Raw genomic sequence first — 72089 nt, 5'->3', positions numbered from 1 at the left:
ACTTACAAATGTGGAGTTCGTGGGATTTTTACATGCATGTGTTGAGCCGCAAGATACACTAATATTACATGTAGATTTCTCTACTGTGCCGCTTATTATCACAAAACGGACTTACACAGGCTCCAGGAGTTCCGTTTTGGAAATAACGCGTGCTGGTGCAAACCATAGCGCGAAAGGATGTACGAGGCGGCGGTACCAGCTTTAGCGATTTCAACACTTTGTGCGCTGTTTGTTAACTGCCGATACCACCAGTGCTGTGTGTGTGGGGTTGGGACTCTGATCAGCCAATAAAAACGAACTCCCTTTCACACTTTCGTGTCCTTTCAAGATTTGTTCTTTACCGGGATGTGTAAACACTTGAAGGCTTTGTAGCCTACTCGCTCTGCTATTAAGGCATGTGATCGCCTGACTCTGCTGTGGCACCAAAAGCCAATTTCTTTTTCCCTTTAGAGCACAAAGTCTTTCTTGTTCTGACTGCAGAATAAACAACTCTCATACAGATTAGGCCATGGTTAGAATGAATGGCCAAATACGCTATGTTTTACGTTGATACAGCATATTTTTGACACCGTTGAAGTAGAATGTCATATTTTGGCATAAACGACGTGAACAATACCTTCCATGTTCTAAATTGTAGAGTTGTTAGTTTTCAACAGAAGTGCGCATTCAGTATGATAGCAATTGAGAAAGTTGAAAGCTACTTCGCAATTACCTATGAGCCCTTGTAGAAGTTAATGTAACTGATGTTCCGTTTTTTCTTGTCTCTTTAACCTTAGATAGAATCGGTCGCAAAAAGTGTCACAAAATACCCAAAGCTCTGTTATCCAGTAAACAGAAACTACTCATACACACTCGTTATCGTTGTCACTTTGTAGCTTCGTTGTCCGGTAGAAGGGCCTATAGCAACAATGAATGCCAAGCACCGGCGTTTTGTTGAGTGCTTGCGGTAGAACATGGTCGTTAATGTATATCCGGTCGCCCTGAAAGAATGCAAAACAGCATCACGCGATGTGGTGATTTAATGTGGTTGCGCAGTATAAATGATTTTGGCACGCGATCTCTCACTAACTGCCACGCAGGATTCACGCATGGCGAATGAACCGTTCCGCATTTGGAAAGGCATGGCGGCCATATTACTCGAAGATCAGCACCCACCTTTATGCAAAGGGATGCTCGAGACTTGCAAATGGCAAAAACACAGCGAACACGAAATATTCGATTTCCTGATTCGGCGTTTCTCCGTCGTAAACATAACATCAAGACACGGATCCTCACTGATTTCACTGCTACTTTTACGTCACCAAATTCATTTTTTAGTTTTAGACTAGTATTTCGCCTCGTTATTGGACATTCTGTCCAGTTCATGCAACTGTCTCCATCGTCATGTGCAGATGTGTTGGGTTTTGCTGTCGCGGTGGTGGAAGTATGACTCTTCCCCCTCTTGGAATGCTATCTCCTGAACCCGTTCTCCTAATTCGAAATAAGAAGTCCACAAACAATCCATTCCCACATACCTGGATTTTCCAGTTGCGACAGAAGGCTTTCAAACCACTACCTACAGTGCTCTGTTTTCTCTGAATTAATAACAAGAGTGAATACATTGTTTTACGAGAACCTTAAGCAATCGCATTAGGAACCGCTCACTTAAGGAAGGGTATACTTGAAGACCCTTAAAATAAAACAGATTAAAACGGTGCCCATGCACGTTTTCGCAAAGTTTGGTAGAGTGAACTGCTCAGCGTTAGAAACATCGTTAGGCGACAAGGTGTTATTTTTAAGCCGTAATTTTGTAGTTTCGGTTGGAAAAAGATATCATCAATATAGCTGATCTGCACATCAGCTGGATTTGAAGCCCCAACGTGCTGCTCGAGACGGGATTATTACGGTAACAATGAGGTGCCACGTACCGGGAAGAAGCAAAACCGAAAACACGTATCATTGCCCTTGAAACGAGTGTTTACGTATAATTTGACTGGAAACGTTTTTTTTTGTTATTGCTTTGCTTATTTTCGGTTGCCAGCGCCACTTACCTCTACGCCCGGCTATGCTCCGTCTCACAGCGGGGAACCCCATTTTTGATGGAATCGTCAAGCCCCAACCGTACATCTTCCTTGAGAACAAAGCATTCCTTAAGACTGGCTAACTGAACATTAAGACATTTCACGTTCATTGACAACACTGTTGATACTACCGTAGCTGCCGTAGTACATTGCTGGCCCCGGCTGTTTGGTAATGTCGTCTGTGTTTTATTACAATTTCAAAAAAATCGGACATTGATTTCCCGGTTGTTGTCTGTACTGTTTTGTCTTGATAGTACTTTTTAGTCTGTTTCTGTATTTGCGTGCGTAATTGCAGTCCTAATGGAGGTATTTAATAAATAAATAAATAAATAAATAAATAAATAAATAAATAAATAAATAAATAAATAAATAAATAAATAAATAAATAAATAAATAAATAAATAAAATAAAAAATAAATAAATAAACAAATAAATAAATAAATCCTAGGTACGGACATTATTTCCAAATAGCCGGTGATAGAACGCCACGATATTAGATTCGTTGACTTCCCACAACCCATCTGTTCGTTAGGTCATTCGTTGTCGCCTCCATTTGGCCTGTTTATTTCGGAGAAGTTTTTAAGACAGAACATATTACTTAAACAAAGAAAAAGCTCCGTAGCACAAAACAATTAGGATTTACCCATAACACGTCGGCAAGAAAGAAAATTGATCAAGCAAGGTTAGATAAAGCGGTATGTGTTGTCATTTCTTTAGACATAAAGAACGAATTTGCACTGTATCAAATCATCCATCACTGTAAACTTTTAAGTGCAATGCACTTCTTAAGCGACCCTGAATCAGCGTCCACCGGCGATGTCCGCGCACGTGGAGATGGGCGCGCGCAGCCTGGCCGCTGACATGGCACATACCCACGTGGGGGATTGGTCAGGAATCTTCTCGTCTACCTTGGCAACGGGGGGAGATGGGCGCACGCTGCCTGGCCGCTGACATGACACATACCCACGTGGGGGATTGGCCAAGAATCGGGCGTGAGAAGGGCTAATGCACCTGCTTAAAGGAGTACTGACACGAAATTTCAAAGCTGAGATCCGCTCTAGCAATCAAGTACAACGACAACACAAATAGGTGTCTGTGAATAAATGCATCTTGCTTTCTTTGTAGTTGTGTGTGTGTGTGTGATCTCTCTTTCGCGAACATTACCGAACCGCGCAAATTCAACTCGTGCATTCGCACTTTCACATTCTTCCCCTCGGGGAAATGCGGGGAATTTTCTAAAAAAGTCAGGCTGTCTGAGAAATCTGATCATTTCGACTCATAATTTTTTTAAAAATAGAAAAATTATCCATAACATGGAGAAATCAACAATTCAAATTTGTCTTAAGTCAGGCTCTCAGCAGGGATCACCTTTAAGTCCATTACTCTGGAACATAACAATTTTAGATCTCCTAAACAGCAAATTTCTTAGCGATGTATATATTCAGGCTTTTGCCGACGATATAACCTTAGTAATAAGAGGCAATTCAAAAAATAATACCGAACAAAATGCAACCGAAGCGCTCAAAATAATAGAAAACTGGGCGATAGACAAAGAACTTACATTTGTAATAGGTTCCATGTACATTAAAAGACCTCCCATTATCAAACTAGGAAACAAAAATCTTAAATTCTTTAAAGAAATTAAAATATTAGGCGTCTATATAGACAACAAGCTCAGTTCTATTCCTCATATTAGCTATGTAAAGGAAAAAGTAAACCAAATAATAAACAGATTTGGAAAATTTACAGAATACAACTGTGGGATTACCAGCAAACACCTACAACAAATTTATATCAGAGCTATAGAAAGAATCATAGTTGATGCCGCTCCAATTTGGTATAAGAAACAGGTACTAATGAGAAAAAAGCTAAGAAGTATTCGAAGAACAAGCCTCATTAAAGTTACCAAAGCATTTAAAACAGTATCCAATCCGGCCTCAAACATCATAGCTAATGTCCCACCAATTCATCTGACGGTCGAAAAATAAATCGAAACATTTAACGTATTTTTCGCCGGAAAATTGTTCACCTGGAAAACCCGCGCTTTTACGAGAGAAAAAATTAGTAACGAAGTAAATATATGGCAGCTGTGTACAGGAGATAAGATATCTTTTACCTATCTTACTCAAACAATTTCGCAGACAGATTTTGTAGTATTTACAGATGGCTCGCAAGATAAAACCGACATAGGAGCAGCTTTTATAACTCTAGATAAATCCGGCAAAATAGCAGCAACCAAACAATACAAACTGCCGGAGTACAGCAATAACTTTGAGGCAAAAGAAATTGCGATTTTAAAAGCAATTGAATACCTCCAAACTAGTTTCAAAGAAGGTAACGTACAGTTGTACACTGATAGCCTATCAACCGTAAAAGCAATTAGCAATCCAAATAATCAGAACCCGAATATATTTAAAAATAAAGAAATGCTAAACAAAATAGCAAAACAGGTTAAACTAACGTTAACTTGCAACAAAGTTCACAGTGGCAATGCCGGTAACGAAATAGCGGACGAAATCGCTAAAAAAGCATCAAAATATGGCGAGAAAATTGACTGCCCTATTTCATTACAATTTATCTAAAAACAGCTCAATATGAACCTAAGAAAACATTGGAATGTTGATTGACAACAAGAAGGAAATGAAAGCTACACATTTCAATAGATGAAGAATATCCACAAAATTCCGGACCACTTTCCCACCAACTATTACACTTCGAAGTTTATCACTGGACACGGTAGATTTCCGTTTTTTTTCATAGGTTCGCCATTACAAATAATAACATATATAAATGTAACCTACCAGCAGACAATTTCGACCACTATTGACAGGACTGCCCAATAAGAAACAAACACAGAGAACAACTTCTTAATACCCACAGAAATTATCTCGTAAGAAGGAAAGCAGAGCTAATAAAACATACAAAACCATTAAAAATTTTAGAAGAAATGACTGTACTAATTAACGCTAATATTCAACAATACTACCACCTCAAATATTTTGTCACAATTTCACACACACGCGGAAACAAAGTCAGCAGATAATAAATCGATAATAACTTTTAGATCTTTTGTATTTATCTGTGCTCTTTAGTGAGTCTTTTCTGCGTAATTACCTTGTTTAATTACCTTTTTCATTTTTATTTTAAATACAAGCATCCATTTTCGATATATTTAATTTACCCGTTATACCTCTGTGGGACGGGAAGGGTTTCAGTTCATGAGGCCGTTTAATAAAGTGTTAACTGTGAGCAATAAAAGATTGTTCGAAGAAACGAACCGCTGCAAACCTCAACAGCCGGCAAAAAATGCAAAAGTTTTTGAAATATCACGTACTCCACCAGCGGTCAGGCTGTGAGCCAAATCGCCGTGGAAGGCTACGAATCAAATAAAAACCACTTGGTATCGCTAACACCCGCTGAAATGTCGACACACAGACGTTATAGTCATTCCTCGCCCCAGAAAAATGGCTGCTGAATTCAGTAAAGGAGCCTCGACAGCGTAAAGGAGCCTCGCCAGCAAACACTGGGTGGATGAAGCACAAAAAACACCGTGCGCATCCTTCAAAGCCGTTGAGCCGTTTCAAGCCCATATTATACCCTGATGCCCTTATTATATCCTTATAGCCTTACCAGGCCAATGCTACTTTTTCTAGTTTCGGTTCTATTATTGCGCGCCTAGAGGGAGTGGCACTGGGTAAACACTCTTCCGCTCATTTTTTTTTCTTTCCGCTTCTCTCCGGCACGACTGGGGGCGCGCATGCGCGATAACGGTCACCGCAGTTGCTGCTTCAGCACGGCGAGCAGCCAGGCCGACGCGCGTCTCATGTAGTGGGCGATTTCTCGTATATGCTCGATGTGCTCCCTCGGACATAACGGTGCTGCGAAAGAGACGCCAAGAACACCAGTATGAATCTTAACGCGAAGACTCGTTGAGTGCTGTTAGCAAAAGGTGAGAACGTCGTTCGTATGCCGTACGTGAAGCTGAGCTGAAGGATAGGACTTGTGTCGTGCGTGTGCTGCGCTTGAAGACACACAACCTTGTCTGTGTTATATTGGTCATCGGTGTTTCTCGCTGCACGTCGCGTTCGCGCACGTAACGCGAATAAAGTGTTCAAGTGATATTCGAGCTGGCGTCGTTACTGCTCAAGCGGCGTGCCTTCGTGCCGTCGGAGCGAGGCTTGCCCGTTGGAGGCAGCGGGGTGGCGGCGGCGGTTGCCGGGTGGGAATGGGGGGGACACGTTAAGGGGGGAAGGAATCCAACCGGCATGAGGGGAGAGCATTACCTCTCCCCCACGCAAGCTGCGCGCCCTCGCATTGTTGCCATGGCAATTATAACGCCTTCAAGGCCAACATGGCGGTGAGGTTGCTAGGGCAACAACAACGCAGTAATGTTTCCCCAGGCTCACCAGGGGAGAATATGCCGCATGAGTCACAATTAACCCGGACGCTGGGTTGAAGGCTAAGAGTCCGCCTCCTGGCCTTACGCCCTTATATCCTTAATATACCCTTTAGCACATACAAGAAGTGGTGTATTGGCAACCATTTTATTTAGCGAATAATCAATAGAGTTTGCCTCAGTCAAAGAGTTGAAACAATAAAAAAATTATAGTGCAATTAATTGGAGGTCTACCACACGAAATCTGCACGCGTACTCTGAAGCCGGTGTGCGTACCTTGATATGAGCACCGCGTTACAGAACGCCTAAGAAGCAAGAATACATGCTGAGTCACATGCACGCACGTTACAAAGAACAAGTAAGGTACCTTTGGTCACGTTTATAGAATCTACTGAACCAAATGGGGATTGAATGCCCCTCCGGAAATCTGCATCAGGTCGTCGTACAGTTCTTTGCTAAAGATTTCAGGATTCTTTAACTTCTAAAGCATTTGGACCGAAAATATAATGTCAATTACGTCATTTGAGGGAGAATAAAAGAAACGGCAGTTTTATATTTTGGGCTGTCATACAAATATTGCATTTTAATGTAACGTGGAAACAGGTTTTGTTTACCTTGGTGAATGTGAGATTTGGAAAATCCGTCGAGCAGTCAATTCTTTCCGTCTTACTAACATGATGGGCGATGCTGGGATCGAAAAGGTCTATTTTTGGTATCTTGCATGACGGCGTGTCGATAATGAACCGCTTGTACGTGAGTTCCACTTGAGACGAAGTGGGCTCATCGACTGACATTGAAGGTTGCTTTGTCAGTGAGCGCGAGAGAACTGCTTCGTACGTAGCCTTGTTGACATCACCTCGGCCGGCACGTCTCAAAAGTGGAATTGTATCCATCTGCATCCCGTTCTCCCAGTCTTGCACCGCTGGTCTAAGCCGACCATGACGTCCAGACAGCAGGAGCAAGCAGAGAGCAGAAACAGCTGCGAGTATACCAGCGGCCTTAACTGAAATTATAGAAAGAATGAAAAAAATAATCAGCAAGCCATCATTTCGAGAGTATGGGCGTTTTGTTACGCACAAGCAGCAAGAACAACAACCAAAAAGGCTCAATTATTATGGCAACTCAAATCGGCCAAGAAAACCAAAAGCGCAATGATACCAGGGACCATATAAGCTGAAGACCAACAACGCCTATTCTCTGTTCCGCTTGGCGTATTTTTCTGGGTTGTGGCTTCAGAAGTGAGTACTGCTTTTGTGTCCCGCTCCGTCCCTCCCTTCCTCCCCTCCTCCCTCCCTCTCTCCCTCCCTCCCTCCCTCACTCACTCACTCACTCACTCACTCACTCACTCACTCACTCACTCACTCACTCACTCACTCACTCACTCACTCACTCACTCACTCACTCACTCACTCACTCACTCACTCACTCACTCACTCACTATCTCGATCAATCAATCAATCATTGACTCACTAATTGAATTTGCTAAACATTTGACCTGAGCAATTGGATTTTGTTTTCGAACTCCTTTCTGATCGTTCTTTGTCAACACTTCGCTTAGCGTAAGCCTGCTTTATTGTGGTTGAGGAAATTAAATTGACACTGTAAGATTTCACTCTGCCTACGCGTGGTCAGTCTTAAAAGAGTCCTGAGGCCCAAAGAGATTCAAAACGATCGCACAATGGTGCACATACCTTTGGACGACAAAGCGCGCGGACAGGCCGAGCGTGTGGAAAAGCGGTGTTGAGTCAGTGGCGGCATCACGCGTCTCACCAGTGAGTGCAACATAGAGGGGCGACGTGTTTCTATCGTGTTGCAGGGGCAGCAGAACTGTCTTGACGACCACGGCAGAGGCAACGTGGGCTGACGTTTTCCAAGTCGCGTCGTTGCCGAAGTTGCACGGATCAGCAGCGGGTGGCGGCCGCAGCGAGGGGGCGAGGAACCCGAGCCGGCGAGCGCTCTCGGCGAAGGAGATAGTGACACTCCTTTCGGCCCTTCACTCAGTAGTGCGGGGAGCCGTGGCGGCCTGGTATCTGGACACGGAGGAAATGCTAGGCGGAGGCAAGAATCGATTAGCGGATGTTGGTACGTGCGGCCACTCTGTCAGGCTAATAGGAAAGAGGAAAGCACTAGAAGAGACTGTCTGTGAAGTTTTCAAACCTTGAGCGCGCAGTAACAAAACCTCCACAGTGACGGGCCAGTAAAGATGCCATGCGGAGCCGGCGTACACAATTGCTGTATAGAGGCTTCCTAATCATTTCTAACTTTCCCGAAAGCGTGGAAAATCACGTGGTGCGCCACGGTAAAACTATTTCGGAATGGCGCTTGCTTGCAGCACTCGCGTGTTTGTGGCGAATAAATAAAAATGACACAAAAATTCAAAACAGTGATAGAAGCATTCAGGCTATGGCATACCGCTTGACAGTCACAGTGGTTTGATCGGCATGAAGGCCTGCAATAAAATTATACTCCGCGCAGGAAAAGACGAAACCGCGGTTTTTAAATTAAAATAACACTTTTTTGTTGTTGGAGGAAGTTTGTTATTGCACGCTACTAAAGGCACTATATGTAGCCGGTGTAATCACTTCCTGTATAGAGTCTTCTTTAACATTTAAACTTTTCCGAACGCGTCGAAAGTCATGCAGTACGCCATGGTAAAAGAAGCTGTCTACTTCGAAATGATGCTTTCTGCTATCATTCGCGTTAATGTCGCGAGTAAAAGAAAAAAAAAATAGATAGTAAATTCGAGATGGCTGATTGAAACCTTCAGGCTATTGCGTACCGGTCGATAGTGACAGTTGTTTGATAGGCACGAAGATCTACAATAAAATGCTACACCTGCAAGGCAAAAGCGGTTTTCTGAATGATTTATAAGCCTTTTTGTTGCTGTAAGGAGTTTGCCAGGCTTAGCACGCTGGAAAAGGCACCCGACCCCTGGCTCATACTTGACATGCTATGTAGGTTATTGGGAGTTTTTATACAAACCCAGCATTTTGCGTCGTTTTGGCGACTACAGGAAGGAACCCTGAGCACCGTTCTGTTGCCGATGCCTCACGGAACATTGCAAAACATGTCACGCTTGTTGTTACGACCCCACGGCACCTCGGGCTTCTCACTGATCATTTTTGCCCTGGCGGCACGAATTTCCCTCATAACGCTCCTGAGAGTGAAGGTTTTATGTTTACCACCCTAGTTTTACGACAATTTTTTTTATGCGACGATGACACCAGTAACAGTCACCACCAGCACCATCATCCACATTGTCATCCTTATGGTATGGAACCCCCTGATTTAACCAACATCTTTCCGATATCAGCCTACTGGCTGGCTGGGCAAATTACTGTAAGCTTGGACTTCGTTACGAGTTTCACAGTCAAACCCATTTTGAACAGGTCACTTTGAACCAAAAAATGCCATTTCGCGACCAATTTCGGAGTTTTTAGGCGCACCATGGGAGTATAATCGAGAAGTACTGGTAGTAGCTGACGCTTAAAATATTTCTAGTTGAATTGCATGCCTCCACAGAAATTCTTGTTATCAAAATATATGGAGCCGCATTAAGTTCATTTTGTCCTATATCCTTCATGCAAACGCACAGCTGGTATATATAGTTAACGTCGCCTCCTAGTGTACGCCATGGATAACACCATGAAATACATAAATAAATTGCACAGCTCACTAGAATAAAACCACCTACATTACATTGTCGGGATCCGCGATGTCGCAGCGCAGCGCCACTGAAAGAGTACCAGCGTGGCAGGCTTTCGGAATCGAACTGCCCGTGCCGTGCTGGCGCACCCAGCACGCGCCGCTCGCTTCTTTATTCTCGTCTTTGATAACCAGCGCCAAGGCGCCGGCTAAGAGCGCCAACCAGAGGGCGCTACAACATCCTTGTGTTTACCCCCGCCATACAGATGCAAGCATCCTTCACCCTAAATTTTACGTTTCTTCTAAATGTTTGTTCTCTCTCTCCCTCTTTCTTCCTCTCTCGTCATTACGCGCTCAGAAGCGAACATCTCGGTGGGGTGTCACCCGGTCACTTGCGAGTTCGTGGTTTCCTAACATCCCCCTTTGCAGTTGGATCTGCGGCCCAATATTTTTTCTGGTCTCAAGGGGAGGCCTGAATCGCCAACGATAGGACACATAACAACGAATTGAAGAGGTAGATTAGGAAAGAATATCGTGTAAATCGCATACCCGAATTGCCCATCGTGTAAATCGTATACCCAGTGTAAATTGCTATACCCAGAGCAATTTAGCAGGAAACTTCCTTTTCCTGACGCCTTACACTTGCAACTTCTTTCGTGACAGCTCACAAATGAAGAAATATACATATGCTTTCAGACACACATAACATTTTCTGCAAGAAGCTTACTTTTCTCTCATTGTTGCTTAGTTTTGTGACAATGCAAGGAAACAGTAGCATTTGAAAGTAAACTTGAAATTGGCAAGCCTTTTTACGCAGTGAACCCTCATTCGACGTCAACCAACGTGTTGTAATTACTGGTATGATTTCATAATCTAATTCTTTTGTTATGTTTTGTGAACATCTGCAACATAATGTCTTATTCTGGGCCAAATGCGAGACATACAATTGCGTGCATTGTTAAATAAATATTTTATTTCACATCTCAGTCACCAGGTGTCGCTAGTGTTGTATTGGCGGGAACGTTCGGGCCGGCTTGCCGTTAGCGGTGGCTTCAGGATCGCTTCACTACGTTGTTCATGATAGCGTTTTTGTGGCATATTGGTGCCTCTAGCTCAACGTTAGCAGCAAGATCATAAGTGGGACTCATTTAGTCCTTGTCATTTGCCTTCTTTGAAGACGATGGTGCAGACTTGCCTATAGCCGTTTGACGAAGAATCCTGCGACAGGGAGGATGTGGGGGGGGGGGGGGGTGCTGGTGAGTGTAAACGCTGTTCTATGAGAAAACGCTTCATCTAACATTTATATTTATCAAAATGGGCGACGGCTGACCAACTTTCCAGTAATACATGCGGCAATCCTAGTTCTAGCTGTAGCACGTGCTTACTGTTCTGCGGAAGGTGTTCGGAACTTAGAAGGCGCTGGGAGTAACAAACGTTGCTCAAAGATGCTTCAACATTATCTGATCTCAGTAGCCGAGGCTCTTAAATTTATGTTTTACACTAATGTATTCTGCCTCTTTCAAATCGTAATAGCTCGAAAATAATATATCAAATGCTAACTGCGTTGCGATACACGTTACCACCCACGTTATAGTTCCCTGCTTTCAACCTTGTCCTAACTTCAGGCCCTAGACGCCATAATAGGAACTGTTCAGTTCGCGTGTGTATGTCTGTTCAATGGATTTTTCTTGGGATGGCCGCCCGGTTACTTAATTAGGGACGAATAATTTTTGTGCACTGTCTTAATCCAGCTGAGATACCAGACCCGGCGAAGGTTATGCCCAACACGTGTAGCAGTAGGATTGTATTCAGAGGTAACTTCTCATTCATTGCAAACACCCCCAGACTCGTAGAGAAAGAGTCCCCGGATGCGTCGGTGTACGTACGTAAATGAACCAAGTGTGTGTCACTTCATTCCTTCGTCATGCCAGTTCTGTTACTTCCTCCTTCGTCCTGGCTGTCACTTCCTGCTTGTTCTTTGTCTTCCGGCACATAATGATCGCTTTGGTACTCGGCGATAACCTAAATGTGTCAGTAAAACTATTAAAAAAATACAAGGGAAGGGTGGCGCTCATGCGATCCATCGTAATGCAGTTTTTCCTCGGCTGCATATATTGTGCTGCTCCAGTGTCCACTTTGAGGGGACATGGAAAAGAGCTTTGTACTATTCTGTACATGTTGTGGTAATCCGGCAATAGTGGCGGTGGACAATCCCACGCGATGGACATGTGCCGGCTGAGGATGAAGATGTGGCGCGAGATCAGCTAGGATAGAACATGGCGGACTCGGCTGGGTTAGGTGTGCGCAGCCGGATCGGCTGAGGAGCGGACCTTGGCGGAACAGGACTCCCAGTAAAGGTGTGATTGAGGGGGCTCAGTGTCTTTTTGGGGAACCGCGGCCGGGTGCAAGAACCCCGGTACCACATTTGGCGCCCTGAACGTGGGGCCGGCCGTGGTTCCTGGGAAGGGCATTGTGGTCTTCTTCCTTGTTTTGGTGTTCCGCGGTGGGCATTTTTCGGGGAGAATTACGTTGGCGTTTTTGAGTGGCTCTCGGGATTTTTCGGTAGCCCTCCTCGTGATTTGAGGCGCCTTTGTAGTGGCTTCTGTTGTTTGTTACCATTTTTTCTTCCCGTGTTCGCTTCGCGGTGCGCGAGAGCATTTCTTCCCAGGGACATGCCTGGCCGTGGAGCTTCTACCCGTCGGCGCCCCTTGGTTGCTCCGCGTGAGCCCGCAAGGGATGCGGACGCCACTGGGCTCGTCGGCGTGCTCCGCCCCATCATGGACCGCTGCGAGAACCTCACGAACCGGCTGGCGGGTCTCGGGCTAGAAGGCGGTGGGTCCGAGCATGGGCCATCGTTCCAGCCGAGCATTGCGGTGCCACGGTTCACGGGCTACGATGACCGCAAGACTGTGGCGGACTTTCTGAGCGATCTCAATGCTTACAAGACGGCGTCGGGTGCTTCGGACGAGTTCGTGTTGACCCGTGTCCTGCCAGTTGCCCTGGAGGCATCGCCTGGTCGTTGGTGGCGCCTCCAGACCCCGTTCGCGTCCTGGGCTGACTTCGAGGCACGCTTCCGCGAGGAGTTCCTGCCTCCCGACTACGACTACGGCATCCGCCGTGAGCTGGAGGCACGTACGCAGCACCCGCGCGAAGGCTTGCTCGAATAGATTCGAGCTATCCAGGAGCTCTTCAAGCGAGCTATCCCGGGTGCGTCTGACGCGGAAATGGTAAAGCACGTCTTGCGGCGTTGCCATCCGCGCTTCCGACCTTTCCTGCATGGTCGTGATTACTCCAGTTTGGAGGAGATGGCGCGATCAGCTCGAGCAATAGAAGACGCTCTGATATCAGAGCTGAGTTATGTACCCCTCTGCCAGTAGGGGAGGCACTTGAGCCAGCTTGCGCATGGAGAGACACCTATGAGACTTCGCCACAGCGAAGTCCACAGCCGCGCACGGCAGCGGCGGGCTTGAATTCCCCCCGCGCACGAGGTCCTTCTGCCCTTGGCGACAGGCAGTTGGAGCGCGGAAGACCACTAGATGGTGCAGCCCACGGCGGGAACTCCCCGCAGCGGTTAGAGCCAGGGTTCCTGCGTTGGGAAAACAGGCCCTCTTTACTGGCAGGCTCACCTCTCCCCGACCGCGGGACCGCCCTCTGACCGCGGGACGGACTTCACGTCGCCAAATTGAACGACGCACATATCAGAGATGGTGTTTTCTCTGCCGCAGCAATAAAGACGGAAGAAGCCGAGGACAATTGACTTCGGACACGTCCCAAGCAAAATATCATAGTCGTGCGTACCCCAAAGATGGCCCACGCCGAAATGTACAACGGAATCCGAGAGCTTTGTTTCGGCGAGCTCAGTTACGAGATCACCGCACACGCCGCTCCCCTGGAGGACACTACCAAGGGAGTGATCCATAATATTCCTGGCTATGACAGCACTGACGCCATCATACTCAGCCTCGTTTACAAGAAGAACTCAACGGTGTTACAGTCCCGACGCATGAGGAAAACGAACCCAGTCATTTTTTTCTTCGAGGACCGCCGTGTCCCATACTACGTCTACTACAGAGGAGCAGAGTATCGCTCCTTCCTCCATAAGAAGAAGTACGAATTCTGCACGGGCTGTGGTCGACTCGGACACAGCGCAGGTGTTTGCCTCCAACCGGACAAGCCCTTCTGCAAGAGCTGCTATCTTGCAGAGCCCACCAGACAATCATGTTTGTGATCTTTAGTGTGCAATCTGTGGGAAAGGCCACACGACTGGTGACAAGAAGTGCCGTAAAAGGTTTACGACTTCTTTCCTCCTCAAACAACGTCAGTGGTAGAAACAGCATCGTGATTCCACGTCCAAGGACAGCTCCACGGGCACCCGCAACACCGACAACAGTGCCGGCCGGGAAGGCCACCACTGAGAAGCGAGAATCCCGGAGAAGAGGAGCCGCTCTGGTTCGTTTCTTTGACTCCTTCCCCAGCCGTGGAGAAGGAGAGCACAGGAGGCCAGCGCAGATCCCTTTCCAAGTCTCGTATCCGGGAAGCAAAGCACTGAGAGTCGTGCTCTGCCTCACACTCCAGACTCAACGAGAAGTCTATGGTGGATCAAAGCAAGGTGAACTGGGCCAGCACTGTCTCCCGAACTGCTCCAAACAGCACACAACATAAGGCACGGCTCCCTCCTGCACTTGAAGCAGGGCTAACGCAGATAAAGCACATGCTTGGGTTAGTTATCAGAAAAAATGAATAGCTTAAGGCAGAGAATGCCCAACGCAAGGCCCAAAATCTCCCACCACTGAAAGCGCAACCTAAGGGCCCCAATGCTGAGCCCGTAATGCACATCCCACTTTTCGTTACACCAGCAGCCGTAGAACTAATGTGCGAGTTCGAGGCGGATGCACCGCCCCTGCACGGATGCACGGTATCCCACCACGCAAAAGTTTATCGAGTGTTTAGAAACAAAAATAGATGCCCGTCTCGCGAAACTAGAAGACATGTTCACCAAACTTGCGGAGTCGGTAAACAAGTTCAAAAGCGTCGCGAATTGGACCAGTTTCACAACTATGAATCAGTAAACAAGCAACTAGCAAACATGAACACTAGGGTACTCGCTATTGAGAACGCCCAAACAACAGCACAACCGGCGCCAGGCGTAGGCACAAATAAATCCAAGCCCTATTCGAGGCCCAACATTGCGGAAGGTGCCAGAATATTAGCGGACACAATGGCCCGGCGTAACCATGCAAATATCTACTTCATTTGGCAAAGGATCTGCAGTGGGTTCAAGCGAAAACGGGAAATGTATGGCAGTTCATAAGTAACCAGCACCAAGCGGAGACGCCAGACTTAATCACTCTGTAGAAAACGGGAAGCGAGGCTAAATTATCAGGCTATAAATCGTACTACGACTTGAACTCAGGTGAATCCAAAAAAACCGTTACTACCCTCGTGAAACGTAATATCCCCGGCCATTCAACACGATACTGGCATCACAACAGTGGGCCACGTCCTCATCGAAATTTTATCGGGTAGAAAACGCGGGAGGGCAGCCGTTTGTGCTTAACTTGTGCAGTAGCCCCCGCCAAAAGCGCCGATTTGCAAACCTTTTTCCCGAAACAGTATACACAGAACGAAAACAGCTGACCTTATTGCACCTCATTATTTTAGGGGTGTAGGAAGGACCTCGAAAAAGTCCGGCAGCTTTGGGCAAAATTCCCTACAGATGGGCCTCACCCTGGTCACCGATCCCACTTACCCAACAAGGGAAGGCAACAGTATTAGCGTGGACACCACCCCAGATCTTACGTTCATGAGTAACACACGGGACGCCCATGGCTGAACACTCAAGTAAACCTAGGGAAAATCACAGACTGGGACACTTTCCGGCAGATTAGGACTGCTAAAAAAACTCAACTGGTACAGTGATAGAGGACATCCCAGCATGGACATCCGATATTCATGCACATGTCCAGGCAGCAACCAAAACTATACCCGATGAAGCAAACGTGCAACAAAGAGACTATAGTCTACTACACATGTGGAAAGCAAAGGCGGCCTTGAAAAACGCCTCACTAAGAAGAATCTCAAGGGCAGCCTTCGCAGGCGGCTCGCCATATTGAGGTTTACCCCAACCAACTTACGCGTCGAAACTGGGACTCTACTTGCGGTGGGATGGAGCTCCACATGGGGCTCGCGAAAACGTGGGACATCCTGGGATGCCTTCGAGACCCAGAAAATAGCAAACGTATTCAGAATCACAATCTCAGTAGAATACTCCGTGAATACAGTGGCACAGACGACGAAGATTTTCAAGAAATCTGAAACCGTTAACTTGGTACTAACCCTACAGAGACTCTCCCGCCCTACAAAGGACCACCAAATCCAGGACTAGAGCGTCCCACCACTGCAGCAGGAGTACGATATGCCATACATTGTCTACGTAGCAATTCTGCCACGGGTCCTTATAAAATAAGAAAATGCTTATAAATCTGGATGAAAATTCAATGAACCCACTCTCCAAGTACATGAACCACTGCTTGGAAAGCTGAAAGTTACCACTCAAATGGAAATCAGCGAGGATTGTTTTTATTCCTAAACCAGGCAAGAAACTCCAGCTCAAAATCTTGAGACCTATATCCCTTACCTCATGTGTAGGCAAACTATTGGGGTATGCTCAATATATTTGTGGAGGAGATTCATCTCTACCCCCCACCATGACAGAGGTCAGACAAAAACTCTCACCTCAGGACAACATTTTGCGCCGAATTAAGCACCAAATCTTTGATGGAGACGGGTGCTCACAACCAGGTACCAGAAGAGTACTAGGCGTAGCCCTAACAAAAGCCTTCTACAATGTGCGACATGATGCAGTGCTTTTCAACCTCACGCAGCTTGAGGTAGGACTAAAGGTATGTCAAATATTTTCTTTTGGGGTGCACTGCACAACTACTTATTTGAAGATTAGAGTCTGGCGAGATCAAAATTGGTAGCAGAGTGACGCCGCAAAGGAGGGTCTGTTCTTTCTCCTTTTCTCTTAGTGTCAGCATGATTATTGTGCCACAGCAGCTAAACAACATAGAGGGACTGCAGCACAGCATATATGCTGACGACGTCACACTGTGGCTTGCTAGTGGCAGTGACGGAGGAATTCAAGAACAGCTACAACAGGCGATAGATGTGTTGGGGCATGTGTGACCCCCCCCGGGCCTTAGCTGCTCGCCGCAAAAATCCGAATTGCTTGTTTACAGACCAACCAGGACAGGTTGCAAACGAGATGTTCCTAATATACAGCTCTATGCAGAGCATCAGAGGACTTCGTACAGAGCACCAGAGTCCATGGTCTTCGCATACAAGCCAAAGCTTACTACGCAGAGACCATAAAAGCGCTCGAAACCAGGGTACACCAAGCATTCCGCCTCATCTCCAGAGTCTCCAAACGGCATCACGGTATGAAAGAAGATAAACTCTTCAGATTAGTGCACACGTTTGTTCTTAGCCGCACAGTGTACGCGACGCCCTACTTGGCACTAAAAGCCGATGAAAGAAAAAAAAAATTCAATAACATCATTAAGCCAGCATACAAGCAATCTCTGGCATACCCATTTCGGCACAAAATGAACGCTTTGGAGCGACGGGGCTGCACAACATCATGGACAAGCTTGTAGAAGCCCAAAAAATAGCACAGCTACAAAGACTCTTTAAAAGCACAACAGGCAGACACATCCTCTAAGAGCTTCAAATCACCTGTGAGACTCAATGAGAAAAAAAGGTGGATATCCTAACCGAGCAGATGGCACGTACATACACAACTCCTCTGCCCAGAAATACGAATCCCGTGCATAACCTACAGCGCAGGAATGGAAGAGCCAAAGCCCTCCAAAGGTCATTCGATCTCTCTGATGACATGGTCTACGTGGACGCGGTAGAGTACCGCGCACACAACGCCATGGCCGTTGCAGTAGTCAATCGGCAGGACCATTGCATCGCCCCAGCAACGATCGGGGCGGACACTCCGGAGGTAGGAGAAGAAGCAGCCCCTGCACTGGCACTTGCTTCTAGAAAAGCGAAATAAATAATAAGCGATTCCACATCTGCGATCATAAGCTTCGAAAAGGGAAGGATCTCACCTGAGACCCAAGGAATCCTTAGTAGATTCAAAGAATTAGGACGCCGAGGGGTCCGAATTATATGGGCACCGGCGTACTCTGCACTTTCGGGGAACGAAAACGCTCACGAGGCAGCTCGAGGTCTGACCTTCCTAGACTGCCCAGAAACACCTCAGCCATCGTTCTGCACGGGGGGTAGAGATCGCAAGTTGACCTATAGGGTGATAATCGATTATTACAGATTAGGGAGGGCAAGATAACCCCAGCTCATCGTAGCTTTGGAAACTGGCAGTCAGTAGCATGGAGTCTACTTCAGCCCTACGCTTTTCCGAACCCGCTCAAGTACAGTCGTTATTACCCCGGTGTAACGCGTCACCTAGGTAGAAGAATACAGTCCAGACACAAAGGGATCAAGTTGAGACAATACTTTAAGGTTGGTAAAGGTATTGGGAAGTTAAGAGAAATAGACAATAAAAGTGTTTGAAATACATTACACACAAAACATACCCCAAATGGTTTTCAGTCCTTCAACTACAATAGTGTCCTCACGCTCTAGCTATTGGTACCTATAGGTTCTTCAAGGACATTTTCCTACCGCACTTTTGTTGTTGCGTTGCATCCGGTCGTTGCGGCAGTCGTATGTCACTTGTCGCTGAGGTGGCTCCCTGAGCGCAGCCCCGTGAAGATGGTGACGGGGAAAGTTGGGCGAAGCCGCTGGTGCTTGTGTGCCCGTGGAATCCGGTGCTGAGACCAGTGGTGCGGAGCCGCTGTTGCCCAGGAGCACCCACGTCGACTGCTTGAGGAGGCCAACGGGGCAGTGCCGCTGGTGCCTTGCGGGTTCCCAGACCTTGGGTCCCGCCTCCTGCGGTCGCCTCGAACCACGATCTCTCCGTCCACCCGCTCTTCGTCTTTCGTCTCCTTCTTCCGCTTCTTTTCTCCACCAGCTTCCAGAAAGTTCCCGCTTCTTAGTCTCCGCCGTCTTCGTACCTTGACTCCTGACATTGGCCCCCGTCTTCAGGAGTTTTTCATGAAAAACTGCTTCCACGTTTGTGGTCGATGACACGCACTCACATGACGAATCACAGTCAGTCACATTCTTACAGCACAGTTCAGTTCAGTCCTAAGCACAACATGTATCACACTAAAGGATAGCCACTGAAAATTTCGCCAAAGTTTCACTTTCCGTCCACGTCAGTGTAAGTTACCAAGAACATTCTTTCTCTAATGTATTCGCCCAGCAATTACTAACACATAGACTACTGATTGGTTAATCATGGCACTGACTCATAAAATTTGCTGTAGCATTATATTGCCGTTTATCTAGTGCACTGCTCACCTGCTAATTTAACACATCTTTCTCATTTTGAACATTCAGCAAAATACACTACTACTTCACTAATCTACCAATTCACAGTTTTCTGCTCAGCTAGCGATTCCTTCTATTCTGACATCCTTGGCAAACTCCATCTCTACGATCTAGACCACCTTGTTTCGGATTGCCATCGACTTTGTGTACATGAGCTGGCCTATTAGCGGGTCTGACATAATGTCTTTCGCCAATGTACTGTTTTGGGTTGTACCACTTTGTTCCTCGAACCTCCTTCTGTCCACGCAGTTGTTTAATACGTTGACATGCGTCTCCGCTTCCCCACCAAGCTTGGTAACCCCCTTGAGTTACGCCACGAGCTTTAAGCGAACTGTTTTCTTAGCGCTGTTTGAACATTCGTCGCCATTCTCTTCGTTGTTCTGCTTGGCTATATGATTTTCTTGGCTCAGTGTAGGTTTCCTCCGCGCTCCGGTAACGGTGACCTTCTGGTACGACTTCATCTTGACAAAATTTTCCGACTCGGTGAAAGGGGCTGTCGTATGTACTGCTTCTAATGTTGTCCGCGCTCCACCCTTTTCCTCTGGTAGTTTGGAAATGTCTCCGGGGATTGTTCGAATAAGCTTGTCGACACCAATTGCTCGAAGATGGATCCTTTTTTTGTTGTCGCGTGATTCTCTCGGGTGACCTGTCCAACGCTGGTGCACTTGAATCAGCGAGTTTATGTAGCGATTCTTTTTTCTCAACTGCGGCCATTGTGCACGCTCTCATAGACTTTATCGGTGTTGAAATGATTGCATTTGTTGTTTCTTTATCCTTTTTCCGTTCTTCATCTGGGCGTCTTCTTTCTCCATTCATATCCGCTAACTTGCTTGTCCATTTCACGTCAGGGTCATTCACTTACCTAATGCTGGTCACATTACCCAGAATCAAGTCATACGGTGGTTCATGTACACATTTCGCTATTGACTCTCTCGTGTAGTAAGGGGCCGCAACTTGAATGATAGCTTCCGGCCAGCACCTTACCGTTCCATCTACAAGAACCACTTGTGCCTTCTTCCCAGTAAACTCGTTTTCCGTGAAAAGGCTCCTCATCACCAATATCGTGTTCGTTCCGGTGTCCCGGAGAACTGAGATTCGCTCTCCTCGCAGCTCGCCATCTACAACAGGCATTTCGCATTCTTGTGTCGCCCGATCTCCTTCTCTCAGTGTTGTCTGTGTTTCTTTGGGGCTTGCGATTGGCTTTGGTGGGGCCGGGTCGAACTTGTTTGCGTTAATCGCACAAGCTCACTTATCGTGGTTTTGAAAACGCCATTCTTCTGTTGTATGTCCTCTTCCCTTACACACCTGGCAAGTCGAAAGTGCTTGCCTCGAGTTAGCTACAGTTCGGCAATCCACAGCCCGATGCCCTACGCGGTTGCAAAGAAAACAACGCGATGGAGCCCTCGAAGCGAACCTTTGTGGCATACTTTCCTGTGATTCTATACTCGTCGCCATGCCCTGTTCCTTCACTTTGCCCAAGTTGTTAAGCCTCTGAGCTTCGCAGTACTGATCTGCTGCAGAAGTCATCTCTTCAATCGTCTATGCTGCGCTCTTTCAGAAATACTGCAAACCGGAAATTGCAACACGAGAAAAGCTGTTCCGTCACCATTCGCTCACGAAGTTTCTCAAGCGTCTTTTCTGTGTTGGACATCTCCAACCACCGGTCAGAGTAACTCATGAGACGTGAAGCAAACTGTTTCCCTGTTTCCGCATCCTCTGGCTTTGCTTTGCGAAATTTCTCGCGGAAACCGTCGGCTGTAAGTCTAAAACTTTGCAGCAATGCTGTCTTTACCATGTCGTAGTCCATAGATTCTGATGCCGCCGTTCTTCCGAAAACACTAGAGCTTCGCCTACCAGATATAGACTCAGTGCGGTAGCCCACTGACTCTTCTCTCAGCCTTGCCCAAGTGCTACTCGTTCGAAGCGATGGAGATAAGCGCCAAGGTCATCTCTGTCATCAAAGGGAGTCATGAGCTTTCTTGGGTAAATTTCCTGACTCTTCGACGTCTGTGGTACCGGAGATACTGGCAATTGTTCACAACTTCGGTTTGATGCGCTGGCATTTGCTAAACATGGCTTTAACTCGACCAACTTTTTCTCTTGGGCTAGCTTTTCTTTTTCTACTTCCGCCATGCGCTTCGCTCTTTCTTCTTCTTCTCGCCGTCTCTGATTTTCCCTCTCATACAGGTTCAACATCTATTCCTTAGTCAAACCCAAGCTACTCGCTAATATCATTACCTTTTCAAGATCTATTTCTTCTACCGCACTAAACAGGTGACAATGGAAAAAGGGATCGTGGCAGGCTCGCCAATGTTTTTGTCACGCGTCACCTCGGTTGAAAAATGGAGTCCGGACACAAAGGGATCAAGTTGAGACAATACTTTAACGTTGGTAAAGGTATTGGGAAGTTAAGAGAAATAGACAATAAAAGTGTTTGAAATACATTACACACAAAACATACCGCAAATGGTTTTCAGTCCCTAAACTATAATAGTGTCCTCACGCTCTAGCTATTGGTAACTATAGGTTCTTCAAGGACATTTTCTTACCGTACTTTTGTTGTTGCGTTGCATCCGATCGTTGCGGCAGTCTTATGTCACTTGTCGCTGAGGTGGCTCCCTAAACGCAGCCCCGTGAAGATGGTGACGGTGACAGTTGGGCGAAGCCGCTGGTGCATGTGTGCCCATGGAATCCGGTGCTGAGACCAGCGGTGCGGAGCCGCGGTTGCCAAGGAGCACCCACGTCGACAGCCTGAGGAGGCCAACGGGGCAGTGCCGCTGTTACCTTGCGGGTTCCCAGACCTCGGGTCCTGCCTCCTGCGGTCGCCTCGAGCCACGATCTCTCCGTCCACCCGCTCTTCGTCTTCCTTCTCCTTCTTCTTCTTCTTTTCTCCACCAGCTTCCAGAAATTTCTCGCTTCTTATTCTCCTCTTCTTCGTCGTCTCCACCGTCTTCGCACCTTGCCTCCTGACACCCGGACTATATAAAAATAAATGTAAATTATGTTCAGCAAGGGCCGACCTTGAAAACATTTTATGGGCCTGCCCCCTTACAGTCAAAACCACACCTCAAGAACCACCGTACCCCAAGGCGCCGAGGCTACACGGGCGATGAGGCGCACCATGGTGAAGGGCTCGGGATTCCCTTTGTCCACCTGCGGATCTTTAGTGTTCACCGAAATCTCAAACTCACGAGCGTTTTTGCTATTCGCCTCAATCAGAAAAGCTGTCTCCGCGGCCAGGAATCAAACTTGCGAATCTTTTTTCCGAGTAAACAATTTTGAAGGTGGCTGACCCTGTTCTTGAGGCCATGTCTAGGGCAAAGACCGAAATTTAGGGTTGAATAAACAAGATAACCAACGATTGCGAAGGTCGACATCGAATGGAGGACATCGTAGGTGAAATTCAGTAAAGGAAGTAGGCTTGAGCCAGGTATACAATGCGGTGAATTGACAACATGTTGACTATGAGGGTAAACGAATGTTCTTTCGAGAGACGATACAAGATGTAGGGCAAGAGACAATAGCAGAGAATGGACCCCGTTATCGCCGCGGTTGGAAGTGTATGGACGAGGCGGTCGTCCTGAAGTGAACATAAATAGGCCGATGATGATGAAAACATATTGTTGATATTGCACACCACGCTAATAATCACGCAAAGGGCTAATTGGCTAGTATACAGGCCTAATAAATCTAGGTGGCCCTCGAGCAGAAAATGCACAAAACAGCTTCCGTATATCGCTCGATTGAACCGTTGATTTCTTGCAAAGGTAAGCGAAGAAAACTTTTTCACACGCGAATGCAGCAACCCTAATTGTATGTAAAACTAAATATGAGTGATAGCACACTGTTCTCTGCGCTGTGTGGAACAGCCTCGTTTGGGTGGCAGCATGAGCGATGAGCTGTCGCGGAATTCCCCCTCCCTGACAGCGGCGACATTAGCGGCGGCTTTTGTCCCAGCATGAAACTGCAGCCTCTCATGACCATAAAAGCATTGAGGGACTCGGGTAGCAGTGAAACACGTTAAAACTGTAGCCGCGCCGTAAATAATGTTCCCGTGACTTCTCCCGCTGGTTAAGAAGTGCAGCCGTTTGGATGAAGATAAGACGGCCTTGCAAGACGACATTCGACATCATCAAGCAACACACGCGCATTCATCCGCCTTATTTGCTTATTACGGAAGAAATGACCACTAAAAGGAACGTTCAGTGCAATACCTTCTTCGTGAGTGCAAATAAGGGGCCTACAGCTTCAACTTGTAAGAAGATTGCAAGCTATTCAGAATTTGACGCCATGTTCAGTAGAAGCGACTTTTTTTATGAATGCTGTGCAGGTGTTGTCAATAAATGTTTTATAGATTCCGGAGTAGTCAGTCACATCCATCCGAAGAAACATATATTTGTAGACAAGGATATGGCCACCTTTTTTTAATTTTCAGTACTGCTGAGGTTGAAATCTTGCACTAGTGAATGGTTTGTCTTAAGAAGCTACTTGCTGTACCTTGCTGGATCGACGTGCTTTTTCCTGAGTGTCAGCGCACTAACCTTTTGTTTACTCCACCTTGTCTTCTACCCGTGTTTTACATATTTTATGAATCGTGGGCTTCCTTCTCCAGTAGAAAACAAATTGCGTCACTTATTGCACTGTACTAACACCAAATACGCTCGGTTTCAATAAAAAAACTCATGCCCTCTACAACTTCACTTTGCTTTATAATAACTCTTACGTTATGCATGCTAAGGACAATCTCTACTTTATTTGGCGTATATGCACACGACATTGTGCATCACGAAATATAGAGGGGTGGTCCAATTACTTCACTTAGTTCGTGTTGGAGGAGCTAACAGTGCTTAGCCAAGCGTTAACTACACGGCCTACGGGTTCGATAAATTATGCAGATTATATTACCATTATATAGTGTGTTTCTGGTTTAGAGACATATAGCTTGTGACCTCGTGAGTATTAAATCTGCGTTGACAGGGAACAGCAGGATATGTATATGGCATGCCGGAACTGATTCCAAACCCGAACCGTTATTTTTTCAGCACGCTGACCCCAAACCGGAACTGAACCGGAAAAAGAAATAATGGTTACCAGTTCATGCCGAAACGGTTCAATCCTCCGTTGTTGATATTGCACAGTCAATGCAATTCAGGGCTTTTTTTCTTTCACGTACCCTCAACTTCGTTCCCGCTCACGCACTTTCCCTTCCAGACAATTGAACACTATTACGTTCTATGCAACAATAGGGGAAATGAATGAGCACCAATGCAGAAATGGCCTGTTGCTGCTGGAAGCGCGAGCGTAGTGCAAGATGACCAAATGAAATGTCATTCTCGGCAGCTTGCCAGGGATATAAAACGACTTTACCCTTCTCTAGCTGCGAATTTATTCGAGCAATCAGGCTGCAGGAATGCTCCACAGCGCCACAGCGAAAGCTCACACCTGATGTGTGTAAACTTTTTGCATATAATAATTTGTTTAAAAGGTCTCGAAGAGCAGCACCGGAGCGAAAGCTGCGGGGCGACGCCCTCCCTTATGGGGCAGCGGCGTCCAACCCCGTAGGGAGTAGCCAAGGGGTGGTCCGAGTAGGGGTGACGTCGGGATCGACGAGTGGCTACGTTCGGGCGCAGTGTACACACTGTGTCTGTTGCAGGCATTCAAAAAAGTCTTTCTTCCTTCCTTCCTTCCGACACCCGCAAATTGTTAATACTCGGCAAGTTTGACCGCAAGAGCTGCTGAGTGGCTAAGCCGTTTGCTGCTGACCACAAGTCGCCTCGATCTCCATTCTCCACGACCGTTTTTCTGAAGTAGATGGAAATCGAGAGCGTCTATGTATCGAGATTTTGAAACACGTTCAATATCACCAGCCGGCTAAAATAAATCTGCCGGCCTGCAACATAAGCTGCGCCACGGAGCAGAGATATAGCACGGTGCATCAAAGGCGCCAGTTTGTTTTTAAATGTGTTTACACGGAAAACAACAAAAAAGAAAAGGCGTATCACGTTGTTTTAAAATATTACGCAAAAAGTAAGAAACCGAATAAGTAAAAAAAAAATTCCCCCGCATTTCCCCGAAGGGGAGTATGAGGAAGTGCGAAGCACGGGGTGATGCTATGAGGGGGAGTTTGTTGAAGTTTGGTGGCATTTTGCCCGTTAGTTACATTAACACCCCCTTGTGATCACGTTCGGCTTAACACGCCTCGTTTGTCCCTCTCCGGAAATCTTGGTGAATTAACGTGTATGTTCGAGAGGAGGAGCGCACCGCACCGCAGCGCACCGCAGCTGCGAAGCGCCGACCGGAGTGAAGGGAGAGGAGGCGCAGTCACGTGAGAGAATGCAGAACTAGCGGGTTTGTAGTATCACGTGTACACCACGCAGTTATCAAGCCGCTATAACGCCGCTGAGTCGCCAACGCACGCCGCTGACGACGTAGTTTAAATGCGTTAAAGATATAAGGCGCGTTACTAACACTGATATCAACGTCTGGATCGGACAATGGGGAACAAAACCATCTACATTCGCTGGTATTATTTGGAATAGCGCCCCACTTCAGTACCTCGGCGTGCCGTTACATCAAATACGGAACACAGGGCCTCATTGGTCATCAGCGCTCACGCAAGTTAAGCGCGCATCGCAGGCATGGAATGGGCGAGACCTCTCTGTGTTTGCACGTGCAAGAGTGTGTAACGTCGTCCTTGCCACAAAGCTCCTTTATGTGCTTCAAGTGCTTCACTGTGCGCGAGCAAAAGTTCAGGCCCTACATAGAGTTTTTGCAACATTTGTGTGGGGCTCTCAATGGGAACCTATGCGCAGGGACAACTTGTTTCTTCCTTTAAAGGCAGGGGGTGTTGGGCTCATGCATTTGTTTGTGCACCAACTTGTGTCTCGTTTTTTCTTCTACAAATTGGTTGATCACCCACTTTTACTGACTGTACTTCAGCAGCGCATAAGTTTCCATTTGCCTTTTTTGCTTGTATGTACGGGTGAGGTCAATACGAAGCCTCCATGGGGATTTCTCAAAGAGGTCGTGGAGCCATTTAACTTTCTTACCGCGCGGTTTTCCTTGGAATATCTGTTCAGCATGTCAAGGAAAACTATGACGAACACTCTTATTGAAAGTTTATTCCCGGTGGCTGTTTATCGCCAGCCTTACTTAGGCCACCAGAAAAGCAATGTTTTAAAACGCGTAATGAGCATGTGTATCCCGCCAAATGCAAAAACATTTTTCTTCAAGCTTCATTCTTCCACACTCCCAGTTAAGACATGGCTGCGCGAAAAAGGAATGTCTATTCCTTGGTCGGACAATTGTCGCCTGTGTAATCAACCAGAGACAATTGATCATTGTTTTGTGTTGTGCCGGGACGCTGTGTTCTTCTGGGACGTTTTGCAGCGGACACTAAAAAAGGACATCGACATCACCCCGTACACCATTCGCTTCCTGCCATTTGAAGAAGTTAATCGGGTGCCATATGACGTTTTCGTTCTCCTAGGATTGTTTAGCTTGTGGAAGTGCCGTATGACTGATCCGCATGCGGAACCCCCTAGGCCGACCAAGTGCATTTTTCGGGAACAGGTGGCGTTGGTGCGGAGCGTTTATGCTGCGCAGAGTGATCCACCAGAGTGGCTGCCTCTTTTGGATGCGTGCGTTTGCTTGCCTGAGTTTTGATCTTTGTTCGACTGTCTGTTAGTGCTTAAATTGTGTGTTAAGTGTCTCGTCTTTTAAAGTTTTCTAACATTTCCATGCATTAAAAAAAAAAAAAAAGTCGCGTCCGTGGCTTAGTCGGTAGAGCGTCGCGCTGCAGCCGCAAAGTCCGCAGATCGAAACCTGGCGCCGGAGGCTGTTTTTTTTTATATAGTGTAGTGACCTGGCTGGCGCGCCGAGAGAGGGTGTTGCGAGCTGGAGAGTAGTAAAGGGGCTTTAGGAGAGTAGGCGAGGGGGGAGAGGAGGCGCTATGCGAGCGCGACAATTCAGGCTCGCTTAAGAAGTGCATTCGCACTTATTCCTGGCCAATCTCCCACGTGGGTATGTGCCATGTCAGCGGCCAGGCAGCGCGCGCCCATCTCCCCCCGTTGCTAAGGAAGACGAAAAGCGCGCGCACCCGCAGCTGTTGCTATGCGGACGGCGGAAGGTTCGGGGTCGCTTATAAAGTGCATTCGCACTTAAAAGCACCAAAACGTGGATATTGCTCTATACTTTTATTTACTCTGCCTTTCACAACCAAACGTGTCATCAATGCGAAGGAAGTGAGTTCCGTGGTCAGTTTTTGAGAATACTACACTGGACATGTTCCGTTTTTTACAGATACAAATAACAACATATTTCTCAGGGAAAACTGTTGAGGTGAGCACTTAATCCCTTGGCAAGAAACTGCAGCCCTCAACCTTGTCTTGGAAGCAGAAACAGTAATAAAGCAGATGACACGTTCAGAAAGGCAGGCCGGTGCCTCACACTGTCCCATTCGCCCAGCGATCATCTTTTCTGCTTGTGCTGTAGTGTGGTTTTTTTGAGATATGCTTTTTTTCGAAGGTGCACTTGTACTGACTGCCCAACTCGCTACATTACTTCGACTGCTACTCGTTCCGGAGGGGAGTACTGCTGCGGATGAATTAAAGAGCGTCTACCCAAAAAAGTCCCATCTCATGCTCCGTGCGTCAAATTTCACCTTCATTTTGTAACAGCATAATCTGTTATAAGATTCCGCAATGTTAGCACACGGAACGATAGCCGGTGGTTAGGCTGCACATGACATACTGATTGTAATGCACACATCCGGTATAGCTATCGCAAAAGGAATTGCAGTGGTCAGAGAAATATTGCAGTGACTGAGCGTTACCCTAAAGATTACTTTTAACAAAAGTGTGGCTAACACATTCGATAAACTGACAGCTAAAACATTATTTAACGTGGCCAAATAGTCTAATTCATTGGCAGTATTTGTGTGCCTGGTGTACGATTTTTCTGTTTTGTTGCAGATATATAAAAAAAGTGCGCCATTGGTATTAAGCGTTGGTGTTTGAACGCGCCAGTACGCAGGCCTATATTTAAGGCTTCAAGGTTATCATGGTGGGCGATTCAATAGCGACGATTGCGATTACAACAAAATTGGAAAGGGCAGAAAATATATCCCACCATCATATCTCTTGGCGGTGGCTTTATGAATAGTCGCTAGCACAACATAAAGTCTGGGGGAGAAAGTAGGTGGTAAATCGTCACCACTTCGTCTGTTTTTCTAATATCTCGTGATTGTTTAAAGCTTGCTTTGGAACTGCGCCATGGCCCTTGGGGGGACAGCAGCATTTTGATTTTTTTTAGTACTTCGTTTTGACTGTCATTTTAAACACTTCAATGGTTTTTTTTCTAATTTCAGCGATAATTCAACTGATCGAACCGGTTCGCAAACCGGTTCAAGCTCCCAAACGGGTTCGCGAACCAGTTCGGTACGTGATTTTGTCGAACCGGAACTGAACCGGAACGAAATGATTTCACCTGAACCAGAAGCGTAACCGAACCCGTATTTTTTTCGGTTCGGCCCACTGATATATATATATATATATATATATATATATATTTATATATATATATATATATATATATATATATATATATATATATATATATATATATATATATATATATATATATATATATATATATATATATATATATATATATATATATATATATATCAGTCCGAGTGGCGCTCGCTACCGCCCCCAAGTGCTAGAAACAAAAAATACCTTAACATAAACACCTGAGAAAGTGATGGGGAAACAGCCCCGCCGGTAGCGTAATGGTCATCCCACCAGACTGGAATTCTGGAGGTCGTGGGTTCGGATCCTACCCGGCGGGCATTTTTTCACCACTTTCTTTCTGACTCAAAAAATTCTTCATCTGTTTCTATGACCTACCACATCCCATCTTTGCATTCCGAGATTTTCTTGACTGCCAACCCCTATTCTGTCTTAATTCACCGAACCCCTCATTCCTATTTTCTGATTCGCTACATGCATAGCGAGGGCCTCTGTTTTGGCAGTCTTGGTGCCCAAGGTAGCTTAAGAGGGTTCAACGCTGGTCGACCACTCCGACATGTCGTAGACACTCAAGTCACGGCAAGGGGGTTAAAAAAAATTCCCCCGCATTCCCCCGAAGGGGAGTATGAGGAAGTGCGAAGCACGGGGTGATGCTATGAGGGGGAGTTTGCTGAAGTTTGGTGGCATTTTGCCCGTTAGTTACATTAACACCCCCTTGTGATCACGTTCGGCTTAACACGCCTCGTTTGTCCCTCTGCGGAAATCTTGGTGAATTAACGTGTATGTTCGAGAGGAGGAGCGCACCGCAGCTGCGAAGCGCCGACCGGAGTGAAGGGAGAGGAGGCGCAGTCACGTGAGAGAATGCAGAACTAGCGGGTTTGTAGTATCACGTGTATACCACGCAGTTATCAAGCCGCTATAACGCCGCTGAGTCGCCAACGCACGCCGCTGACGACGTAGTTTAAATGCGTTAAAGATATAAGGCGCGTTACTAACACTGATATCAACGTCGCGTCCGTGGCTTAGTCGGTAGAACGTCACGCTGCGGCCGCAAAGTCCGCAGATCGAAACCTGGCGCCGGATGCTGTTTTCTTTTTTATATAGTGTAGTGGCCTGGCTGGCGCGCCGAGAGAGGGTGTTGCGAGCTGGAGAGTAGTAAAGGGGCTTTAGGAGAGTAGACGAGGGGGGAGAGGAGGCGCTATGCGAGCGCGACGATTCAGGCTCGCTTAAGAAGTGCATTCGCACTTATTCCTGGCCAATCTCCCACGTGGGTATGTGCCATGTCAGCGGCCAGGCAGCGCGCGCCCATCTCCCCCCGTTGCTAAGGAAGACGAAAAGCGCGCTCCCGCGGCTGTTGCTATGGGGACGGCGGAAGGTTCGGGGTCGCTTATAAAGTGCATTCGCACTAAAAAAAGCTACCCTTAACCCCGAGTAGTCGTAGTTGCGCTGGCTACCACTCCCAAGTGCAGGAAACAAAAAAATACCTTAACATAAATACCCGAGAAAGTGGTGAGGAAACAGCCCCGCCGGAAGCGTAGTGGTCATCGCACCAGACCGGTATCCTGGTGGTCGTGGGTTCGGATCCCACCCGGCGGGCATTTTTTCACCACAAATTCGTCATCTGTTTCTATGACCCCAAGCATTGCCCCCTTTCCTTTCCGAGGTTTTTTTTGACTGCCAACCCATATCCTATATATATATATATATATATATATATATATATATATATATATATATATATATATATATATATATATATATATATATATATATATATATATTTATATATATATTTATATATATATGTCGAGATTTAGATGCACGTTAACGATCTCCAGGTGGTCAAAATTAATCCGGAGCGCTCCACTATGGCACACCTCAAAAGCCCGGGTGTAGACTTTGGCGCGTCAAACCCCATGACCTGGATCTGATTTTGATTTCGAGTGAATGCATCGTTGGCCTCATTTTGATTACTGACTGAATTATATATGTTCATGACCTGTGTATGCAGTCACGCAAATAATGCATGTGCAAGTCACGACGATCCCTCCCTAAGAAATGTAAATTAGGTCAGCTTCATTTTCCATGAGTCGTTAGGATTGCTTATACTGGAAAGAGTAGCAATACTGAACCACAGTACACGCACGTGCATCTTACAAGCCGCGGATAAAAAACGCCCCTGAAGGGGTGATTGAAGACTTCAGCCTTTTTCAGGCTCAAAATGGCATGCAAAGCAATTAAACGCGTGGTGAACATACAGCAACATTTGCCTTCTCTGAGCATACGCTATGCCTTACATGGAGAACGATGCTTAGTAGGCGTAGGCTGTGTCCTCCTCTTTAAATAAAGTATAGTTATTGCTGTGGGTATATTTAAATTTATTTTGTGTTTACATGGTGTTCACAGTCAGAATTAAAAGAAACAAGAAATAAAAAAAATTGGTTACCATTCCGCCCTGAGAAAGTGGATGTCCAGCAAAACTGTTGTAAACCACTACAAATGGTGATGGAGATGTGTTCGAAATATTTCTCGTCGTCTCGGCGGGCTTTTTGTTTGCGCTCGGCTAGTGTCACTCAATGAGAGTGCAGTGTACCGGCGCTGTTTTCTCCTATTGTTCCGAGCCGCCACCATGATTATTGGTAAGTTCACATTACGTGATATTTGTTCACACTTCGACGGCTCATGGACGCCGCCATTTTGTTGTTTATGCTTTTTAGTCGGTAAACTACGGTAGCTTTAGCTTGTCCTCCCTGCTCTATGGCTCCACGCGACTGATGTCGTTCCGAATGCGAATCAGAGATAACGCGCGTAAAAGCATTTCATAAGCAGACGTGCGTCCAAAGATGGCGCAAATTCTAGGTCTTGCATCGCCTGACGCATGAGCTCGGGTCTTGGGCAAAAAAATTCCCCGCATTTCCCCGAGGGGAAGAATGTGAAAGTGCGAATGCACGAGTTGAATTTGCGCGGTTCGGTAATGTTCGCGAAAGAGAGATCACACACACACACACAACTACAAAGAAAGAAAGATGCATTTATTCACAGACACCTATTTGTGCTGTCGTTGTACTTGATTGCTAGAGCGGATCTCAGCTTTGAAATTTCGTGTCAGTACTCCTTTAAGCGGGTGCATTAGCCCTTCTCACGCCAGATTCCTGACCAATCCGCCACGTGGGTGTGTGCCATGTCAGTAGGAACAACAACAAGAATGAGTCATGGGGACGCGGCCAGGCAGCGCGCGCCCATCTCCCCCCGTTGCTAGGGAAGACGAGGAGTGCGCGCACCCGCAGCTATTGCTATGCGGACTACGGCGGCGGACGATTCAGGCTCGCTTAACAAGTGCATTCGCAATTAAAACTGGTCTATTTAGTCACACTAGTCCTTCCTAGCCTTGAAAGATAATGTCGAAACATAATCTTTACCAGGAACACATGGTGGTTGGGTCTCAGTGTTCACAGGCGCCTTATCATCCATAACGCGGTTTCGATGCTTGTTTTGCGGTTTCCTTAAACAAACTCTGAGCTCTATGCTGCATGCCTGATTAACCTGACACATGCGCTCGGTGTCTTAGGTCTTGGTGCCTTGGCGTATTTTGCCCACGGAGATCGTTTTTGCCCTGGCCGATGCAACCATTAGGAGTAGAGGTATACAGCTTTGCTGTAAAATACGGATGACATAGCCACAGCTGGTGCTTATAATGGGCTTAGCCTCTTATGGTAAGAATTTGAAGAAATAAATGGAGAGTAATAAAATAACCCGTCTGCGTCAACGCCAGCAGTGATGGAGTAAGCTTATAGTCAGAATAAAATTTTAACTGAAAAGGTGCAGACCACTGTAAAGAAACCTCAACAGGTGATGTCACTTTAAGGTGTAGGGGGGGGGGGGGAGGATCCACATTGCTGTGGAGGCGGGCTCTGCACCCCCCCCCCCCCCCGCCCACCTTCTTTGAGAAACATCGAAGGTGGCTCGGGCCTCGAGCCACCCCGTAGTCGGCGCCTATGCGTACCTGTTTGCCAAGCGTTTTCGCAGTCTCGCTTCAAATTCATTTTTGCGTAATGGTAGGCAGACATCACTAGCAGCGTCTAGAAACACATCAAATACAAAAATTAGCCGAAGCGGTCGTGTGCGCCCTAGAATGAAACAAAGCTCTGTCGCATTTGAAACAAAAAAAAATCCGTTCAATCTCGTTGTAATCAACATACAGAAAAATCACAGAGACGTCACCGCCATGGCCCGTACGTGTAGCGCGGAATTATGAGCACCTCACCGGTGGTCACTCTTGTCTCATCGGTCACTTTTGTCGCTGCAGAATGGCAAAGTGCGAACGGGCTTAATGACGTTCTCAGCCTCTGCTGCGACACACGATAAAATTTGTACACAAGGCTCATTTCCATAGCATTCGCGCACTACAGGAGGAAAGAACCCTTACTGGCAAACTAGCGCTGCATTTCATAGCTACAGCCAGAGTATAAGGGTTTTCACCAGCATGCAGCGTGCGCGTCCGGGCATAAGTACTCCTGCATAACAGAATGGCCTCTAGGGGGGTATCTCCCCCAGCTTGCATGCCCGTCTGCAGGTGCGTTGGATTGCCACAGTTTGGGACGTTTTCAGTGATTTTTCCCGTTTCTAACGTGTCCTCACAATCTACCAAAAGCTTCAAAATAGGTTGTCAAGCACGGGTCACCAGGTACCGAGCATAATAAAGTTACATCAACACGTTACGGTAAATGTGTGCAGATAGGAGTGGATAGACTTTATGTAGACGAGCTTCAGGCGCTGATGGTTGGACGGCCGCCCAGCGGGGGGCCTCCTCTAGTCCGGGGAGCCCTGATCCGCGCTGGCTGCCCTAGCCCTCTCCACCAGGCTAAGCTGGACTGAGAGGTCGTGGCCAGCTGGCCCGCCCACTGCTCGTGCGTTGGGTGAGAATTTGGGGTAAGGGATGGGGTTTTCTGACACTCCCATACCATGTGGTACAGAGATAGGAAAGAAAAATTTCTGCCCGGCCGCAATCTTTGCAGGGCAGGAAATAAGCGCCTTGTTTGAGACGCCCAGTTTAAAATGGCGAGGAAAATAGATAAGCACTGGTTATAATGATGTCTCTCGCTTTAATCTGAGTGTTTTGTGGTCTACACTCCGGTGTATAACCTGCAAATCCTTCCCCGTTTAGCTAAATATCGCTTATAACGAATCCTTCTCTCTGTACTGGCAAGATCGTTGTAAGGAGGGTTCTCTGTACATTAAAAATTACGCCCACCTCCCCTCGCGGGAACCCTGGTGTGATGCGATGCTGAGGGGGGTTCAAGAGCAAGCGGAGAGCAATCGTCGGCCGAAAGGCCACTGGAGAGCGGCACACCGGTTATATGCGCAGCGCGCCCAAAGGAAAGGAGACCGCGAAGAGAGTGCCGCGGCTATGACGCAACACAATCCAACACAATCCACTTTAATCCAATCCAATCCAAACCCAATCCAAGCCAATCCAAGCCAAGCCAAGCCAATCCAATCGAATCCAATCCAATGCCCCTCGCGAGAGTGTTCGCTATCGGACAGGAGAGGGGGAGAGTGGCTGCGGACAACAACAATGGACGCACGCGGACAAAACGGACGCGCGCAGGAAGGACAGGGCCGCCGACAAGAGATGCTCTGAGCGTCGCATCTAATAGCCAGTTCAGCTCCCATTGACTGCTAAAACACATTAGTAGCCTTGTTTCCAAGAACGCGCTAACGTGAATATGATGTTGGCTATACAAATGATATGGAAAAGCACCTGCAGGTATGGGACAAATTACGATTGTTGCAGCAGGTCACAGGCAGCGATAGTTATATTTAAGCTAGACTTTGAGAGGATATACATGAAATCAGCCTTAGGCTGGGAATAAATAAGCTGATGAGGATAGTAATTATGATTAAGGGAAGAAGGTGAAGCCTGCATGAACTGAAGAGCGCTGGCTCAGAGCAATGTTTCATCGGCAGTAGAGAAAAGATGGTAATTGTTGCGACTGTATGCACCTGCAGATCGCCAGAAATACAAAGTAAGAAGGAGCTGAAGACCTTTAAATCTGTTCAGTAGTGCAGTTAGGAAAACACTACGAGAGCCGAGACTAGTACAGGGCTGGACGTAAATACAAACACTTTCTTTTTTCAGCCTGCTGCAGTGATGAGGCAAAAACTGTATAACTGACCATAGTAGCGTAGGAAGAAAAGCGGCTCGAGCTCAGCTACACAGAATAAGCGGCAGACGCTCTAGTCTGCAAATGTTTGATTTCCATATAACCAAAGCGGTGCACCTCAGCCAACGTAAAACAACTGGGTGACAAATGATTAAGCTTCGCCGTCGGCAGTGAAAACTGATATCCGAGCAGGAGTAGGCGCTGGGGTACACGGCTCCGCATCTATTTCACACGTGTTGCTTCCGGTGGACAAGCGGAGGCCCCAAAGGCAGAACACATGGACGACACGTGATTACCGCAGTGACTCAGTCGTGATTATAATCTTTCCGGCATTTCACATGGCTCGCATGCGTCGTGATTCTATCCACGAATCAAGATTTTCGCGTCCTTCAACTGTCACCGCCATTTTTTCTGATACAAGCAGACTAACACTTTCGCATTAGAAATGAAACAAGCTTGCGTCCATGGCAAATTTGGACGGAAGTATCCGGCGTTTTAAACGGACTCTGCAACACTTCCGATAAAGGGTTTCACCCTTCTTTTCGCGTTTTCAAGCACTGTGAAAGCTATAGTTGTCGCCATAGTTGCTCGCGGGGGTCGCGTGTGGTGATTCAGGTACGTTTGGCGATGTTCTGAATAACCACCGTCAACCAGTTTTCGTTCAGCCGTTACTGACAGCCAATATGCACATTCAACGCTCCGCACCTTACCCAGTGGCAGCGAATGAAATTTGCGCTCTGTTCAAAAAAAATAAATGGCGTGTTTTCCAGAGAAATCAAGTACGAGTAAAAACACAGAAATGACCGCGTGAGAAGGTGAACGCCGAAAGTGTAACGTTTTAAGTGATGAAAAACGCAGGCAAAGAAAGATAGTAAAGACACAAAAGAAAGATGTTCTTACAACACTAAGAAGAATGAATGTACGCATACTACACGCCTAACTGGGTAGCAAAGTAGCACAATATGATCAAAAGACTTTCCTAACAAGCTGCTGAAGGTATGTCAAGCATATGCCGCATTTACGGCTTTATTCTTATGAAGAAAGGTTCAAACAAAATTCTAAGACAGACGCTAGAGAGGCGAATAGCGGCCGGTGTTGCATACGGGAAGGCCGACCCGAGTCGAGCTCCGCCGCCTCCGACATACGTTTGGTAGCGTGGTATGAAGCGAGCGGCCGGCCGCTGTTGCAGCCGAAGTCCAGAAGCCGAATGCTAACGTAACTGTTTACTTCATAGCGAAAGATGAGCCGAAGCCAAAGGACAACGCCTCAACAGGCGAGGTAACAGTACAGGAATCGAGCAGAGTGACATCATTGATTCGCTGCTCAAACTGGAAGGAGTTATAGCGCTTGAGGGGCTCGTATTTATACCCAAAAGCGCCAATGGTCAAAACAGCGTTCCCTCTAGATTGTGCGCACGCCACGAACGTCACAGACACACACCACACTCTTTCCCGAGTTCGTCAGCAGTCGATAGTTGCGGCGCACGCTGAGTCCGAGAGAGGGGAGAGAGGAGGACTCTGCTGCGGACGCGGGGCTTCCGTGTCCTTGGGGCGCGTTGACGCCTGCCTTGCCGGCAACCGCCGAAGCTTTGAAACGAGCCGAAAGATAGGCGCGAGGTACCCCGGCTTGTCGAAACGTGATAGACATGAGTCACCGACACGGGGGGCCGGAATGAAGGGCGCACGTAGTGGAGGCTTCGCCGCACAGCCAAGGAGTGTTGAGACAAAGCCCCACGGCGGGCTCAATCGTAACACCGGGAATGGAGCGTTGCTCAGACAATAACATCCCTCGTAGATCATTTGCTCCGGTCTGCGAGATGAGTTTAGGCACACAGTGGTTGTTCTTATGTAACCTTATCGGCTGGGGGACATAAGCCAATAAACGTTTATTGCTGCTTCGACTGAGGACGAGGTCAGTAACGATGAAATTTAAACATATTAAAGTCGAAGAGTGAAAGCAACGGGTGAAGGTGTCTGTGCTGTCCGACATAGGCCTGTACAGGCATCAAAAAATTTTCATCCTTCTTTCTTCTCGTGCCAGCCTTCTTTCATTAGTGGAAACAAAATCATTAAACCTGGGAATTACCGCACGCCTAGTGAATTAACCACATTGATACGTATGAACACAACGTGTACAACCTGACAAATGGAGAACGGGACAGCCACACACAACCTTAACCAGGTGTAGGTTTTGGCGAGCTTGTAATCCGTGCTAAATGTTCACTGCGCAAAAAAGAGACGAAGACTAGAGAAAGATGCCCGATACAATGACCATTGTGTCGCGTATCGTTATGTGGTCATCGCTGAATTTTTGCGCCCAGAATCTTTAGCCCACTAAACCGGAACAGCACTGTCTGTGTTTTATATTTGCTTCTTTTTTCCCCTTTGTACGCTCTTTTTAAATACGGAATAATGGCGAACCAACTAGCTCAACATTCAACGTTCGTTGAATGTTGAATCCGGGTGGCCCGCAATAATCGAAGCCAACGACTATGGCCAGCACTACTGCCTAGAGGGCTGAGACCGAAATTGCAGTCTTGACTGTCGAAACACTTCAACATGAAATAGATTGCTCTCGTATAAATGAGAAATTATCTGAGCACGTTATGCCAATTATTGCAATTTTAGAAGGCCATTTCAAACGATGTAGCTACAAAAATCTTGCCTTCTCCGAGGAGCATGGTGTTAATTGTGCAAAAACGTTTGCGGAGTTTCATGCTAGACTGGTCGATTTTATACTAAAATTACGAAACATATTGAAACCGTCATACGGTGTAGGTTCCGACACAACATATTTCATGGTGGGAACATCAGAAGACATTCATTGTGGCCCTGCAAGGGTAACATGCCTCTCAGATGTACACAGATATGGGGCTACACCAAACCTAAAAAAGACACAACAGTTTAATTGGAAGAAATATAGGAATTAAGTAAAAACTGTAATGGCATTTGTTAGCTTTTTCAGTTTAGTTTCATAACATTTTGTACTATCACGTGATCTGACTTTCATTAGTTTATTTAAAATACAGCAACACTCGCCTTATCACAGAATAACAGCCACAGTCTTCAGGTTCGACATATTTATTAAAGTGCAAAATAAATAGAGTGAAACATACAACTTCCATGTATATTTTTGTTCGCTAGGGCGCCGGAACCATATTTGTTACCTGTGAAACGCAAAAGCAAAACTTTTTTATGCTTGCACTCTCCACGCAGTCCGCTTGGCCTCTGTACAGATTCAGTCTCGATATATCCCCCAACAAATGCGCGGGATGTCCGTCACTATGCAGACGCACGGTGGCCTCAAATAGGGCCTCACCCGGTGACGTCTTTACCTGCAGAACGTACTCCGTAGCGTTTGCAAGCGAGCTCCGCACAAGTACGCGAGCACTCTCAACCGCGGCAACTGTAAGAGGTGCGCATAAAACTCTGTAAGCATCAGTCATCCTATTGATGTGGTTAATCAACATCGTCGCAGCTAAGAGTACTCCCTCACTCTTCGGATCCTCGGCTATGGTCGGTCGGCACGTGCACCACTGCTCATCAATAGATGCGTCTTCGCAGCTTCGATTCAAAGGAACTTCGCCAAAGAGGTTCACTGCTCGTTCCACGATAGGCCCGTGGTGATGGTCAGGGTAGCTGTCCAGGTCCAACGGCCTTGGCTTCCCGTCGAAGTTGACCAGGCTGGCCAATGTGGTGTGCAGGTCGAATGGAGTAATGAGACGCCTGGAATTGATGTGGATGTTCCGCATGATCTCCGGGTGGTGGCGGCGGAAGGTGGGAGGAAAGGAGATGAACAGCGCTGGGAGCCTGTCTTCTAGCATTCCGGCATAGGTGGTCCTGACGGGATCCCAGCGGTACCCATGATCACTCAAGAAAAGCACGATCGTGTTGTCCAGGTAGGCGTCTTGGTGAAGAGACTCGAAAAATAACCTGTAAATGTGAGAAAAGTGTTTTCGTTAGTAACTTGGCGGAGGCCCGAGAAAATATTTAATGCGTAGTATTTTTTGCCGGCTACGGCACAGAAACGTGGAGGCTCACTAAAAGAGCTCAACTTAAATCGAGGACGACTCAGTGAGCGATGGAACGAAAGATGATAGGTGTAACATAAAGGGACAAAAAGAGAGCGCAGTGGGTCAAGGAACAAACGCGTGTTAAGGACATATTAATAGAAATTAAAACGAAGGAATGGACGTGGGCAGGGCATGAATGCGAAGGCAAGATAACCGTTGGTCATCAAGGGTAACAGAAGGGTTCCCTCGAGAAGGCAAGCGTGGCAGGGGGTGACAGAATGTTAGATGGGCAGGTGAGATCAGGAAGATTGCGGGGATAAATTCGTCACAGTTAGTGCAGGACCGGGGTGATCGGAGATCAATGGAAGAGGCCTTTGCCCTATAGGGGGCGTAGATAGGCTGATGATGATGGTGGGGGTGGTGGTGATTTTTTTGCCGAGTACCGCCCCAGCCAGGACCGTGTAGGGCTCTGCACTCGCAAAAAAAGCATAGCTGGCGCAATTAACACATTTAATCGTTTATCAGTGTAAATCCGGATAATTGGTTCAAGAGATTTTATAAAACCAAAATCAGAAGAACGAAAACAGTAAACGTGTTACGAAAATGACGACGCCAAGTAAAAAATATGCACCTTTTACACATCCTCCGAAAATCGGTGACTAAACAAAAAACCCCGCATAATAACGTTCGATATATTAATACAAAAATATTTAAAATCGGCAAACCCCGTAGCTCCATTTATTCCCACAAAAATGAATCTGTGGCGGAAGTACCAAAATTATACGTTATAATAGCGTATGTGGAGATAAAGTGGAAGTGCTCGTACCAAATTTCAAAAACCAAAAATAAAAATAAAAGAATGCAAAAATGGACTGACACAATAAAAAACACGCATCTTATATATCTGCTCCAATAAACCAAATATTGTGAAAAAAAACCCCGCCAAAGAACGTTGGAAATACGAATAGAAATAGTAAAACTGAGCGAAGCCTGCAACGCCCTGCCTTTGCACAAAAATGTAAAACTTTCGGAGCCAACACATTTAGTCGTTCTAAATGTGTAAATACAGATAATTTGTCGAATAGCATTTAAAAAAACACATACTAAGGAAAATACAAAAAATAACATTTAGCAAAAATTATCTAACGAAATCAAAAGTATGCATGGTGTGTATCTCCTCCAAAAACTTAAGTCTAAACAAAAAAGCCCACAAAAAATGTTCAAAATACGAATATAAAATATCGAAAGTAAGCGAAACATGTAACGCCCTGTATTTTCACAAAACATCGCGTCATGGCTGAAGTAACACATTTACGGGTTATATTTGGTAAATGGGGATAATTTTGCCAAACAGAATTTGGAAAAACCAGATTATTATAAAATGCGGAAGTTCAAGTATAACCGGAAGCAGACAAAAACTTGCATCGTATCAATGCGTTCTAAAACCGAAGCCTAACTGAACAGGCAAGTAAAAGGAAGTTGAAAATATGAATAAAAAACAGCAACAACGGACCAGCCCTGCACTACCTGTCGCATCTGCGAAAAAAAAAAATTGTCGAGGTAAAGGCACTTTATCGATATATTGGTAAAAATTTATATCACCGGCGAAGATAAAAAAAACTTTAAAAATAAAATACACCAACGTCTTTGGTCACTCAGCAAAATCCGTGTGTAAAGAGCCCACACTAGACAAGCGGCGTAAGAATTTTGTGCACTGGTATACAATTCTCTGAAGGATTGCAGATTTTTTAGAAATGATCTACTAACGTGTAAGTATTCTTACGACAGTTGAGTTTCAGCACCCGTACGTTTTTAACACCACAGCTCTTTGAGCTTTTAGTTCCTCCGTATTGCGTTACCAGAAAAAAGTACCAAGAAAAAGACCGAGCACACGTGGGAGTGCGCCCCGTGAGGAGCGCCCGGCTTCGGCCAGCTCGACCTTCGAGAACACACTGCCCAGCGTTTGTGGCGTGACCTCTCGCGTGCTGTTCTCCTAGCCAGTTCACTTGCTACTGTAGCGGGAGCGTAGGCGCCGAGTTCGCGCTACGGACGCCGAGTTAGCGAAGTCGGTTGCCGCGAGTTGCTACCCCGTGCTAACGCGGCTCACTTTGGGAAGGATGTGAAAGGCGGCGGGCAAAATGATCCGGCCTTGCCAGTCATGGAGAACTTTCAGCGGGATGTTCGGAAATCCATTTGAGGTACAACAGCCGGGTCTCCTACGAAGGGAGAGGAGACGCAAGATCCTGCTATATCTCCAGCCTTGCACCACTATGGCAGCCTGCGCCAATTTTTTTTTTTTTTTTGGTGGCGTGGTCTTTCTCTTCGTTCTGACCAATTTTGTTATTCGAGTGAGGACGGCGGAATGGAGTGACTTTTGTGGCTTAGTCAGTTTATTTCCCTTTTTGTATTTTGATTTTTGTTTAGTGATTCGCATGGTGGCGCTAGATTAAATACAGCTAACTTTGTTAGTGCATTTTAACTACCTAGGGTTAGAATAATATGCTTTATTCTTGATATTTTTTTACTATTTTTTAGTGATGGCGTCAGGGCGTTGGATAAGTCAGACCGTTGCCACTTCATCACTCCATCATCAGTTTTTGGTTTTTTAAACTTCCTTTTCGTGCAACCGACCATGTTTGCCAGATTTAGGTATACGAAAAGCTAATGTTTTCACATTTTAGTATCGGCAGCCATATTACGTGATTTTAGTTTTGTTACATATATCTGTCTTCTTTGTATTAGATGCGAAGCATCTCTTTGTCGGGGGGATGTCACACGTCCGTGCGCCGTCCGCAGCGCCTCTGGTGATGATTGTGGCAGATGCCCCTAGGGATTGGCCAACCAAATAATCCATCACGAGATAGCTTCGCGTTCAACCACCGTCGTCAGCTTCCCGTAGGGGAACCGCTGAAGAAGAAGAAGGAGAAGACAAAGCTGCGAAGAGGAGAGCATGTACGTTGCTAATTCATCACGAGATAGCTTCGCGTTCAACCATGGTCGTCATCTGCTCGTAGGGCAACCGCTGAAGGAGGAGAAGAAGACAAAGCTGCGAAGAGGAGGGCGTGTACGTTGCTCTCAGCCGGTGTACCAACTTCAACAACCTTTACATCACCAACCGAGTTTCGGCGCCTCGAGAACCACCGCCTACTCACCGTAACACAACAGTACTTGCATGCCTTTGACACCGGTGCGGACCCGGACGCGAAATTCCCTCTGGCGCTACTGAACACCAGATCACTCAACATAACGGCAACACAATGGAATCACACGGAACCCACATGATATTTCGCATCCTCATCAGGGTTATCCACGGGAAGACGGTGTAATTTTTTTCCTGGAATGATGTACACTTACACTACTATAGCAAAGAATGTCTCAACTTCGCCAACTAAGCATTTGTGCGCAGACACAGGGTATTACACTTTTCGCCTTGGGTACTCGAAAAAGTCTTCTTACATATTAAGAAATTGGCCGTGCTTTCGTACGAATCAACGGCCTCAAAATAAAAAAATTCCCGCATTTACCAGATGGGAAGAATGTGAAAGTGCGAATGCAGGAGTTGAATTTTCGCGGTTCGGTAATGTTCGCGAAAGAGAGATCACACACACACACACAACTACAAAGAAAGAAAGATGCATTTATTCACAGACACCTATTTGTGTTGTCGTTGTACTTGATTGCTAGAGCGTATCTCAGCTTTGAAATTTCGTGTCGGTCCTCCTTTAAGCGGGTGCATTAGCCCTTCTCACGCCCGATTCCTGGCCAATCCCCCACGTGGGTATGTGTCATGCACAGACACCTATTTGTGTGGTCGTTGTACTTCATTGCTAGAGCGGATCTCAGCTTTGAAATTTCGTGTCAGTACTCCTTTAAGCGGGTGCATTAGCCCTTCACACGCCCGATTCCTGGCCAATCCCCCACGTGGGTATGTGCCATGTCAGCGGCCAGGCAGCGCGCGCCCATCTCCCCCCGTCGCCAAGGAAGACGAGGAGATTCCTGGCCAATCCCCCACGTGGGTATGTGCCATGTCAGCGGCCAGGCAGCGCGCGCCCATCTCCCCCTGTTGCCAAGCAAGACGAGGAGCGCGCGCACCCGCAGCTGTTGTTATATACGGACGGCGGCGGAATGCGGACGGCGGCGGACGCTTCAGGCTCGCTTAAGAAGTGCATTCGCACTTAATATAGCAATTATCAATTTCAAACGAATTTCGGGCGGGCACAGCATTGAGGGCCTAAGCGTAAACGGTGAACCTAATAAAGTCTCAGACAGCCTCGCGAGCGAGCGTGGGACCCAAGAATAGTTCGCTGTGGAAGGAGGTCTCTCAAGCAGCCTTGGCGATAGTCGGTGGCCGGGCACTGTCAAACACAGGACAGCTGCATGTAACGAGCTAGTTACTACGGCTTATGGATGGCCAATGATGTCTGGCTAAAACTCTCGAGAGACGTACAGCCCGTGCTTCTCGTGGCTTGTACGAACGCGACGTTAAGCCATCTTAGTGGCAAGACGCATGAGCAACCAAAAATTCCCCCGTGTAGTCTCAACGGCTGCTGCAAAAAGTAGGCATATTTTAGTGTTTTAAAACGATGTGATTCAAGATGTGATCCTCGGGGATCAAGAAGGCCCCGTCACCAGGTAAGTATGCCTTTTCTTGCTCCGACCTACCACCCGACCCGATCAGGCCTAGCGTCGAGAGCCGGTGGGTACGTGAGTGGAATACAAACGTTAACCCCTCTACAAACAGCTTCTGCTTGTGCTTGACGATTGCTGGAGCGAACCGGAAGCGTTCCGCAAATCTTTAAATCATGTTAGTTTATTTTAAACCTGTTATTTTATTTTAAACCACATTTCTTTTAGAACTCTTTACGCTCTAGCTAGAGGCGTTGGAAAACGAGTGTCCTGGTGTTTTAGTACCGTGACTACAGGAGACGCCGACAGCCCGCGAGCCTAGGGAGCTTCGGCCCCCCAAAATAAAATTACGGTTTTGTAAGACCGGCGAAGAAATACTGTGCTGGATAAAATATTTGATATCAGGAATCAACGAGACACTTACTTCAAATATCTGTTCTTCACAATTATTAGGAAATAATTACTACATTTCACACAGCAAACCTGCGGCAAACTCATTTCTTACGGCAATATATTTTATGACTCCACCATCTGGGAGGATACATGTGAAATGACAGCTGTTGTGACTGTCTTTACCCGCTCCAACCTCTCGCTCAAGCATTCCGCGCTCCGAGGACCATATATTCGGACAGACTAGTTTAATTCATGAATAAAGTTCCCTAGAACCTGTTGTAATTCCATCGATTCTACGGGAAACTGATAATCTTTGCTCTATTGCCACCCACCAGACAAATCAGGCGTTCAAAACCAGCTACCTCGCCTCTTTGCAAATGCTACCCCCCCTCCCCGCAATTTTACGCTGAGATTTGGACTTGATTTATAGATTGTTTAGCTCCAATTGGCTACTCACAGTCTTCTTTTTTATAACTGCATTCATTCTTTTTTTTATAAAAAAAACTAACAATTGTTCTCTTGCTTCGCCTTTTTCCCCTTCATTCACCAAGGGCTGTTGTTTGATGTGTTTTTTGTAATCGCACTTTCGAGGCATATTGGAGCAGTGGCGCAGGACTCCCTCCGTATCACATTCCCTCGTTGCCAAAATCATCACTCAAGTCCTGCATCGTCCTTACGGAGCACCAGCGGCACCCCTACCACGCCCCCGGCTTCAATCACTCTAAGCAAACTGATGTAAGTCTGACTTTCCTCCCGCCGGCTGTCAATCCTCAACGAGCACACCATCGTTTCTTTATCATCGTTTCCTGTCAAAAGGTCCTGCTGTCACATTCTGATTTTCTTTCACCAACCGCAATTATTAGAGACACAACAGAGCTTCCTGCCTCCAATGATCTAGTTCTTTGATTGCTAGATTTAGCGCCTAAGCACAGCGTCAAAGCGGCAACTGCACAACATTTTCCGCACCTTGAAAACATTTTTGCTGTATACTTTCAAACTCATTGTTCCACTTCATACGACGCTGAACAGCCCTGGACGGATTACACTTACTTTTGCAAGCCTCATACAAACTATGTAGGAAGCGTAAATAACAAATGAATCGGCCAGTGACGTGCCCCGTGGCGGTTCCAAGGCTTATTGAGAAAAAATACTTACTTGTGTAGGTGGTCTACTTGGGATCCGCCATTAAAGTCGTCATGAGTTGCACTGTTGAGCCAGGCAAAGGCAAACGACGGCCAGTTCACTATCATCTGCGTATACGAACGTAGCCATTCGAGCAGCACTTCCGTTTCCGACTGAGCGCCAACACACAGGTGACAATTTTCCGTCTGTCTATGTCCAAAGTCCAATTCGTAGGCTCGCATAAAAGGCCTGAAATAGAAATCAGTCGGCTGCTCCAGAAAGCCTTGCTTCAAGTAACTAAATGTTGAGATTTCGGGGTTGTCTTCGGCGTAGAATGTGGACCAACCATTCGCCGCAAAAGACTTCCATATTATGGGCAGACTGTCCAGGAAGTCGTTCTCCGACCAGATTCCGAATGCGAGCTCTTGTTCGGTGAGTCCAGTTAGGAGTGGTACGAGATTGGGGAACGTGTTGTCGCCAACTTTTGTGTATCCGTGCATCTCTACAGCGCCCATCCGCTCTTTCAGAAAGCGAACAGTTTCCGGGAACTGCCTGTGTGCATTTAGACGAGACACACCGTCCACACCAACGATGAGAACACTGTACTGGTAGCCGGGGTTCTCAGGCTTGAACGACTCGTTAAATCGGCGCTGATATGATGGCTTGGGGTGGACGAAAGCGTGGTAGTTGGCGTAGAAGAGGGTGCCGCCATTGAAGCACTCTACTTTGATGAACTCGTACGGCATCTTCTGCCCGTTTAGAAGGGGAAGGGAGCTATTTAAAAACCTGCAAAAGAGAAAGCATTCGCGGGAATTTTCTGTTTTCATGGCACTCCAACTAGCCGGCTCATGGCCATACAAGGCCCACCCAAACTCCATCTGCAAAGCCACACACCTTACGAAAAGCACATCTTTAAAACTCACACGTGCGAACAGCGCTTGAGATGGCTTGAGAGAACGCCAAAGAAAATGACGGAGCAAGAAAGCACCAACACATGAAGAGGGTACGAGACTACCAAACATAACGCCAACACAATCGTGGCACGTTAACTGCATACTGAAAGTTCCTTTTGCTGTCGCATGTGAAGTCGCTAACTTTAAAGCGAACCAGAAAATAGTTATAAACATTTACTTAATACTTTCTTGTGCTGAAGCCTTAAATGTGTAGAACATGCTAGGAGGTATTTTTGAGCTGTTTTAGTCGCATTTCTTTACCAGAAAAGTCAGTAACAATGCGCCGTTCTCTACAAACCGTCGTCCTCATGGAATGGTTGACGTCGGCAGTTACGACGCAGCTATCATGTACATTGATTGCAATGTAACAAATAGCGAACATATTGATACTGTTGCTTGTTTGTCTGAAAAAACAATAAATAAAAAAGTACGTAATAGCAATGAGAAAGGAAAGTCATACGGATTTTCCTTTTTAGCTCTTTCATAAGAAGACTACGGGATCCTTTATGTCTGCACTTTTCAGAAACCAAGTCATACGTTACGAATTCAAAACGCCTTACTAATAAAGTACACGTTACTCATTTCATTGCCATTTTTAAATTTGGCAAATCGCACTAGTGGCGCCAACACTGGGATAAATGCGAAGCTGGCTAGCTTATTCTTCTTTCGGCTGAGTTTATGCGTGGTTATGCTTACAGACCCTGCAAGTTTTCTGCGTCGTTATGCTTCGAGACTCGGTCAAGATTTCTGCGTGGTGCCGTCGTGAGATCCCCAAATACTCATGAATACTCGGTCATCAACGTATGTACAATCTACGCGTGCCCACGGGCTCTGCGGTGAATCTCCAAGAGTAGCAAAGGCCATAGCGGGACTAGGGTTTGCTCAAAATTTTTGAACTCGTTCTGTGGCCACCGTTCGTTGCCCACCATTAGGTGTGCGTGGTCTGGCGTGTGGGACTCTTAAGAAGTTCATTACCGTTCTCGCTCGTGGGCCTTATGGCACGTAGCATGTTGGCATTAATTCGTGTCCTTACACCGTCAAAACTGCGACAGTCGTCTCAACATATGATACAGCGAGACACCCGACAACGCGTTTTCGAAGCCGTGCTTGTATCAGTTGTGTCGGGTCTCCGACAGGTGGGGGCACTTGTCCCGCCCGAGCGCGGCGATGCAAAGCCGGCGCGTGCGATGACGTCATCGCTTTGAGACGTTTTTCTACGTACGTACGCCGGCCCAACCACCTTCTTAAACAGCACGTATCTATGTATCTATGTATTAACCACTCTGCTACAACCATTTTTATTCGGGGTGGCAGTATTATTTAATGAATAAATAAGTAAAATCACTCCAAATTCGGCGGACGAATATGATATTCCCTACAGCGAAATTTGGGCGTAGGGTGAATTGCGGTCTTCTGCGTGACGTCAAATACCTGCTGCGCCTTTCGCAGTGATCGCAGCATCAGCGAACGCGCGAAGGCGCGCGGTATTCACTGGCATATTCTCGCAGCGCCTTGCCGCGGAGGACCACACCGCGCTTCTCTTGCCATACTTTCATTCTCCACTTTCCTGATGGCTCTATCTTCGGTGGCTTATTCGTCGTCTGGGTTATCTCGTAGCGCGTCGCCTTCCGAGAGGATGTCTCGCGCTGTCTGGGCATACCACCCTTCTCCTCCCCAAACTTTCTTCATACGTTTTTCCCACGCTTTCCTGCTCGTTCTGTGTCGTTTCTTTTTGGTGTTCCCTTAACTTGTTCGGTTACAACCAAGGACGACGGCGCCGTGAAACCATAGAAGCGGGCGCTTAAGTGCTGCTCACTAAAAAATCAATCCGTATTCTTTGCTTGGATAATGTCGGCTTTTTAGTGCGCAGCCCTTAAGCGCCCGCTTCTGTGGTTTCACGGCGCCGTCGTCCTTGGTTGTAACCGAGCAAATGTAGGGAACACCAAAAAGAAATTACACAGAATGAGCGGGAAAGCGTGGGAAGAAAGTATGAAGAAAGTGTGGGGAGGAGCAGGGTGGTATGCCCAGATAGCGCCAGCCTTCTCTCCGGCAGCGGCGCGCTCCGAGATAACCGAGAGAAGGAATAGGACACCGAAGACAGAACGAGGTGGGAAGCGGATGATGAAAGCACAGGGAAAGGCGCGAAACACGGTTTCCCGCGGCGAAGCGCGACGAGACAACGCCAGAGTATATCGCGCGCCTTCGTGCGTTCGCTGATGCGGGAATCACTTCATGAGACGCAGCAGGTATGCACCGTCACCCAGAAGACTGCAGTTCGCTGGGCACAAATATTACATTAGGGAGTAGCGTAGTAGCGTAACCACAACTGTTTTATAGAGCAAAGTCGTCAAATTTAGTTTCGAACCCATGTGAGGCCGCCGCGAGTTACATGGGGTGTTTTCACTATGAGTGTTCAAAAGGAATGAGTGATCTCGAAGATTGCTGAATTGAGGGAGCACTGATAACTGTAGTTGACCTGCACCGTGCACCGTGAAGCTACAAAGAGAAGCTACAACTGGATTTGGTGGTGATGTGCAGCCCTCGGTTCAACCTCACGTGATTCCTAAGCAGGCCCATGGAACGCGCGTGCGTAAATTTCTGCGGTTTCTTCCTTGCAATGTTAGCTACGCGGTATACCAGTAGTCTCACAGTCACATTGTCTTTACGGCAAGAAGAAGAAACAAGTTTTCGTTGCACTGAATACTCTTTCGCTGTTTTGTTCTCTGTTATTATACCGTCGGAATTTCAAAGGTGACATTCATTGCCGAACAACGTTTTGCGTTACCTGCAGGGAGATTTCTTAGCTTTATTTTTTAGAACTAATAATGAAGGCTGACTATTCTCTTTGTTAGCAGTTTTTTTCATCGCAACATAAACAGTACGACTCAAAGGAACACCGAGGGCTGCGCAAACACCAATCAAATAGGGAGCTGCGGGAATGTGTAGTAATTAGAAGCATATGTTCAGAGCAAGATTCACTACCTCGCAGCTTCCGCTAATATTAGGCCGTTTTCATGCTTGTTTGTCCTATAAACATTTAACCGCACCGGATGTAAGAAGAATCGGTTCTTTGTGCGCCCATATTTGTAAATATTTTGACTATTGTTGTTCACTACGGCTGAGAATCTGATCGAAAACGAAACTGAAACAAATACCGCTGTGTGGTATAGAGATGCCTGCTTGTTTTGCAACGCTTACAAATGGGGAGTTCGTGGGATTTTTACATGCATGTGTTGAGCCACAAGATACACTTATATTACATGTAGATTTCTCTACTGTGCCGCTTATTATCACAAAACGGACTTACACAGGCTCCACGAGTTCCGTTTTGGAAATAACGCGTGCTGGTGCAAACCATAGCGCGAAAAGATGTACGAGGCGGCGGTACCAGCCTTTGCGATTTCAACACTTTGTGCGCTGTTTGTTAACTGCCGATTCCACCAGTGCTGTGTGTGTGGGGTTGGGACTCCGATCAGCCAATAAAAACGAACTCCCTTTCACACTTTCGTGTCCTTTCAAGATTTGTTCTTTACCGGGATGTGTAAACACTTGAAGGCTTTGTAGCCTACTCGCTCTGCTATTAAGGCATGTGATCGCCTGACTCCGAAGTGGTGCCAATAGCCAATTTCTTTTTCCCTTTAGAGCACAAAGTCTTTCTTGTTCTGACTGCAGAATAAACAACTCTTATACTGATTAGGCCATGGTTAGAATGAATGGCCAAATACGCTATGTTTTACGTTGATACAGCATATTTTTGACACCGTTGAAGTAGAATGTCATATTTTGGCATAAACGACGTGAACAATACCTTCCATGTTCAAAATTGTAGTGGTGTTAGCTTTCAACAGAAGTGCGCATTCAGTATGATAGCAATTGAGAGAGTTGAAAGCTACTTCGCAATTACCTATGAGCCTTTGTAGAAGTTAACGTAACTGATGCTCCGTTTTTTCTTGTCTCTTTAACCTTAGATAGAATCGGTCGCAAAAGGTGTCACAAACTACCCAAAGCTCTGTTATCTAGTAAACAGGAACTACTCATACACACTCGTTATCGTTGTCACTTTGTAGCTTCGTTGTCCGGAAGAAGGGCCTATAGCAACAATGAATGCCAAGCACCGGCGTTTTGTTGAGTGCTTGCGGTAGAACATGGTCGTTAATGTATATCCGGTCGCCCTGAAAGAATGCAAAACAGCATCACGCGATGTGGTGATTTAAGGTGGTTAGCGCAGTATAAGGCACGCGATCTCTCACTAACTGCCACGCAGGGTTCACGCATGGCGAATGAACCGTTCCGCATTCGGAAAGGCATGGCGGCCATATTACTCGAAGATCAGCACCCACCTTTATGCAAAGGGATGCTCGAGACTTGCAAATGGCAAAAACACTGCGAACACGAAATATTCGATTTCCTGATTCGGCGTTTCTCCGTCGTAAACATAACATCAAGACACGGATCCTCATTGATTTCACTGCTACTTTTACGTCACCAAATTCATTTTCTAGTTTTAGACTAGTATTTCGCCTCGTTATTGGACATTCTGTCCAGTTCATGCAACTGTCTCCATCGTCACGTGCAGATGTGTTGGATTTCGCTGTCGCAGTGATGGAAGTATGACTCTTCCCCCTCTTGGAATGCTATCTCCTGTGCCCGTTCTCCTAATGCGAAATACGAAGTCCACAAAACAATCCATTCCCACATACCTGGATGTTCCAGTTGCGACAGAAGGCTTTCAAACCACTACCTACAGTGCTCTGTTTTCTCTGAATTAATAACAAGAGTGAATACATTGTTTTACGAGAACCTTAAGCAATTGCATTAGGAACCGCTCACTTAAGGAAGGGTATACTTGAAGACCCTTAAAATAAAACAGATTAAAACAGTGCCCATGCACGTTTTCGCAAAGTTTGGTAGAGTGAACTGCTCAGCGTTAGAAACATCGTTAGGCGACTGGTGTCCTTTTTAAGCCGTCATTTGGTAGTTTCGGTTGGAAAAAGATATCCTCAATATAGCTGATCTGCACATCAGCTCGATATGAAGCCCCAACGTGCTGCTCGAGACGGGATTATTACGGGAAAAATGAGGTGCCACGTACCGGGAAGATGCAAAACCGAAAACACGTATCATTGCCCTTGAAACGAGTGTTTAGGTATAATTGGGCTGGAAACGTTTTTTTTTGTTATTGCTTTGCTTATTTTCGGTTGCCAGCGCCACTTACCTCTACGCCCGGCTATGCTCCGTCTCACAGCGGGGAACCCCATTTTTTATGGAATCGTCAAGCCCCAACCGTACATATTCCTTGAGAAGAAAGCATTCCTTAAGACTGGCTAACTGAATATTAAGACATTTCACGTTCATTGACAACACTGTTGATACTGCCGTAGCTGCCGTAGTACATTGCTGGCCCCGGCTGTTTGGTAATGTCGTCTGTGTTTTATTACAATTTCGAAAAAATCGGAGATTGATTTCCCGGTTGTTGTCTGTACTGTTTTCTCTTGATAGTACTTTTTAGTCTGTTTTTCTGTATTTGCGTGCGTAATTGCAATTCTAATGGAGGTATTCAATAAATAAATAAATAAATAAATAAATAAATAAATAAATAAATAAATAAATAAATAAATAAATAAATAAATAAATTCTAGGTACGGACAGTATTTCCAAATAGCCGGTGATAGAACGCCGCGATATTTGATTCGCCGACTTCCCACAACCCATCTGTTCGTTAGGTCATTCGTTGTCGCCTCCATTTTGCCTGTTTATTTCGGAGAAGTTTTTAAGACCGAATATATTACTTAAACCAAGAAAAAGCTCCATAGCACAAAACAATTCGGATTTACCCATAACACGTCGGCAAGAAAGAAAACTGATCAAGCGAGATTTGATAAAGCGGTATGTGTTGTCACTTCTTTAGACATAAAGAACGGATTTGCACTGTATCAAATCGTCCATCACTGTAAACTTTTAAGTGCAATGCACTTCTTAAGCGACCCTGAATCAGCGTCCACCGGCGATGTCCGCGCACGTGGAGATGGGCGCGCGCAGCCTGGCCGCTGACATGGCACATACCCACGTGGGGAATTGGTCAGGAATCTTCTCGTCTACCTTGGCAACGGGGGGAGATGGGCGCGCGCTGCCTGGCCGCTGACATGACACATACCCACGTGGGGGATTGGCCAAGAATCGGGCGTGAGAAGGGCTAATGCACCTGCTTAAAGGAGTACTGACACGAAATTTCAAAGCTGAGATCCGCTCTAGCAATCAAGTACAACGACAACACAAATAGGTGTCTGTGAATAAATGCATCTTTCTTTCTTTGTAGTGGTGTGTGTGTGTGTGATCTCTCTTTCGCGAACATTACCGAACCGCGCAAATTCAACTCGTGCATTCGCACTTTCACATTCTTCCCCTCGGGGAAATGCGGGGAATTTTCTAAAAAAGTCAGGCTGTCTGAGAAATCGGATCATTTCGACTCATAATTTTTTTAAAAATAGAAAAATTATCCATAACATGGAGAAATCAACAATTAAACTTTGTCTTAAGTCAGGCTCTCAGCAGGGATCACCTTTAAGTCCATTACTCTGGAACATAACAATTTTAGATCTCCTAAACAGCAAGTTTCCTAGCGATGTATATATTCAGGCTTTTGCCGACGATATAACCTTAGTAATAAGAGGCAATTCAAAAAATAATACCGAACAAAATGCAACCGAAGCGCTCAAAATAATAGAAAACTGGGCGATAGACAAAGAACTTACATTTGTAATAGGTTACAGGTACATCAAAAGACCTCCCATTATCAAACTAGGAAACAAAAATCCAAAATTCTTTAAAGAAATTAAAATATTAGGCGTCTATATAGCAAACAAGCTCAGTTCTATCCCTCATATTAACTATGTAAAGGAAAAAGTAAACCAAATAATAAACAGCTTTGGAAAATTTACAGAATACAACTGTGGGATTACCAGCAAACACCTACAACAAATTTATATCAGAGCTATAGAAAGAATCATAGTTGATGCCGCTCCAATATGGTATAAGAAACAGGTACTAATGAGAAAAAAGCTTAGTATTATTCGAAGAACAAGCATTATTAAAGTTACCAAAGCATTTAAAACAGTATCCAATCCGGCCTTAAACATCATAGCTAATGTCCCACCAATTCATCTGATGGTCTAAAAAGAAATCAAAACAATTAACGTATTTTTCGCCGTAAAATTGTTCACCCGGAAAACCCACGCTTTTACGGGAGAACAAATTAGTAACGAAGCAAATATATGGCAGCTGCATTCAGGAGATAAGATATCTTTTACGTATCTTACTCAAACAATTTCGCAGACAGATTTTGTAGTATTTACAGATGGCTCGCAAGATAAAACCGACATAGGAGCAGCTTTTATAACTCTAGATAATCCGGCAAAATAGCAGCAACCAAACAATACAAACTGCCGGAGTACAGCAATAACTTTGAGGCAAAAGAAATCGCGATTTTAAAAGCGATTGAATACCTCCAAACTAGTTTCAAAGAAGGTAACGTACAGTTGTACACTGATAGACTATGAACCGTAAAAGCAATTAGCAATCCAAATAATCGGAACCCAAAAATATTTAAAAATAAAGAAATGCTAAACAAAATAGCAAAACAGGTTATAATAACGTTAACTTGCAACAAAGTTCACAGTGGCAATGCCGGTAACGAAATAGCGGACGAAATCGCTGAAAAAGCATCAAAATATGGCGAGAAAATTGACTGCCCTATTTGATTACAATGTATCTAAAAACAGCTCAAGATGAACCTAAGAAAACATTGGAATGTTGATTGACAACAAGAAGGAAATGAAAGCTACACATTTCAATGGATAAAGAATATCCACAAAATTCCGGACCACTTTCCCACCAAGTATGACACTTCGAAGTTTATCACTGGACACGGTAGATTTCCGTCTTTTTCATAGGTTCGCCATTACAAATAATAACGTATATAAATGTAACCTACCAGCAGACAGTTTCGACCACTATTGACAGGACTGCCCAATAAGAAACAAACACAGAGAACAACTTCTTAATACCCACAGAAATTATCTCGTAAGAAGGAAAGCAGAGCTAATAAAACATACAAAAGCATTAAAAATTTTAGAAGAAATGACTATACGCAATAACGCTAATATTCAACAATACTACCCCCTCAAATATTTTGTCACAATTTCACACACACGCGGAAACAAAGTCAGCAGATAATAACGTGATAATAACTTTTAGATCTTTTGTATTTATCTGTGCTCTTTAGTGAGTCTTTTCTGCGTAATTACCTTGTTTATTTACCTTTTTTCATTTTTATTTTAAATACAAACATCCGTTTTCGATATATTTAATTTACCCGTTATACCTCTGTGGGACGGGAAGGGTTTCAGTTCATGAGGTCGTTTAATAAAGTGTTAACTGTGAGCAATAAAAGATTGTTCGAAGAAACGAACCGCTGCAAAACTCAACAGCCGGCAAAAAATGCAAATGTTTTTGAAATATCACGTACTCCACCAGCGGTCAGGCTGTGAGCCAAATCGCCGTGGAAGGCTACGAATCAAATAAAAACCACTTGGTATCGCTAACACCCGCTGAAATGTCTACACACAGACGTTATAGTCATTCCTCGCCCCAGAAAAATGGCTGCTGAATTCACTAAAGAAGCCGCGCCAGCGCGCTCAGGCATACAACGCCGCAGTCGCTGAGCTATGGTTAAAAATGCTTAAATACATTTTCTTGGCATCACAACAGTTTTTTAGTACGCAAACACTGGGTGGATGAAGCACAAAAAACGCCGTGCGCGTCCTTCAAAGCCGTTGAGCCGTTTCAAGCCCATGTTATACCCTGATACCCTTATTATACCCTTATAGCCTTACCATGGCCTTACGCCCTTATATCCTTAATATACCTTTTAGCACATACAAGAAGTGGTGTATTGGCAACCATTTTATTTAGGGAATAATCAATAGAGTTTGCCTCAGTCAAAGAGTTTAATCAATCAAAAAATTATAGTGCAATTAATTGGAAGGTCTACCACACGAAATCTGCACGCGTACTCTGAAGCCGGTGTGCGTATCTTGATATGAGCAACGCGTTACAGAACGCCTAAGAAGCAAGAATATATGTGCTGAGTCACATACACACACGTTACAAAGAACAAGTAAGGTACCTTTGGTCACGTTTATAGAATCTACTGAACCAAATGGGGATTGACTGCCTTTCCGGAAATCTGCATCAGGTCGTCGTACAGTTCTTTGCTAAAGATTTCAGGATTCTTTAACTTCTAAAGCATTTGGACCGAAAATTTAATGTCGATTACGTCATTTGAGGGAGAATAACAGAAACGGCAGTTTTATATTTTGGGGTGTCATACAAATATTGCATTTTAATGTAACGTGGAAACAGGTTTTGTTTACCTTTGTGAATGTGAGATTTGGAAAATCCTTCGAGCAGTCAATTCTTTCCATCTTGCTAACATGATGGGCGATGCTGAGATCGAAAAGGTCTATTTTTGGTATCTTGCATGACGGCGTGTCGATAATGAACCGCTTGTACGTGAGTTCCACTTGAGACGAAGTGGGCTCATCGACTGACATTGAAGGTTGCTTTGTCAGTGAGCGCGAGAGAACTGCTTCGTACGTAGCCTTGTTGACATCACCTCGGCCGGCACGTCTCAAAAGTGGAATTGTATCCATCTGCATCCCGTTCTCCAAGTCTTGCACCGCTGGTCTAAGCCGACCATGACGTCCAGACAGCAGGAGCAAGCAGAGAGCAAAAACAGCTGCGAGTATACCAGCGGCCTTAACTGAAATTATAGAAAGAATGAAAACAATAATCAGCAAGCCATCATTTCGAGAGTATGGGCGTTTGGTTACGCACAAGCAGCAACAACAACAACCAAAAAGGCTCAATTAATATGGCAACTCAAATCGGCCAATAAAACCAAAAGCGCAATGATACCAGGGACCATATAAGCTGAAGACCAACAACGCCTATTCTCTGTTCCGCTTGGCGTATTTTTCTGGGTTGTGGCTTCAGAAGTGAGTACTGCTTTTGTGTCCCGCTCCGTCCCTCCCTTCCTCCCCTCCTCCCCTCCTCCCTCCCTCCCTCCCTCACTCACTCACTCACTCACTCACTCACTCACTCACTCACTCACTCACTCACTCACTCACTCACTCACTCACTCACTCACTCACTCACCCACTATCTCCATCAATCAATCAATCAGTGACTCACTAATTGAATTTGCTAAACATTTGACATGAGCAATTGGATTTTGTTTTCGAACTCCTGTCTAAACGTTCTTTGTCAACACTTCGCTTAGCACAAGCTTGTTTTATTGAGGCCGATGAAATTAAATTGACACTGTAAGATTTTTCTCTGTCTTCGCGTGGCCAGTCTTAAAAGAGTCCTGAGGCCAAAAGAGATTCAAAACGATCGCACACTGCTGCACATACCTTTGGTCGACAAAGCGCGCGGACAGGCCGAGCGTGTGGAAAAGCGGTGTTGAGTCAGTGGCGGCATCTCGCGGTCTCACCAGTGAGTGCAACATAGAGGGGCGACGTGTTTCTATCGTGTTGCAGGGGCAGCAGAACTGTCTTGACGACCACGGCAGAGGCAACGTGGGCTGACGTTCTGCAAGTCGCATCGTTGCCGAAGTTGCACGGATCAGTAGCGGGTGGCGGCCTCAGCGAGGGGTCGAGGAACCCGAGCCGGCGAGCGCTCTCGGCGAAGGAGATAGTGACACTCCTTTCGGCCCTGCACTCAGTAGTGCGGGGAGCCGTGGCGGCCTGGTATCTGGACACGGAGGAAATGCTAGGCGGAGGCAAGAATCGATTAGCGGATGTTGGTACGTGCGGCCACTCCGTCAGGCTAATAGGAAAGAGGAAAGCACTAGAAGAGACTGTCTGTGAAGTTTTCAAACCTTGAGCGCGCAGTAACAAAACCTCCACAGTGACGGGCCAGTAAAGATGCCATGCGGAGCCGGCGTACACAATTGCTGTATAGAGGCTTCCTAATCATTTCTAACTTTCCCGAAAGCGTGGAAAATCATGTGGTGCGTCACGGTAAACGATGCTGGCTATTTCGGAATGGCGCTTGCTTGCAGCACCCGCGTGTTTGTGGGGAATAAATAAAAATGACACTAAAATTCAAAACAGTGATAGAAGCATTCAGGCTATGGCATACCGCTTGACACTCAGAGTGGTTTGATCGGCATGAAGGCCTGCAATAAAATTATACCCGCGCAGGAAAAGACGAAACCGCGGTTTTTAAATTAAAATAAATCTTTTTTGTTGTTGGAGGAAGTTTGTTATTGCAGGCTACTAAAAGCACTATATGTAGCCGGTGTAATGACTTCCTGTATAGAGTCTTCTTTAACATTTAAACTTTTCCGAACGCGTCGAAAGTCATGCAGTACGCCATGGTAAAAGAAGCTGTCTACTTCGAAATGATGCTTTCTGCTATCATTCGCGTTAATGTCGCGAGTAAAAGAAAAAAAATAGATAGTAAATTCGAGATGGCTGATTGAAACCTTCAGGCTATTGCGTACCGGTCGACAGTGACAGTTGTTTGATAGGCACGAAGATCTATAATAAAATGCTACACCTGCAAGGCAAAAGCGGTTTTTTGAATGATTTATAAGCCTTTTTGTTGCTGTAAGGAGTTTGCCAGGTTTAGCACGCTGGAAAAGGCACCCGACCCCTGGCTCATACTTGACTGCTATGTAGGTTATTGGGAGTTTTTATACAAACCCAGCATTTTGCGTCGTTTTGGCGACTACAGGAAGGAACCCTGAGCACCCTTCTGTTGCCGATGCCTCACGGAGCATTGCAAAACATGTCGCGGTTGTTGTTACGACCCCACGGCACCTCGGGCTTCTCAGTGATGATTTTTGCCCTGGCGGCACGGATTTCACTCATAAGGCTCCTGAGAGTGAAGGTTTTATGTTTACCACCCTAGTTTTACGACAATTTTTTTATACGACGATGACACCAGTAACAGTCACCACCAGCACCATCATCCACATTGTCGTCCTTATTGTATGGAACCCCCTGATTTAACCAACACCTTTCCGATATCAGCCTACTGGCTGGCTGGGCAAATTACTGTAAGCTTGGACTTCGTTACGAGTTCCACAGTCAAACCCATTTTCAACAGGTCACTTTGAACCAAAAAATGCCATTTCGCAACCAATTTCGGAGTTTTTAGGCGCACCAGCGGAGTATAATCGAGAAGTACTGGTAGTAGCTGACGCTGAAAATATTTCTAGTTGAATTGCATGCCTCCACAGAAATTCTTGTTATCAAAATATATGGAGCCGCATTAAGTTCATTTTTTTCCTATATCCTTCATGCAAACGCACAGCTGGAATATATAGTTAACGTCGCCTCCTAGTGTACGCCATGGAGAACACCATGAAATACATAAATAAATTGCACAGCTCACTAGAATAAAACCACCTACATTACATTGTCGGGATCCGTGAGGTCGCAGAGCAGCGCCACTGAAACAGTACCAGCGTGGCAGGCTTTCGGAATCGAACTGCCTGTGCCGTGCTGGCGCACCCAGCACGCGCCGTTCGCTTCTTTATTCTCGTCTTTGATAGCCGGCGCCTTGGCGCCGGCTAAGAGCGCCAACCAGAGGGCGATACAGGGCCCCCCGCCCAGACGGAATGTCCAAAGTCACGCGACTGCGAGGCAGGAGGGCGTTGGTGTTGGGGGCGAGCAGTGGAATGTTTAGGCCTGCGATGTCTGCGCGGAGTTCGTTGGGTGGCGTCTCGAGGTAGGCCGGTTTGAGGCGGTCCAACGAGACGACTTCTTCGCGGCCATTCAAGAGGATGGTGGCGGACTTCTGGGTCCTGTTAAGGACACGGTACGGTCCATCGTAGGAGGGGCTAAGAGGCGCCTTTACAGCGTCCCGCCTGAGGAAAACGTGTGTCGAAGACGCCAGGTCGGGATGCACAAAGATGTGACGGTCAGAAGACCGAGGTGGAACCGGTCGCAGGTGCTGCATGCAGTCCTGCAGGCATTGGAGGTACTCAAGAGGCTGGGGCGAGGAGGCCGTAGGGACGAACAAATCGCCAGGAAGACGCAGGGGTGCGCCGTAGACCAGTTCAGCAGTTGAACAGCCGAGGTCGCGACGAAGGAAGGCACGCAGGCCAAGATGCACTACAGGAAGGTGATCAACCCAGTGCTCTCTATCCAGGCGCGCAGTGAGAGCACTTTTTAGCTGGCGATGGAGCCGCTCAACGATGCCGTTGGCACAGGGATGGTATGCCGTGGTGCGGCAGTGTTTATTGCCCAGCAAGCGGCTCAGGGAAATTCAGGGAAAGTTCAGCTCTTTTGACAGCAAAAGAGCTCAATTTTTTGCAAGGCCGCATGCGCGGGATGTAATTTGGTTGTGTGGGTGGTACGCATTTAAGATTGTGGACGGTTTTATCTCTTTTGTCTGTTTTTATCATTTGCAAGGTCTATCATCTTTGTCTGTTGGCATTTTCTTATATTACGTGTTTCTTGTGTAAACTTTTCAGTTGAAGTCTAGCGAGTGTCCCGTCTGCTTCTTTCCTCGTCCCTGTCTGTTTTTTCGCTGGTAATATGCATCTCAGGGAAGTGAAGAGGGTACATTCAAACTGCCTGCCTCGATCCGTGGTAACAATGCTGGGATAGCCGAAACGGCAAACCCATGTCGAAACGAAGGCTTTTGCGACCGTTTCTGCCGTGATGTCCTTAATTGGTACGGCTTCGGGCCAGCGGGTGAAGCGGTCAATCATTGTGAGAATGTACCGGCAGTCACGGGAGGGAGGATATGGTCCGACCAAATCCAAATGCACGTGGTCAAAGCGACAGCTAGGTGGCAAAAAAGGCTGCGTTGGGGTCTTCGTGTGGCAGGTCACCTTGGCTGTCTGACAAGCGAGGCACGAACGGGTCCACTGGCGGACATCAGTGTTGATGCTCGGCCAGACGTACCGCTGTGTGATGAGGCGCTGCGTGGCTCGGATGCTGGGGTGGCAGATGTCGTGGAGCGAGCGAAACACAGCACGACGAAAGGCAGCCGGAACGAAGGGTCGAGGCGCCGCCGCTGACATGTCACACCACATTGAGCCAGGCACGAACGGATGAGGCACAAGTTGTAGACGAAGGGAACCCGGGTGGTCCCACAGTGCTTGCAGCTCAAGGTCTTCAATCTGCGCCTGAGTTAGGCGTTCCCAGTCCACAGCAGATGCAGCACTGCCGATGGAGGTAATGCGTGAAAGCGCGTCAGCAGCCTCGTTGTCGGTACCTTTGATGTGCCGAATGTCTGTCGTGAATTCCGAAATGTAGGCGAGCTGATGGAGCTCCCGTGCGACGTACTTAGAGGAGTTCGTACGGAAAACGTACGCCAGAGGCTTATGGTCCGTAAGAACGTGAAAGGACTGGCCCTCCAAGAAGTGCCGGAAGTGCTGGATGGTGGCGTAAATGGCGAGCAGCTCACGACCAAAAACGCTGTAGCGCGTCTCGGCAGGTTGGAGCTTCCGAGAGAAGAAACCCAGCAGGTGCCACTCGGATTCGGTTCTCTGCTGGAGAGCAGCGCCGATTGCAACGCTGGATGCATCTACCATTATGCGAGTGGGCACGTCGGTTCTCGGGTGGATGAGAAGCACCGAATCGGCGACGGCTTGTTTAGCAGCATTGAAGAGAGAGAGAAATCGACTTTATTGGATCAAAAATCCTACGGAGGCTGCAGGCGGACCACGCAGGATCGCCCACAGCCCGACTATTCTAGGCTTGTCGTCAAGGCGCGGTGTCCCCAAGACCTCCACTCGGGCCGGCCGGACGCGGGCGGTCCCGAGGGCTCGCATCCCTCGGTCCCGCGCGGCATCAGCCCGCCCTCGGGATTGCCGGGCGAGAGCCGCCTCGACCCGCTGGACTACCTGCAACTGCACTTCATAGTCTCTTGACTGCATAGCCCAAACCACGTCCGTCGGTAAGCCCCCCGGGTGTGACCCGGGTGGACACAGGTCCGTAGTACAGTCCCAGAGAATGTGGGTAAGAGTCGCTGTTGCACTTCCACATACACTGCACTGCTCACTGTCAAACACCTCCGAGCACACGTAGCGCGCCAGCGCCGGCGTGAGCACAGAGTTGGTTTGCAGCTGCCTAAACCGCACTGCCTGCTCTCGCTTGGGTCTTGGATGAGGCGGTGGCATGGTCTGGCGACCGGCACGGCACCAGTCCAACATCTCGGCGTATCCCAGCAGCGGGTCCGCCTCCTCTTCGTCCTCGCTCACCTCACTGGGGCCCGACATTTCACTACACCGAACACTCGCACTCGCTGCACGCACCACACCGCCACTCACACGCCCCCCGGTCCGGCTTTCGTGCGGTTCCTCGGAGGCGTTCAGCGGGCCCGTCCCTCCGGCCGCCTCCTCGCGGTGGGTGAGAGCACGCGCGGCGGCGTCCGCCGTCTCGTTGCGGTTGGGGTGAGGGCCGCTGGTCACGGGGGTGTGCGCCGGGATCCACAGAAGGTAGGTGGCCGGCACAGTGTCCGCTGCATTGGAGTCACTGCACTGCACTTCACAGATTTTCACAGCACTTTTGCACACACGGTGCGGGCGTAGCTCCTGATGGCAGAGCGGGAGTCGCTCAACATCGTGGAACACCTCTGGTCCGTAAGGGCGAGCACTATTGCCGCTTCCTCAGCTTGCTGCGCCGATCGCACTCGCACACTGCACGCGCTGTAGATTCCCCCGGTGGTGGCCTTTACCGCCACCGCCACGAACTTGTCTCTTGATCCGGCGTACCGTGCCGCGTCCACGAAGAGCGCGCCGGTGTCGCTAGCGTACGTGTCCGTAAGGGTTCTCGCTCTTGCCGCACGTCTTTCCGGGTTGTAGTTGGGGTTGGCGTTGCGAGGTAGAGGCGTTACCCTCAGTCTCTGCAGGGTCCTCGACGGGAGCGCATGCTCCGTCTCTCGTAGCATAACCGCCTCGCTAGGGGCACTTCGCCCATCGAGTCCCAGCCGGGCGAGGATGTTCCTGCCCGTTCTGGTGGTCGAGAGTCGTTCCAGTTGCGCGGTCCTTTGCGCCTCGGCAATCTCTTCCATGGAGTTGTGAACGCCCAGCTCGAAGAGCCTTGCCATGCTGGTACAGTCCAATAGAGCCAGGGCCGCTTTGTAAGCCTTCCGTATTGCCGCATTGATTCGTTCTCGCTCTTGGACCTTCCACACGTGGAAGGCCCCCCCGTACGCGACGTGGCTAATGGCAAACGACTGCACTAGCCGAAGCAAGCTGGCTTTTCTCATGCCCCGGTGTCTCGTCGCCATTCTCTTTATGAGGCGGCTGGCTGCCCCAATCTTGGTGGTCAGCCGGTTCACTGTAGCAGTATTGCCGCCGCTGGCTTCCAGAAGCATTCCGAGGGACCTCAGTACCTGCGCTCTCGGTATGACTGTGCCGTCCCTCGTGCGGAGGGTAATTCCCTCGGCGCCGACGAGCGCTTGCTTTCGGTTCCTGCCAGGCGGAGGAATGACTAGTAGTTCCGACTTCTGTGGGGGGACACGAGGCCAGTGCCGTCGAGGTGGTCCTCTATGGTATTGATGGCCGCCTGCAGCGTGTCCTCGATGTGACCGTCGCTCCCCCCGGGGACCCACAGCGTGATGTCGTCCGCATAGATGCTGTGGCGGACCTGTGGGACCTCTGAGAGCAGCTTGTAGGCCACCCCGATCATAACGAGATTGACTAGTAGGGACGAGATGACCGAGCCCTGCGGCGTGCCAACGCTACCCAGCTCTCGCTCTTCCAGTTGTAGGTCCCCGGCCTGGATCTTCGCAGTTCTCCCAGTCAGGAATTCTCGAATGTAGTCGTACGAGCGCTGGCCCAAGCCCAGGCTAGACACCTGCGCCAGGATAGCAGAATGCTTCACCTTATCGAAGGCGCTCTGTAGGTCGAGGCCCAGCACCGCCCTGTTGTCTTGCGAGTGGCCGGGTCTGTCGATTATCTCGTGTCGCAGCCTTAGCATGGCGTCTTGTGTGCTGAGCCTCTCCCTGAACCCCAGCATGGTTTCGGGGTAGAGGCCTTCGGACTCCAGGTAGCGTTGCCATCTGTTCTTTAGTACGTGTTCCAGGATCTTCCCCACGCAGGACGTGAGGGAGTTCGGGCGCAGGTTGTCGATGCTTGATGGCTTGCCCGGCTTGGGGATCAGCACGGTACGCGCGGTCTTCCATTGCAGGGGCAGCTTTCCGGCTAGCCAACAGCGGTTGTAATACCGGGTGAGGTCGGCAATTGCCCCGTCGTTTAGGTTGCGTAGGGCTTTGTTTGGTATGAGGTCTGGGCCCGCCGCCTATTTGCAGTTCAACTGCTGCAGTAGTGCCCGCACATCCCATTCCTCGATGCAACTGTCGAGGCCTGGGTTGGGTGTGCCGCAATAGTCAGCATGTTTCTCTGTCGCCGTGCGTGGGAGGTACTTCTCGTTAATCTTTCTCACGGTCTCTCGTTCGCCGATCGACTTGACGGTAGTGGCCATGATCTGCGAGAGCCTGTGTTGTTGAAACCCTCGGGTGGAAGTGCTGTCGAGGTGACGCAGGAGCTTCCAGGTTCGCCCGGTGTGCAGCTGCCCGTCCGCGGCGTTACAGACCGCGTGCCACTGCTGGGCGCTCAGCTCTTTGCTGTACCGCTCGATGGCTCTCCCCAGCTCCGCAACCCTCTTGCGAAGCTTACGATTGCCTCTCTGGCGCTTCCATCTGTTCTGTAGCGACCTCCTGTACTCCAACATATGAGCCAGGCGGCTGTCCATTTGCTGCGTGTCCTCGCTCATCTCGACAGTATCGGTCGCTTTCTCGACCGCCTTCTTCAGTGACTCGGTCCACGCCTCGATGGAGGTGATATCCCCTACAGACGCATCCTGCATGGCGGTGCGGAAGTGAGGCCAGTCCGTGACCCGGTGTGGGCGTACTCCTCTCCCGCGTGCTGGGGTCTGGCTGGTAGGGAGGATCATCTCAATAATGTAGTGGTCACTGCCCAAGTTTAGCCCAGTGTTTCTCCAGGTTACGAGGCCGCCAGCACCTCGCACAAGGGAGAGGTCCGGGTTAGAGTCCCTCGTGATCGACGTGCCTATGCGCGTAGGGGTCTTCGGGTTCGTGAGCAGTGTAAATCCCGCATTCGTAGCGTCCTCGAGGAGCTCTCTGCCTTTAACGGTCGTGCGGCCATATCTAAACTCCTCATGAGGCGCTGAAAGCGGCTTGAGCTTCGGGAGACCAGGCAATCGCGGATGAGGAGCTCTTGGTTGTGCGAAGAAGTTCAGTCAGTGGATGCAGAAGCTCGGCGCAGTGGGGTATAAAGCGTCGCGAGAAATTCACCAGGCCCAGGAACTCACGAAGCTGGCGGAGGCTGGTACGTTCGGGGAAGTCCTTCACAGCTTGAACGTGAGAGCGTAAAGGCCGAATTCCCTGCGCCGAGATGTGATGGCCCAGGAACTCGAGCTCGGACTTACCGAAGACGCATTTCTGGGCGTTGACAACCAGGCCAAATTGTTGAAGGCGTTCAAAGAGTTCTCGTAGGTGACGCTCGTGATCTTGTGGAGTAGGACTCGCGTCTAGGATGTCGCCGATGTACGCAAATACAGCCGGAAGGCCGCGCGTCACCTCGGCAATGAACCTTTGAAATGTTTGGGCTGCGTTGCGTAGCCCAAAGGACATTCGCACATACTCAAACAAGCCGAAGGGTGTAGTGATGGCCGTCTTCGGGATATCGGCAGGCTGGACGGGGATTTGGTGATACGCTTTGACAAGGTCCACTTTGCTAAAGATTGTGAACCCTTCCAAGTGGCTTGTGAAATCCTGGATGTGGGGTAGGGGATAGCTGTCGTGGACAGTCTGAGCGTTGAGCGCCCGGTAATCGCCACACGGATGCCAGTCTCCACTTTTCTTAGGAACCATATGCAGTGGAGACGCGTGATTGCTGGATGATGGGCGGATAATACCGAGTTCCAGCATGTGCTCGAATTCACGTTTAGTAGTCGCCAGACGCTCACCGAAGAGAGGGCGCGGCCGAGCTGCGACTGGTGGACCACACGTGACGATGTGCTGGGTAACGCTGTGCTTGGGCGGCTGCTTTAAGTTGCAGGGTCTCGTAACCTCAGGGAAGCCTTCGAGGATTTTTGCGTATGGGCATGAGGGAAGCAGCGTGCGGATGCCAGTTGGAGCGACAGTAGACAGTACGCCCAGGATGGAAAGGCGCGTCTTGCTGTCAATCAGGCAATGGTGACGCATGCTGACGTCTAGGTCAAAGTGGGTGAGGAAATCGGAGCCGAGGATGGGCTGATTGACGTCGGCTACTACGAAGACCCACCGGAAGGCGCGCAGCAAACCAAGGTCGAGGGTGAGGGACCGCAGACCATACGTGGCGATAGAGGTAGAGTTCGCTGCACGAAGTGTAGGTCCAGGTGACTTAGAAGTACGCTCAGCCTTGGTGGCCTGTAATACACTGACCTCAGCACCCGTGTCTACAAGGAAGCGCAAACCAGAAATGCGATCCATGACCAGGAAAAGGCGGCCAGGTTGTAAGGCGAGGTCACATGCCGCCATCAGTGATCTCGCATCGCGTTTCCCGACCAGGTGCATGAGAAAATGCAGTGACGAGCGCGGTGCTGGAAAGTGCGATGTTACCAGCAGATAGACGAGCCTCGAGGGCTGCACGAACAAGAACCTCCCGGGGAAGACGAACGACGGCTAGGACGTGGGCAGGAGCCGCATCGGCGATGAGAGGACGTCCTAAGCGCTTCAATGGAAGCGGCGAATTGATCGATCCGAGTCTCTAAGCGGGACATGGCCGATGACTCTGCTGTCGAAGCGAGGGGGGGGGAAATCCGACTGCCACCTGCTAGTGGTCCCCCCGGCCAGCTGGCTGGGCAAAGGCGGTTTCGGCTGCCTAGCTTTGGTCGGTTGCCAACGGCAGCGGTGGGTGAGGGCCAGGTCTCACCCGGGGATGCAAAACCCCAAGGGAGTGGCAGCGACTCCCTGGAACTGTATGGGCCAGTTCCTGCCCCAGATACGATGCTGGACGCGGAGGCAGGCCCGGACAGCCTGGGTGGCTACCGAGGTTGGCTCTGGGAACTTGGCAAAAAGCGGTGAACAAGGTTCCTTTATAAAAGGACCGCCGCAGTCACCCCACGCGGGCACGACTGCTCGCTGCCGACACGAAGGTTCCTGGACAACAGGATCTAGGGCCTTCGATAGGTGCTCATGATGACCAGTGCCTTTGGCCTTTAGTAGCGACCAGTCTAGGAGGCGCGCACTTGCTAGGGATTGGCTCACTTCATAGGAAGCTTTTCGTCTTCAGTATCGGGAGTAGGGCTGGTCGTACTCTATAAGGATTACTCCTTCCACCTGATGACTGCTGCCCGTATGGGGAGGGTTCCCTAGTGGGTGAGTGGTTGGCATAGGAGCACATTAGAGGTCCACCGAAACCCTATAAGTCACATAGGCTTTCCTATGGAGATGGGTGATTCAGGTGCACATAGGGACACACAGATGTGTACAGGGTACAGTTACCCCGTCTGTCGGACAGTTAGCTTTAACCAGTATCCGAAACCGTCGAGACGAGGGGGATTAGTACCTATGTAGGCTGGGCAGGTGTCTCTGGAGTACTCGGGGGATCTGGTGGGTGTTAGCCGGGGGGCTGGTTGTAAAAGGGGTCCGGAGACTAGGTGTCGTCACTCCGTCGCGGGTTCTCCCTGTTCTTCGATGTCGGAGCTCGGAGCTCAGATAGTTGGAACCTATAGTGGGGTCCGCTGAATTCCAATTGGAACCGCCTGACGCCCATCCTGCGTTTTCAGGCCAACATTAGGAGTCAGACATCTGAGGATTAGAACAAAAACATCGCTGTCCCCATTCCCATCCACTTTCCATAACCCATTCCTCATTACCACTATCCGCATCCCTCACCCCAACCTTTCCTGCTACCGTCCCAGGGGAGATCAGGGGAGTCTCCCTGGGCCCGCTCTCCTGGCTGTGGTGTCGCTGTGCAGCATTTTTCCCTTTTATTTTCACTTCGGTGGGTTTTCCTTCTCGTCAAAACTCTAGTTGACTCCGGTTCAGTTTGTTTATTTTTAATTGGCATCACCCGTGATACGTATGTGGTACTGGTTGGGCTTTTATTTTATATTATAGCGTCTTAGCTTTATGTCGAAGCGAGGATAGCGACTGAGGGAGAAGTTGCGTCGTGAACTCTATCGGCAAGCTCGGCGGCGCGTTCGAGGGTCAAGTCCCCTGCAGCAGCTAAAACGATGCGAGTGGACTGTGGCAAGCACTGCAGAAAGAGCTCCTTTAAAAGTGCACCGTTCGAGTCCACGTTGCTCGCGCCCACGAGCTGTCGCATGGTGTTGAGCAGCTGGGAAGGGCGGCGATCTCCAATCTCTTCGTGGGTGAGCAGGTGCCGGAGGCGCGCGCTCTCGGACACCGTGGTTCGGTCCAGAATACCCTGCTTGAGCCGCTGGTACGGAGCATCGTTCAAAGGTGCACCGATGACGTCTGCCACCTCATCAGTCACCTCAGGAGGTAGGTTGCAAAGCAAGTGGCGATACCGAGTAGTCTCTGAGGTGACGCGGTGCAGATCAAAGACGGCTTCGACCTGGGCGAACCAAACGTGTGGGTTCTTGCGCACGAAGGTGGGCAGAAGGAGTTGTGCGACTGCGACGTCCGGCGGCAGCGAGGAAGCGTCAGGAAAAAGAGGGTTCGAGGGCGCGAGGTTGCGGGGGTCGGTCATGTCTTAGTCCAGAGTCACCACTGTCGGAAACCGCGGGGTCACAGCGCAGCGCCACTGAAAGAGTACCAGCGAGGCAGGCTTTCGGAATCGAACTGCCCGTGCCGTGCTAGATTAGGTAGATTAGGAAAGAATATCGTGTAAATCGCATACCCGAATTGCCCATCGTGTTAATCGTATACCCAGTGTAAATTGCTATACCCAGAGCAATTTAGCAGGAAACTTCCTGTTCCTGACGCCTTACACTTGCAACTTCTTTCGTGACAGCTCACAAATGAAGAAATATACATATGCTTTCAGACACACATAACATTTTCTGCAAGAAGCTTACTTTTCTCTCATTGTTGCTTAGTTTTGTGACGACGCAAGGAAACAGTAGCATTTGAAATTAAACTTGAAAATTGGCAAGCCTTTCTACGCAGTGAACCCTCATTCGACGTCAACCAACGTGTTGTAATTACTGGTGTGATTTCATAATCTAATTCTTTTGTTATGTGTTTTGTGAACATCTGCAACATAATGTCTTATTCTGGGCCAAATGCGAGACATGCAATTGCGTGCATTATTAAATAAATATTTTATTTCACATCTCAGTCACCAGGTGTCGCTAGTGTTGTATTGGCGGGAACGTTCGGGCCGGCTTGCCGTTAGCGGTGGCTTCAGGATCGCTTCACTACGTTGTTCATGATAGCGTTTTTGTGGCATATTGGTGCCTCTAGCTCAACGTTAGCAGCAAGATCAGAAGTGGGACTCATTTAGTCCTTGTCATTTGCCTTCTTTGAAGACGATGGTGCAGACTTGCCTATAGCCGTTTGACGAAGAATCCTGCGACAGGGAGGATGTGGGGGGGGGGGGGGTGCTGGTGAGTGTAAACGCTGTTCTATGAGAAAACGCTTCATCTAACATTTATATTTATCAAAATGGGCGACGGTTGACCAACTTTCGAGTAATACATGCGGCAATCCTAGTTCTAGCTGTAGCACGTGCTTACTGTTCTGCGGAAGGTGTTCTGAACTTAGAAGGCGCTGGGAGTAACAAACGTTGCTCAAAGATGCTTCAACATTCTCTAATCTCAGTAGCCGAGGCTCTTAAATTTATGTTTTACACTAATGTATTCTGCCTCTTTCAAATCGTCATAGCTCGAAAATAATATATCAAATGCTAACTGCGTTGCGATACACGTTACCACCCACGTTATAGTTCCCTGCTTTCAACCTTGTCCTAACATCAGGCCCTAGACGCCATAATAGGAACTGTTCAGTTCGAGTGTGTATGTCTGTTCAATGGATTTTTCTTGGGATGGCCTCCCGGTTACTTAATTAGGGACGAATAATTTTTGTGCACTGTCTTAATCCAGCTGAGATACCAGACCCGGCGAAGGGTACGCTCAACAAGTGTAGCAGTAGGATTGTATTCAGAGATAACTTCTCATTCATTGCAAACACCCCCAGACTCGTAGAGAAAGAGTCACCGGATGCATCGGTGTACGTACGTAAATGAACCAAGTGTGTGTCACTTCCTTCCTTCGTCCTGCCAGTTCTGTTACTTCCTCCTTCGTCCTGGCGGTCACTTCCTGCTTGTTCTTTGTCTTCCGGCACATAATGATCGCTTTGGTACCCGGCGATAACCTAAATGTGTCAGCAAAACTATTAAAAAAATAGAAGGGAAGAGAAATGGTGGCGCTCATGCGATCCATCGTAATGCAGTTTTTCCCCGGCTGCATATATTGTGCTGCTCCAGTGTCCACTTTGAGGGGACATGGAAAAGCGCTTTGTACTATTCTGTACATGTGTATATCATGAAATGGTTCGACCATTTGTCGTTGATATGGCGCAGTCAATGCCACTGAGGCCATTTTGTGGCACGTACCATCAACTGCGTACCCTCTCATGCAATTTTCCCTCCCCAACAATCGAAACAGTATGAGTGCTCTATTTGTAGTCTCAACGGGGTAAAGTAATTCGCACCAATGCAGCAATGGTGTGTTGCTGCAGGTGGTGCAAGCGGAGTGCATGGCTCACGAAACGAAGTGCCATTCTCAGCAGCTTGCAAGCGATATGACACGATTTGCTCTTCCCTTCCCTGATACTTTTAGGCGGAGTCGGACTTCAAGAGCTCCGCTGCGCAACGCCGGAGGCCGACAGCCGAACTGCGCAAACCTTTTGCATTTCATAATTTGTTTAAAAAGGTCGCACACCTGCAAAATGTAAGTACTTAACAAATGTGTCCCGCAAGAGATGTTCAGTGGCTAAGCCATTTGCTGCTGTCAAGAAGGATGCGGGAACAATCGCCGTCCCCCGCGACCGTTTGTCTGATGTAAGAGCAAAACGAGAACTTGAATATTCCCAAGTGGCTGAAATTATTCTGCCGCCCTGCAACATTAGCTGCACCTCAAACCAGAGGTTGAGCATCGAGCATCAAACAAGCCAACATTTGAAAAAAAAGTGTTTCCACAGCAAAACAACCAAAATAAAAGGATCCTCAAATGGTTTTAAGTTTTGCGTGCAAAATAAGCCAAAATCGAATAAGTAGAATGGATACTGCTTCGTACACATCCTTTGCTTTGTACAACCTTTGACAACCAAACGTGTTATTATGCAAAAGAAGCGTCGGCCATGGATCGTAGCATCTTCGTAGGATTTTCAGGATGGTAGAGTATGCCAGTTGGCGTTTTAAAGAGATACAAATGATACTCGACATAAAAGGGATACCTGCTAGGGTATGGTGCACGCTTATCCCTTTTTCAAGAAACTGCATCCGCCGACCTCACAGGTCCTACGTATTTCGTCTTTGAAGGGACACATCACTAAAGCAGATAACACATCCATGAAAGGCACGCCGGCTCCACACTGTCCATTTTGCCCAGCAATCCTCCTGTCTGCTTATCTGTACATTTGTTTTCGGAGTTGACTTTTCCCGACTGCCCCACTTGCTACTCCACTGCTACTCTGCTGGTTCCACATGGGATGTACAGCTGTCGACTAATTAAAGAGGCCTCCCCAAAGAAGTTCCGTCTGGTGCTTAGCCCCTCAAATTACATTTTGTGTGGTAGTGGCATAATCTTTTATAAGATTCGCAACGCAGTGGGGAGAACGATGGCCCGGGGCTAGGCAGAACAATACAGTATTACTTGTGAGGCACACTTCCGCGATAGTTTCACCAAAATGTATTCCGGTGATGAAGGCAATAATGAAATGACTGTGCATTAGCTAAAGCTTACTTTAAACAAATTTGTCCTGAAGACCATCCAGATGGTGACAGCTAACAAGTTATTCTAGGTTACAAAATAATCGAATTCATTTGTAGCATTTACGCGCCTGCGTAATGTGACTACTGGAATGCATTGTTACGTAGATATTACAGATGTGTGCGTCACCTTGAATACGTCTGCAGGGCGGCTGACCACCGTCCTCGTACCATTCAGTAAGTTGCGGTATCTTGGAATAGACGGTACGATTACAAACTGAAGGGTTATTGGACGCTGAAGCACAAGATGGAGCTCTTTTTTGGGGGGAGACGCTCTTTAGCTTGTCTGCCGCACTATTCCGCCTCCGGGACCACTAGCGGTAACAGTAGAGCAGCGAGTTAGGTTACGCAGTGAAGCGGACCTTTGACAAGAAAGCGCCGTTGAAAAGTCAAACAGCAAAACAAGCGCAATTTACGAATTCTGGGCAAATGAAATAGCGCGGGACCAGCCTGTCTTTCTGCATGAGTCATCGACTTCCTTAGTGCCGTTTTTTATTCAAGATAAAATACAAAGCGCTTGCAAGGTCGGTGATAAGGTTTCTTGCAAACGGAGCGTGCCTTATGCTTACAGTTTCTCGGGTATATCTACTATCAATATTTGGATGCCAAATAAGAAGTTACCCGCTCAACGAATCCCAAAAACCTGCCTATTACACCAGCCACCTTGGCGCTAGTTGCAATCACCGTGATGACCCGTTTCGATATTTCAGGGATTGAAGAAAGGAAAGGATG

The 72089-nt window shown here is 47.5% G+C and overlaps 2 protein-coding genes and 1 non-coding gene across 3 annotated transcripts in view; 1 reads left to right on the top strand and 2 right to left on the bottom strand.

Moving 5' to 3' along the window:
• LOC144175113 (uncharacterized) overlaps positions 1-10272 on the bottom strand; it is a 19668-nt gene extending 9396 nt beyond the window's left edge. Inside the window, exons 1-4 of the mRNA XM_077704194.1 lie at positions 10151-10272; positions 8148-8504; positions 7071-7459; positions 853-980 (exon numbers count right to left, since the gene is read on the bottom strand). Coding sequence (XP_077560320.1) covers positions 853-980; positions 7071-7459; positions 8148-8241 — 611 coding nt within the window. The 5' untranslated portion in view covers positions 8242-8504; positions 10151-10272. The remainder of the gene's footprint in view (positions 1-852; positions 981-7070; positions 7460-8147; positions 8505-10150) is intronic.
• A 19070-nt stretch (positions 10273-29342) lies between these two features.
• Trnas-gga (transfer RNA serine (anticodon GGA)) lies at positions 29343-29415 on the top strand. The gene has a single exon. It is a non-coding gene; the product is annotated as a tRNA-Ser (tRNA).
• Positions 29416-38330: 8915 nt separating this feature from the next.
• On the bottom strand, positions 38331-57004 carry LOC144175114 (uncharacterized). Its single transcript, XM_077704195.1, has 5 exons — positions 56839-57004; positions 55798-56186; positions 50411-50538; positions 45447-46199; positions 38331-39192 (listed from the first exon to the last, which is right to left on the bottom strand). Exons 1-5 carry the CDS (start codon positions 56903-56905, stop codon positions 38400-38402), a joined length of 2130 nt encoding a protein of 709 aa, XP_077560321.1. The 5' UTR covers positions 56906-57004; the 3' UTR covers positions 38331-38399.
• Positions 57005-72089: the final 15085 nt, after the last annotated feature.

This window comes from Haemaphysalis longicornis, unplaced genomic scaffold (genome assembly GCF_048455015.1).
Source record: "Haemaphysalis longicornis isolate Haplotype H1 unplaced genomic scaffold, Haemaphysalis longicornis Haplotype H1 scaffold_3, whole genome shotgun sequence".
Classification (NCBI taxonomy): domain Eukaryota; kingdom Metazoa; phylum Arthropoda; class Arachnida; order Ixodida; family Ixodidae; genus Haemaphysalis; species Haemaphysalis longicornis.
This window is presented reverse-complemented; position numbering and strand designations above follow the sequence as displayed.

Coding starts and splice junctions, on each gene's coding strand:
- LOC144175114 (XM_077704195.1), bottom strand. CDS start 56,905: ATGCCGCCACTGACTCAACACCGCTTTTCCACACGCTCGGCCTGTCCG. Junction 50,539..55,797: donor CAAATCTCACATTCACAAAG/GTAAACAAAACC, acceptor GCATTCTTTCAG/GGCGACCGGATATACATTAA. Junction 46,200..50,410: donor CAAAGTGACAACGATAACGA/GTGTGTATGAGT, acceptor TCTCTTTTGCAG/GTTTTTAAATAGCTCCCTTC.